At 36.4% G+C, this 72,089-nt stretch overlaps 1 long non-coding RNA gene across 1 annotated transcript; it reads right to left on the bottom strand.

The window, feature by feature from the left end:
* Positions 1 to 13,174: 13,174 nt before the first annotated feature.
* LOC141498187 (uncharacterized) lies at positions 13,175 to 63,702 on the bottom strand. The gene is made up of 4 exons (XR_012471582.1): positions 63,679 to 63,702; positions 63,017 to 63,156; positions 62,801 to 62,923; positions 13,175 to 13,315 (listed from the first exon to the last, which is right to left on the bottom strand). It is a non-coding gene; the product is annotated as an uncharacterized LOC141498187 (long non-coding RNA).
* Between the last annotated feature and the right edge of the window lie 8,387 nt (positions 63,703 to 72,089).

Raw genomic sequence — 72,089 nt, 5'->3', positions numbered from 1 at the left:
TGTGAATGTAGGGTAGCCTCAAAGGAAGAGCTTGGGGATGATTTTGCTGGGGGGGGGAGAAAAAGGAATTTTGCAGAAGGTAGGACTTTCGTAGAGATTTCAAGAAAGCCAGGAATGTCAGGAAGAAAAGAAGCAAAGGGACAAGACTCAGACATTTCAGGAGACAGCTAGCACAAGAGCAAAAAATGTTGTATTATGTTTTAAAGAATAGTAAGGGGACCATATAGGTGCATCCACTGGATTATTTGGAAATGGGTCAAATGGAAAAGTAGGAAGAGTTTTACATGCCAAATCAGCACATTTGGAGAATGCCTGTCTAGCCTTTTCTTAAGGACCTTCAGTTGGAAGGAGATAGGGCATTACTTCGCAAATGAATTTATACCACTTGAGGATAGCCATCTCTTAAAAAAACAACCAAACCAAAAACAAACAAACAACAAAACTTCATGCATTAGATTCAAGTCAATGTTCAAATATCTATCTCTTTTCCATTCTGATTCATCCATCCAGAGTGCTATCCATACCATCTATAACTTTATTTAAATCATTAAGAGTAATGGTAATATTTAAGTTTCTTGACAGATTCACTTTTATTTTTCTAGACTGTCTGGAACCCAAAAAGCACTTAAAATGCCAGTTTTCTTGCTCCCCTCCATCTTTACTCAGAGAGCCACTATTCTAGGGTAGGCCCTCATTATCTTGAATATACCATACAGAAAATTAATCTCCTTGCCTCCAACCTCCTTGCCCTATTTTTCCTCTCTATTCCAATCCATCTTCTAGAAAATTTCCAAAGATATAAGTCTGATTAGGATTCTTCCCCTACTGCCATTTTCCCTATCACTACCACCATACACATATTCAATTATTTCCAGTAGTTTCCTATTATGTCCAAGATCAAATAAAAAAAAGAAAATACGCTCTCTTATGTTCAAAGCCTTCACAAGGTGACCCCTTTCTTTCTTTCTAGTCTCCTTATGCTTTAGTGCCCTTTGTGATTCATAATAGCAACCTTCTTGCTATTCTTTACACAGAAAATCTGAAATGCTGTCTTCTTGGCTTTCCTGGTTTCATTCAAGTCTTTGCTAATATCTCACCTTCTGTAAGAGTCCTTTCTCATTTCTATTCATTCCTCTCCTCAGTAAAAACTCTGCTAGGCTCTTCTTTCTGAGATTATTTTTAGTTTACATTATATACACATACATCTATGTATGCATGTATAATCTATCTTGTATAAAACTAACCATTTCCATGTTTTCTTCACCATTAGAATGTGATCTCTTTGAAAGCAGAGACCATCTTTTTGCCTTTCTTTGTATTTCCAGTTTTCAGCACAGGGCCTGGAACATGGTAAATGTTCAATTAAATAATTGTTGACTGACTGTCTGAATATCTGATTTTGCCTTCCTACAGACTGCCCCCCTTGTTCTTCTTCTTGCCTCCACCTCTTAAAATTACTACCATCATTCAAGGTTGATCTCCACTGTCATTTTTACTGATTTAGAAGCTAGTATTAAGACTCATAGGTTATGTTAGAGAACTAGACATATTCTCTTATCCTCATGACCTTTCAAGACTCTCTAAAAAAGGACTTGTGCACAAGAGATAAAATAATTTTAACTGCCTTGATGGTCTAAGACATAGATGATCCTAATGAAATAACCCAATGGACTAAAAGTAGGGAAGAATGATCAATAACTCTATTGTTGCTCTCATTCTGTAACCCATCACCCAAGTTACCATGCTGAAACAGCAGTCACTCTAATGTCCACTCCTCCTCCCTGAATCATGGAAACCCAAAAGGGAGAATTTTGCTCTATTTAGGACTATAGAAAGACAGAAGACAGTGTTCAGTATGGTAACAGAGATTAGCTAGAGTAGAGGGATCTAGCATACAACCCATGGACAATTGAAGCCAACAATACTCCCATCAAGACCCAAAGCAGATTAAAATGTATTAGGAAACTATTAAGCAAAATAAACAAAAGTACAATGGAACCCAGATAATGCTAAGATGTGTTTCCTAAGTCAATATGTAACTTGAAGGAATTCTTAAATACAGTTTAATATTTTTATTTGAGTTTGACACTTCTGAGCTAGAGAGTTGAGGAATGGAGGGAACTGGGGCAGGATGCACATATGTATTGGTGAACCTCCACTATATTGAGGGAAAAAAAGGACTGGCATCCAGCTGTGGTCTATTATCCCCCCCCCCCACCACCACCAAGTCACTTGAGGCAAAGTTCTATTGAAACCTAAATTGCTCAGAATAGCAAGGAATTGAAATAGTTTGGAAAATCAGCTCCCAGAGAAAATAAATCAAAGGGGAAAGAGTCAGAAAGTGATTGAAAGGGGAATATGGAGAGAAAAGAATGATCAGCTCACTCAAGATACTCATCTTGCTGAGTTGGGAGAAAAAAAATCTCACTTAAAGAACCGGAGTATTAGCAAATAAATCAACAGGGAAGATATTAATAGTGAACAAGTATATTATCTCTAGTTCATCTGAGTCCAGATGTTTATGAATAAATACTGTTAAACAAAGGAAAATAAATTAACACTTGATGAGTCAAAGAACTTTATGAATTGCAAAAGAAGGCATGCAACAACATATCAGGATGTTCTCAAAGAAAAAAGAAATAAGAATTATGAAAATAGAATTTATGGTCTAAACAGTAGAAATAATTAGTAAAATGAAATCTTCTATTTGCAGTCAACAAAGAAACAAAAAAGAGGACAACTGATTATGAAATCAATACACAGAAGTAGAGGACAATCTGAAAAAAGAGAACAAAATAATAAAATTAAAAGAATATATGATTCCCATATAAAGAAAACATATTTATTTCAAAGACATAATGCTTAGAGACAACTTAAGAATTATATGTCTGCCACTAGAACATAATAAATGAAGCTAAAGTGTAGAAAGAATATGGGGAAATAAAAGCCTTTCTTGATACCACTCTATTATTTCTATTTATAATACTATTATTCTACAAAATAATAATTATAAGACTATTATTTATTTTCAGATTTTATTATATATGCATGATATAAACCCTCCGATACATTATAATATAAGCTCCTGGAGGGCAGGAGTTATTTTTCATTTAGAACTTTATATCTTTATTTTCTAATATAGTACTTGATACATAGTAGGCCATTAGAGAAAGCTAATAACTGTTTGTTAAATTGAATTAAATTGAATTGAAACAGAAGAGAGCAAATAATACTATTTCCACAAAGGAAATATATTTTTATCATATTCAGAGGCTTCTATGGATAAAATGTTCATTATCTAAAGGTCAACCTCATCTGAAAATAAGGCTTCAAGGGTCTGTGATTTCATTGGTCATTGGATGATAGATTTAAATCTCAAGGAACTTTAGAGATCAACAAATCCCACTACATTATTTTATATAGATATACAACTTGAGATTCAAATGGTCAAATGATCTGCCAACTGTCATATAGGCAGTCAGTAGCAAAGATAGTATTTGAGCCCAGGTGTTTAATTACAAATGTAATGTTCTTTTCCATTATACCATCTTCTAGCACTACTTTTATACTCTGTACATACAATCAAACTGGAATTCTTTCTATTCCTCTCAGTCAGCATACCTCCCACCTCCATGTCTTTGCACAGGCTGTCTCCCATGCCTGAAATGCATTTACTCTCATAATCCCTTATTCCCTTCAAAGTTCAGCCTAAATTCTACTTCCCATGTGAGGCTTTTCCTGATCTTTCTGTTATTACTTCCTCCTCTTCTTAAATTGATGTCATATTTACTCAAAATATCTCACATATTTGCTTATATACTTCTGTGTTACTTGTCATATAATATGAGATCATTGAGGGCATGGTCTATTGAATTTTTATCATCGTATTTCTAGTGTCTAGCACAAAGTCTGGCTCATATTAGCTGAGAAATAAGAATTTACTGATTAATTGATTATCTTCTATTTACTTATATTTAAGGATGTTGTTTGAGACTAGGTAGGTGGCATAGCGGATAGAGGCCTGAGGCTGAAGTCAGTCTTACTGAGTTCAAATCTGACCTCACATACTTTCTATCCAAGTGACCATGGAAAAGTCACTTAGCTTTGTTTCAGTGTCCTTATATGTAAAACAAGCTGGAACAAAAATTGGTAAAACATTCTAGTATCTTTGCTAAGAAAACCTCAAATGTGGTTATAAAGAATTGGACCTCCCTGAAACAACTCAGCAACCAGTATGTTGTTTCCCCAATAGATTGGAAGCTCCCTGAAATCAGGGAGGGACTGCCTTTGTCTTCTGCTATTTGTCTTTGCAAATGGTGGGTGCCTCATAATTGCTGGTAAGTTGAAATGATTTCCATTGGAGCTGGATCAAGTTGAGATGAATTGTTGCTTGCTGTTCTAATTTTTCTACAGTCCTGGGATGCTTAGTCTCTGGGGAATGGGTAAAGTCCGTGAGAACCCGAACGGAAATTCCAGTTTTGGTCTCATTTCTCCTTAGATTTCACGTCACTGCTAAGGTGAGGGAAAGTAAAGAAAATCGATACAAGGCACAGGGCAAGAGCTGGAAAGAACTGCTAGACAATAAGCAGACAGGTAGCTCCAAAGGGCAGGCAAGTTTATAACTGTCAAGAAATGAGTATTGATCATATTCAAATTGTGTTTCCATCCATTGCTCACATTGGAAGCCTCAATTCTCCGACTCCCTGTGGGCAGTCAGGGTAACAGAACTATTTCTGTTTCCCAGAAAATCATCAACTTCCCATAACCTAGGAAACGGAACTCATTTTAAACTCATTTACCCTTCTAATACTGTGATCAAATCCTGTGATCTTGTTATGATGTTCACAACATGAATGCTGCTACAATTCCTTCTAATTACTGAAGTTGTACTAAAAGGGTACTCTTCTCGCAAGGAAGTAAAATCAATTTAAATCCTCTATTGGAGGGGGAGCTTTAATAGCTTAAAACCACTATTGGAGTTCTCTATGTAACTGGTGGTAGGTGGCTGCATGAATCGTCTTGTCCTGGATACTTTCCTATGCATTTTTTTAAGATTTTTTTTTTTGCAAGGCAATGGGGTTAAGTGGCTTGCCCAAGGCCACACAGCTAGGTAATTATTAAGTGTCTAAGGCCAGATTTGAACTCAGGTCCTCCTGACTCCAGGGTTGGTGCTCTATCCACTGCGCCACCTAGCCATCCCTCCTATGTACTTCTTAAAGAAGAAAAATTGAGATGCAGAACAGATGTTGTCAAGTGTAGAGGAAAGAAAGGAGGATGAAGAAGAGGAGGAGAGAGCAGAAAAGAAAAAAAGGAGGATTTAGAGCAAGAGGAGGAGAATGAAGACAAGAAGAAAATTACAGTTGTCTAGCCAACTATTGGAGTTTTCCCTAGGTTATTTATAGTGAGTCTATAGAAGATAAGCATTTTATCCAGTTGCAAAAAAAAAATCCTTTTACCTACCTGCTCAATAGTCCATAGAAGATTAAATATAAGAATAATAACAGGACAGTGATTTGTCCCAGAACTGTTTCTATCTGAACCTCATTAAAAAGATAAAAAAGTGACAATAATAATTCCCATTGCAATGGCAACTAAAGGATTACAAAATGTTTCCTTTTTATAGGCATTAAAGAATGAAATATGTAGACAATTATTTGACAATGGACCTTAGGCGATAGTACACTTGACCTGGAGCTGGGAAGAAATGGCTAGAATCCTATTCTGATCATTTGGTAGCTATGTGACCCTGGGAAAGTGTTACATTTAATATCTATCAGCTTCAGCTCAGCTACCACCTTCAAGTCCCTCAACCGCTAGAGCACCCCCCTCTAAAATTGTCTTCCATCACCTCTGCATGGAGCTTGAATATACTTAGTTGTGTATACATTCGCTCTTCCATTAGAAAGTAATCTCCTTATAGGAAGGAGTTGTGTCGTTATTTTTCTTTGTATCTTGAATTTTTAACGTAGTTCTTAGTCTGGCGCATAGTAAGCCCTTAATAAATATTCAATGATTGTCTTGTTTGCCTCTAAAATGGGGCGACTAATAGCAACTTCTTCACAGGTTGTGAGAATCAAATAACAGTCTTTATCCTGAAGAGATAGAATACTTAGCAAACATTACAGTGAGATATTCTTGTATTTAGATACTTCAGGTTCATCCTCCTCTTTCCTGTTATTTGGAAGTAGTTGGGGTTGATAAGTACCTGGCCAACTGACCAGACTCACCAGGAAACTGCTCAACTCTATCATCCCACCATTTAGTCAAATGATTTCAACATATATCAATTGTCTATTGTGTGTAGTAGTTCTCCTTTAGTTTCAAAGAAGACCACATCATTGGGAAAGTGATGTCATGACTTGCAATTTAGAATGATTAACATGAGGGGGTGTTGTGCAAAGACACCATTTTCACTATCCCACGTGAACCTAGTGGCTTGACAAAGTTAGATGAGGACTATGATTAAGCAGTGGGAGATCATGACTTTTTAGAACAGGATAGTTGATAATCAGTGGGAGATCTTGACTTTTACGGATCTTTCCCATATCACCAAGGTTCTTCTTCAGTAGGGTGTCATTTCTCAATGATCTAGTTTTATGATGACAAATTTTGGACAGCACTTTAAGTTAATCTGTCTCTTGATGGTCTAATCCTCAGTATGGTAATTTTATAGCAATTAACCTTTTACAATATGGTAAAGCTAGTCTGTAACTCAATGGACTAATTTTAACACAATCTTGGTGGATTCTGACTTCTGTGGCCACTAGCCTGCTGTCATTATCAACCAATACCTTTTCTAGGGTCTGATGAGTGTAGAAAACATTTTTGGCTTTCACCCTAGCTAGCTTGCTAAGATTTTCACCTCAAGTGCTCTATAGTGACCATCCCTTTGAGTCGTGACCCCTGTTCCTAAAACCAGCAAAACAGAACCAGAGTCCTAGTCTATTATTCCTAACTGGGGTATCCAGGTGATTCAGACCTGTTTAAACAATTCTGATTTTTTCAGCTTCAGGCCATTAGGGCTAGGGCAGGTGGTAACTCACTTCCATTGAGACCCCCAAATCTAGGAATTCCAAGACAGAGCTTTTTTCTCTCATTGAGCTTACATTCAAGTAGAGTTCCCTCAGTCCCTGCTAGTTATTGTCATATATCTCTCCTTAATCAAACTTATATCCCCTTTCTGTATCTTCTATCTCTTTCTCTTCTGGAGACTGACCCCATTAATCAACTGAAATATCTTGTCCTAAGTTTAAGCTATGGTCAAATCTAATGGGCTCTTTCCACTCCTTTTCTGAACCACTTTGTAGTAATGGCTATTCTTGACTTTCTTAACTCCTTCTAGGTATTTTTCTTTATATATAATTTCACAGCATCTGAGAGGGTTATCTTCTTACAAACCTAACAAATCTTTCTCAGTCTCCATTCATTTATTATTTATACCACAACTAACTTTGAGTATATACAAAGCTGTATCACATGCACCTCTTTGGCTTTCTATCTACTTTTTTTTTTTCATTTGGTGACTTCCTTGACTTTCATGAATTCAGTTGCCATCTTAATGTATAAGACTACCAGATTTACATGTCTAGTCCTTATCCTTTTTCTAGGTTTCACATCATGAACTGCCTATTGGATATTTTCTTTTCTTTTCTTTTCTTTTCTTTTCTTTTCTTTTCTTTTCTTTTCTTTTCTTTTCTCTTCTCTTCTCTTCTCTTCTCTTCTTTTCTTTTTTAGGTTTTTGCAATGCAAATGAGGTTCAGTGGCTTGCCCAAGGCCACATAGCTAGGCAATTATTACGCGTCTGAGGCAGGATTTGAATTCAAGTCCTCCTGACTCGAGGGTAGGTGTTCTATCCACTGCACCACCTAGATGCCCTTGGATATTTTCAATTAAAATGTTTCATAGATCTCATAAGTTCAACATGTCCAGAATAGAGTTCAAATCTTTTCTTCAACATCTATCTGCATTCCACATTTCCTTTACTCTTTAAGCATCTTTGTAATCACACAAGTTTACAATGTTGGCGTTATCACTCTCACTCTATATATAATTAATTGTAAAATAATTTCTTTTCCATCTACCCCATTCCATCTTCTTACAAAGCCATCACTTTGTTTTGATCTTCATTGTCTCTCTCTCTTGATCTATCACAGTAGTCTTCTATGTACTGGCTATTCACCATGCCTAGGATGTGTTTCCTCCTCCTTCACCTTATGGATTATCTGTTTACTTTTATGTCTCAGTTCAAATGTCACCTTTCAAAAGGAGGTTTGTCTGGATCTCCCAGCAGCTAGTGTACTCCTTTCAATTTTACAGATAGATAAATACATTGATAACATTTATGTTTTATAATACATATGTATATTTGAATATGTTGTTTCCCCATTAGAAAATTTCTTGGGCACAGGAACTGTTTTAATTTGGTCTAAGTTTGCATTGTGTCTTGCATATAGGAAGTACATAATAAGTGCCTATTTGATTAATGCTTTAAAATTTTAATATATTTATTTAAAGTTTTGAATTCCAAATTCTGATCAATTTTAAGATTAAAAAGTTCATGCTGTTCTGGACTGAATTAAAAGAGACTTAATATATTGAATACAGAAGGTAATCTAATAGGACCAAGTAACTCTGTTGAACTTCCAGAGGAAGAAGAAAGCTAAGGTATGGTCATGAGGTCAGAGCAGATTCAAATGAAATTACTTACTACTGAGCACCAACATTTTAGGAATAGCTTTAACAAACTGGAGATGGTCCAGAAGGGAGGGACCCAGTGGACAAAAGGCCCCAAGGTCATAAATTGGAGGAATTGGGGATGTTTAATCTGGAGAAGAAAAACCTTTATGATGGAAAGTGAGATGTAATAGCTCTGTTCAGGTACTTAAAGGCCGACTTGGGAAGAGCAATTACACTGGCTCAGCTCAGCTCCCACAGGAGAGAACTAGGCAAATTGGGGACCAGTTCCAGTGAGGCAGATAGAGATAGATGAGATGTAAGATGGGATAGCTCTTTAGAGACAATAGTCTTGTTTGGGAAGTACAATGGTAGGTTGGTAGTTTCACGTGTAATCATCTATTTTATTGTTATGTATTATGGAAATTTTGTTTTGTCTCATGAATGAAAAAGAAAATAAATTTATAATTAAAAAAAGAGTAAACACCACAATTTTAAGAGACTTTGAAAACCTTAAGACATTAGGCTATTGTTCAGTGTTGTTGGGTTTTTTATTTCATTTTTGTGCAACCTTCATGACTTCCTTTGATGTTTTATTGGCAAAGGTACTGAAGTGGTTTGCCATTTCCTCCTCCAGATGATTTTACAGGTGAGGGAACTGAGACAAATAAGGCCAATTGATTTGCCAAGGGCCACATAGCAAATAAGAGTCTGAGGTTACCTTTGAACTCAAGTCTTCCTGAAGGCCAGATCTAATCATGGACCTTGGTTTTTCACATCAGGACAATTGAATGTATTAATATTTTTGAACCATTCCAAATGGGTTGGGGGCCTTGTGTTCAATACAGGAATGCAAAATTTTTAAATGACCCATTTCCTTACTTCATTGAATTATTTTGTCTCCTTAGTGGAGAGAAAGGAATGTGACATTGATACACACAAATTGAATGTAAATTAGAGTAGGATAGGTCACGTAATAATAGATGATCCCTAAGGTCCCTCCTAGCTGTGGCATTCTGGGATCCTAATGATACTTGAGCATCAAATAAAGTTTCACTTAATTTATCAGAGGTGTCTCTTTCACATTCTGCTGTTATCATCTCATTCAGGGTGACCTTGAACAAGTGATTACAAATCACAATACTGAGGATTTACATTTGTGAAAATCTATCTAGTCCACCTTCCTAATTATACAAATAAGGAAACTAAAGGAAGTTAAATCACCTCTCCAGTGTCACACTGGGAGTCAGTGCAAGGATTTGAATATGGGTTCTTTCTAGATTTCATCTAAAAATTCACTTTCTTATCTTTAAAATGAGATTGTTGAACCTAGTGATCTTTCAGATCACTTTATGCTTTAAAATTATGGAGGACACAATGAAAGAGCACTGGTCCTGGATTAGGAGGACCTGGATTACAATTCCAGATCTGTTGCTCATTTACCTGTCTAACTTTAAGTAAAGTATTTTGCTTCTTTGCCTGATAAAATGAAGAAATTAGACCAGATGACTTCTTAAGTCTTGAGTAGTCCAATGGAAAGAATACCAGTCCTGGAATCATAGGACCAGGATTCCACTGATGCCCCAGTCATTCTATCAGTTGTGAGGATGAATTAAAGGAAACTCTTTAGCCCTCAGTTTTTTCATCTTTAAAATGAGTGCATTAAGTTAAATGGTCTCTATGGACCCTTTTAGTTCTCACTCTAAGGTCTTGTGATTTAATTATTTTACTTAATCTTTAAAATTAGCCATTTGTTTATTATTTTGTCCCTGATACCATTGTATCCCTGATACTAAAAACAAAACCAGAATGAAACCCTTGTAATAAATATGTGTAACCAAGCAAAACAAATTCCCACATAGTTCATGTCTAAAAGTGTTTAGTTGATTTTGCACTTAAGCTCATCACCTTTCCATCAAGATGGGCAGCAAACTTCATCAACCATCCTCTGAGACTGTAGTTGGCCAGTGTATTAACCAAAACTCTTAGATCTTTCAATGTATAATTTCATAATAAATGGATAAGAGAAGGAGGCTGACAAGCTAAAGGATTTTGTGATGATGCCACTGACATCATATTTTATTCATTCATTCATTCATTCATTCATTCAAGTCATTTATTCATTTATTTATTTGTTGTTTATTTATTTATTATTTAATTATTTATTTATGGTTATGGCCCTTCTCTGAGAGATCCTCATCTCAGGTAAAAGGGAGGGAGGCACTCTCACTCTGGGGATACATCCTTATTATTGTCAGAGAATTAGAATCACTTCTATTGTGTGAATGACTCTTCTACTCAGGAAATAAATTTTCAACTAGTGGGTCAGATGGGCTAATGTTGCCGCCCTTGAAGTCTTGTGGGATCTATAAAACTCTCCCAAAATACAAAGGTTCCACAAACCACAGGGTTTTTGACAGCAATCTCCTCACTGCATACACATGCGCACCCTTGTTTTTGGTGAGGTTAGAGGGGAGGCAAATAAAAGTGTCTGTTGGCCTAAGCGATAAACTGTGATTCATTCTCCTAAAGCTATAGCATGTCCAAGAAAAAATATGTATTCCATATAAGAGAAAATAGTTTATTTCAGCTACCAAAGCAGAATTTCAGACAACCATATTCTGAGAAATCCTTATTCCCAGTCCATTCACATAGGGCAAAGATCCTAAAATGAGATTAGAGGCAAAAGGTAGATGGAGATATGAGAGATACAAAAGGCTAGCTTCAGTTAGTTGGTCAATAAACATTTATTAAGTTCCTACTACATTTCAGGCATGAAAATTTTTTAAAAGGCAAAATTTATCCTCATTCTCAAGGAGAGAGACAATATGCAAACAACTATGTAAATAAAAGCCACATACAAAGAACAATTGGGAGATAATTAACAAAAGAAGGCACTAGCATTAAGGAGGATTAGGATAAACTTCCTCTGGATGGTGGAATTTTAGCTGTGGCTTAAAGGGAATAAAGGAGCCAGAAGAGAGAGATGATGACGGAGAGCATTCTAGACAGGGGGGAAGCCAGTGAAAATGCCTGGAGCTGCAATATGAAGCATCTTATTTATAGAAGAGCAAAGAGGCCCCTGCATCACAGAGTACATGAGGTATAAGAAGACTGTACAAGGGCATAAGGGGACAAGTTTTCAAGGACTTTAAAGATTAACAGTTTCCATTGGCTCTGTTTAATGCAATAAGAAGCTAACCAAAAACTTTCAGTAGGCATACTAAAATTAAGGAAACTCAAAATTGATATAAAGCATGATTCCTTGCCCTCATGTAGGTTAGAGTCTAGAATAGCCATTCATCACCTTTTGTGGCATCAGCTCCTTTGGCAGCCTTGTGAAGAATATGAACTTGTCCTCAGAATGATTTTTAAATGCATAAAATAAAATGTTCATGATTTTAATAAAAACAAATTGTATTAAAATTTATCAAAATATTAAAAGTTCCATGTTCATGTATCCACTGAAATAATCTGTGGATCATTGGTGACTTGGTGATATAGTGAATTGCGTACAAAATTCAACTCTTGCCTCAGATGCTAAGCAAGTCAATTTATTTGCTTATCTCGTTTTCTTTAACTGTAAAGTAAGAATAATATTAGTGCCTGAATCAAAAGGTAATTGTGATGATCAAATGTGATAATACTTATTATTGTTCAGTCATTTTTCAAGTCTTGTCAAGTCTTTGTGACTCCATTTGGGGTTTTCTTGGCAAAAATACTAGAATGATTTGCCTTTTTTTTTCCTCCATTTACATTTTACAGATGAGAAAAGTGAGGCAAACATGATTAAATGGTTTACCCCAGGGTCATGCAACTAGTTAGAGTCTGAGACCAGATTTATATTCATGAAGATGAGTCTTATTGACTCTAGATCCAATGCTCTATTCACTGGGTCACCTAGGTGCCCTTAATAACATTTGTTAATGACTTATAAACCTTAAAGTGGCATATTAATTATGGTAATCATGAAGGATAGGAGACATAGCTATGATATGCAACATCATCGGATAAGTTAACAATATAAAGGTGTAGATGAAGTCCAAGGGTCAAATATTTATCAACATGGAGGATGGGAAAGTTTCCTAGAAAAGCTAACATTTGAGTTCCAAAAGAAACAAAACTTATGTTTAGAGGTTAAAGGGAAATTAGAATTCATCTATTCTAACCTTGTCATTTTTACATCCAAAGAAAAGTGAAGGGTGGTAGATATTGTATAGATTTACAGTCAGGAAGACCTAGGTACAAATCCTGCCTTCAGACAAAGCAACCAATAATTCTAGAGTGACATGTCTCCAGTATCATAGCTCTGCAATACCACATAGACAACAGAGATCAGGGACAGTGTTCAAACTCAGACCACATAAATTCTCCCAGTCATAATCTCTTCCTCTGTAAACTAGGAATAATGGCAACACACATAGAATTATGTCAACGGTTTTAATGTTCAGTTCACATGGTTTCATGTAAATTAAGTAGCCTAGAAATGTTAGTTCTTGATTCTTATTCCAAGTCAGGTGGGCAGGTGACCAGGAGTTAGTAGAGACAAAATAGGTACTCATTGATTGGCTGAGGCTACCTGATTTCCAAAGCACAATTCTAATTACACTTAGAACTTTTATTTGGATGTCAGTTTCTTCACCTGTAAAAAAAAAAAGAGAGGGATTTGGACTAAAAGGCCTTGCAATGCTTGAATGAAGAAATGAAACAAGCACCAGCTGTGTTCTAATTATATGTATTCATGTCATAAACTTCTACTAGATAGTAACTTCCATGAGATCAGTTACCCTCTCTTATCTGATGAGAAGTGAAGTGAACAACTTCTATTTATATCAGCTCATTCTTTCTCTCTTGAGAAAAGCAAACAAACAAACAAGCTAGGTGATACCTTGTCTACATAGGTAAGTAGGCACTTGCTTCTAAACTTGGATGCATTCCATAAATATTGTTTTCAACCTAGAATAACTTCAGTCTAGTATAAGTGGTTCAAAAAGGAATGAGATCAGTAAGGAATGAAGTCAAGTGGCTTCTAGACCATGAGTGGTTAACTTTCACCCTGGGACCATCACTAGATATCACCTAAAGAGATGACCTCATGGTTTCCATCTTTAAAAGACTGATGGTAATATAGTTTTGCATATCTCAGTTCTAGAATGGCATTCTGAAGATATCACAGGTAATCAGGATCAGACTCAAATCACAAATTCAGCACTTTTCCCACTACTTTAAAATGAATAGGTCTACTCTGAGGGGCAAAATATTTAACAGAAATATTTAACAAAAAAACTGCCCTGTGTAAATACATCCATCTCTTTTCTTTTTTCTTTTTTGACTTCTTTTCTCCCCTCCCTTTATTCTCCTAATTCCCCCTTTTTTCTCTCTTATAATGTCACAAAGCAAAATACCTCTTTAGTCTTGGTGTTTGTTAAGTCACTCTATGGCTGTTGTTCTGTATTAAGGGCTTCTGATCCAGAAGTCCCTGTTGCCCTAACAGCAACTACACTATTTCTATGATAATGATAGAGAAGAAAAAGATGTGAGATATTTCAGAGATTCAGAAAGACTTTTCTAAGAGAGAAACCTCTCTTATTCCCAGGTTCCTAATTTGTAAAATGAGGATAATAAATAACACCTACCCCATAGGACTGTTATGAGGGTCAAATTAGATAATGGCTACACTCACTTCTAGAATTTTTATGAACATTTGAAGAAAGTGGTATATGAGCACTGAAAGATTATTCCCCAGGCCTTTTTTATAGCAAATGGTTTTATCTTTCTCCATTTAGCTTTGAAATGCTCTCTTCCCTTATTAATTTAAATAAAGAGTCCTGATTCATATCTGACCACTGGAGCCAGATGGCTCTAAAGGAGAAAGTGAGGCTGGTGACTTAGCACAGCACCCCGTCACTCAAATTCAATTCACATGCATGTCATTACAAGCCTGATGTTATATTTGTCTTTGAATATAAGGTCAAGTACTATCAAATGAAGAGTACGACATTAAGGTTCAGACAATTATCTTTACTACATAATCACCCCAAATTTTATGTGATAAATAATTGTGCATTTTCATGACTGCAAACTATAAAGGGAAAGGATCTAGAAACAGAAGGGTATTAATAATAGCTTTTTTAATGGCAAAGAATTCAGCATTGAGGGAATTCTTATCAGCTGGGGAATGACTGAACTAATTGTGGCATATGATGTGGTGGAATTCTATTATACTATAAGCAATGATCAGGAGGACAGTTTCAAAAAACCTAGGAAGACATATTAACTGATGCAAAGTGAAGAAAGCAGAACCAAAAGAACAGTGTACACAGTAGCAGTGATATATAATGATCAACTGTGAATGTCTTAGCTACCCTGAACAAGACAGTTTCAACAAAACCATGATGAAAAATTCTATTCAACTTCTGTGAAAGAATCAATGAATTCTGAGAGCAGATTAACGTATATTCTTCACCTTTTTCCATTTTTTTGGCATCATGAAGAACAAGAAATGTATAATTGATATGTTGCTTACTTTCTCAATGGTTGGAGAGGGACAGATGGGAGAGAATTTGCACACACCCCCAATTTTAATGATTGTTAAAAAATTATAATTTTATTTACAGATTTTTTAAAGCAAGACATAACAGTTCTAGAAGTGTCATGAAAATTTAGAATAAAAGCTGAAACTTTTGGGGTTTTGATTTTCTTTGTATCCTCAGTGCTTGGTACAGTTGATGGCACACATAGGCACTTAATATATAACAGTTGATTGATTAGATTTATAGCAAGCAGGTGATAGTCCCATTCTACTCTGCTTCAGTCAGATCACATAGGAAATATTGTGTTCAATTCAGAGTGCCATAATTTCTAATAATAGCTGATATATTTTTCCTTTTCGAATTCTGGAAGATCCTGGATACTTTAAATATTAAAATATATTTGTGGTTGTTTTGTCATTTTTCAAATGCATCAGTACAGTATGTCAGCTTCATGGTAGTGTGTTTGCCCAGGTTCTGGATAGTGGATGATGCTCTTGAAATTTCCCAGTCACCAATGCAGTGAATCAAGGATGTGTCCTTGCTCCCATGCTTTTTGGCATGATGTTTTCAACCATGTTATCAAATGCTTTCAACTGAGGATGAACACGGCATCAAGGCCAACTACTGAACTGATGGTAAATTCTTCAACTTGAAAAGGCCAAGACTAAAGTGAAGGGAATATTGGTATATGACTTTCTGTTTGCAGATGATTGCATCCTCAATGTAATTTCTGAAGCAGAGAAGCAACAAAGTATGAATCAGTTCTCTGCTACCTGTGCTAATTTTGACCTAACAATTAATACCAAGAAAACAAAGGTTCTCCTTTAGCCAGCACCAAACCATCAATGGTGGAACCATAGATTACAGAAAATGGAGAAGTTTTGAATTCTTTGGCTAAGTTCATTTACCTTAGCAGTGTACTTTTCAGGGATGTACACATTGATTATGAGATTGAGACATACATTGCAAGAGCTAGCTCAGTATTTGGGAGGCCCTAAAAAGAAAGTGTGGCAGAGAAGAAGTGTTAGATTAACTACCAAGCTGAAGGTCTATGCATCTGTTATGCTGACCTCATTGTTATATGCCTGTGAAACCTGGATAGTCTACCAGGACCATGTCAGGAAATTGAATTACTTTCATTTAAATTGTCTTAAGATTCTGAAGATCACCTGACAGAAGTTACCAGATACTAGGCTAATTTCTCAAACTCAATTGCCAAGCAGTCAAACCTTATTCCAGAGAGTACAACTATATTGGGATGACCATGTTGTTTGAATGCCAAACTTGCCATTAACAAAAAGAGTATTTTATAGAGAACTCACAGGAGACAAGTGCACACAAGGGAGTCAAAAAGAGCAATACAAGGACAATCTTAAGGCTTCTCTTAAGAACTTTGAAAGTGATTGTATATATAGCATGGGAGATACTGACACAAGACCCTCCCATCCTGGTGTGCCCTCATAAGAGAGGGTGTTGTGCTCTATGAGTAAGGCAGACTCAAAGTGGCTCAAAGGAAATGTGAGATGTACAAGATTAGAGAATCCACTCCAGATGTATACATGAACTATTTGATCTGATCAATCATAGCTGGACACACTGTAACTTGTTTCTAACATAATGATGTTGCTTTTTTTGTTCAGTAATGAAAGACAAGAATCGACCAACCAGCCAATCATTTTTCAGTCATGAGCAACTTTTCATTACCCCATTTGGCATTTTCTTGGCAAAGATTTTGGAGAATTTTGCCATTTCCTTCTCCAATTCATTTACAGATGATGAAACTGAGACCAACAGAGTAAAGTGACTTATCCAGGGTCACATGGCTTATTAAGTGTCTGAGGTCACATTTGAACTCAGAAGATATGTGCCACCTTACCGCCCCTTTTAATATAGCATCACAAGTGATATAATCTCTGAGAGTAAAATACTCCCAGTTATTATTACCCTCATATTAGAGGTGATAATATTGAAGCTCAAAGTGTTGAAGTCATTTGTCTATTGTCACAGTTAATATGTGTTACAAGTAGAATTCAAAACCAGAATTCTCTTTTTAAAATTTTTATTTATTTAAGGGTTAAGTGACTTGATCAAGGTCACACGACTAGTGTCTGAGGCTGGATTTGAACTCAAGACCTCCTGCTCCAGGCTGATGCTATATCCATCACACCACCTAGCTGCCTCCATGATTCTCTTGATGGCAGGTTCTCATGTTTTCCATTAGCCTATGCTGTCCTTTAAGTATGGACAATGGAAAAATTGGATAATGCCTGAGGGAGAAGAGATATTGAAGTGATAAGGGAACTGAAGAACAAGCTAAATAAAAGCCAGTTGGAGAAATAAAAAATGTTTAACATAGAGAACAGTGGGAGTGTGTGTGGGAGGGAACATGGAAAATGTGATTGTTGTCTTCAAGTATTTGAAGAATTATTAAGTAGAAGAGTCATTTTGATCTGCTTGGTCCAATCAGGCAGAACTAACAGCAACAAGAGGAAGTTAGAAGAAAACAAACATTCTAAATGAGCCATTCCTAAACATAAGGGATGTCTTGGCAGGGAGCAGCGTCTTGAAAAAGAGCTTGGATGACCATTATGGGAACCAGGGGAAGGCTCTAGTTTCTAGAGGGATCTGGCTTCCTATGCTGCCTTAAAGGATCCAAAGGGAGACTTGGAGTAGTACCTACCCATGGCCATATACCTAGTCAGTCATAAGTAGCAATGAAATGGTGCCATGATAGAACCCTGGAGTCAAGAAGTTCTGAGTTCAAAACAAACATCAGATATTTGCTACATGTGTGATCCTGGATAAGTCACTTACCTCCTTTTTGCCTCAGTTCCTTTCTCTAAAATCATAGCATCTACCTCCCAGGGTTATTGAATGGATCAAATGAGATAATAATTCTAAAGTACCTGGTGCATAATAGATACTGTATAAGCATTAGCTTCATCATTATTCCTTTTGGGAGGGAGGTTTCTAAGACAATGGGGTTAAGTGATTTGCCCAAGGTCACATGGCTAGACAGCTGGTGCTCTATCTACTGCACCACCTAGTTGCCCCTATTCATTATTTCTTATTCCAAGTCCAGCAAGTTATCTACTATATCAAGTTGCCTCTCTAAAAATGTGCTGATTAAATCCATAAATCTCATTAAAAATGAAAGTAATAAATTAATGACATTTTTGGTAAAGTATAATAAGCACAGCAACATTAATGTGATCCTGTATGCTTTACTCTTAGATGAGAAGAAAGAACCCCACAAATGGAGAAACAATTGATTAAAAGGCTCTGAGTGGGAGATAGCAGGCTGATTTAAAAGAAAAGCAAGCAGAACAGTTTATCAAGAGCACAGGATTTTTTAAGCAAATATGGAAATGTTGGTTGAAGTCTGACTGGGCTAAAGAAATTTCATTTTACCCTAAGATCGATAGGGATCCAGTGAATGTTCCTGGAGAAGGGAATGACATGGTCTAATCTGTAATTTTGGCAACAGAGAGGATGGAGTGGAGCGACTGAAATTACTTGTTAGGGTAGGAATGGAACTGGATAAAGGTAGGAAGTAATAAGTGATAGAAGGTAGGGCTGAGGACAGCCAGGTGGTCCAGTGGATAGATCTTCAGGCTTGGAATCAGGAAGTCTTAATTTCAAATCTGACTTCAGACACTTACTAGTTTTGTGACTATAGGCAAGTCAATGAACCATGTTTACCTCAGTTTCTTGAGCTATACAATGAGCTGGAGAAGGAAATGGTAATCTTTGCTAAGAAAGACTCAATGGAGGTTATGAAGAGTCAGACATGAATTAATGATTGATTGGTGATCTTTAAGGTCCCTTCTAATTCTATGATTTACATAAATCCATAATGATTTAAATAAACAGCTAAAATTGGGGCATTGCAGACCTAGACTGAAAGCTCTGATTGTCTTCCTGAGATAGAAAGGAGGAATTGTTCCTGCTATCTTGAGCTTCTTAAGATTGTGAACATGTTTCAGTGTCAGGCAGAAAATGTCTGTGCTAATAGGAGGAAACTTGCATCATGCTGGGAGTTTTATATCCCACCATTAGCTGACTGTATGCAAACATTCCATAATAAGCACAGAGCCTTCCCTCAAGCTGTCAAACATCTGCTGAATCCATCTGGGACTAGCAATGGGGGAAAATATGAAGAGGAAACTTATTTCCTGGGACCCATATGGGGCAGAGGGTTTCTTTGGAGGAGGCTTTGGAAATAGAGCTGGCAAGCAGAATGTTGGAGTATCTTAAATCCATATTACATTAGGATCAGTTAAAAGAATTTGCTCAGATCCCCCATTTTGGAGACCACTTTAGTAGAGATATGAATTAAAGAGACAATCAGGATAGAGAAGGACCTGAAATTCATGTTATATCAATTGATCAATCAATATTATTTATGTAGCAAGCACTATCCTAAGCACTGGGGATATGGAAATGATCAATGGCACAATGACTGCTCTTTAACAGCTTTGTTATTGTTCAGTCATGTCTGCCTCTTACTGACCCCATGGACCATAGTACACTAGGTCCATTTATCCTTGACTTTCTCTCAAAGTCCATCCAAGTTCATATAAAACTGTTTTCATGACACTATCCATCTCATTCTCTGCCATCCCCTTTTCCTTTTCCTTCAATCTTTCCCACCATCAGGGTCCTTTCCCAATAAGTCCTGTCTTCTTATTATGTGGTCAAAGTATTTAATCTTCAGCTACAGTGAAGTGAATAGTCTGAATTAATTTTCTAAATATTGACTGATTTTGTTTTGCTGTCCAAGTGACTCTCAAAAGTCTTTTCTAGCTCAAAAGTCTTTCCTAGTTTTTAAAAAAGCATGGATTTGGGGTTCTTACCTTCTATCAAAAGAAATCACATGTAAGAGATGGTGAAAGGTAGCAAATATTTCTTTCACACTTGTTATAATTTCTTTACAAATATCATATCATTTACTTCTCACAAGGTAGTGCTCTTATTATTTCCATTTGATAATTTAAGAAACTAAGAGAAATAGAAGTTAAGTATCCTTACACAGAAAGAAAATACATGAGAATGGATTTATCCCTCTACTTCAATTGGTACTTTGCATCTCTTCATGTGATGTAATTTACCCCATTCTGTCTTCCCCTTCCTTTAGCAAATTTTGTCATAATTTTTTAATATCATCGCATCAAAACCAACCTATGCCATACACTCTTTCAAAGTATACTCCCTATAATAGAGATGCACCTCTCAAGAGTTAAAAGTATCATTCTCCCATTTAGAGATGAAACCAGTTTAATCTTATTGAATAACATTTTTTTCTTTCCCCTAAGTTTACATTTTCATGTATCTCTTGAGTCTCATGTTTGAATATCCAATTCTCTTTTCATCTCTGGTGTTTGCATCAATAACACTTTTTTAGAAAGATTTTATTTAGAGTTTTACAATTTTTCCCCCATTCTTGAATCCCTTCCCCACCCCCACCCCCATAGAAGGCATTATGTTAGGCTTTACATTGTTTCCATGGTATACATTGATCTTAGTTGAATGTGATGAGAGAGCAATCATATCCTTAAGGAAGAAAAATAAAGTGTGAGATAGCAAAATTACATAATAAGATAATGGTTTTTTTTCTAATTTGAAGGTCATAGTTTTTGGTCTTTGTTCAAATTCTACAATTCCTTCTCTGGATACAGATGGTATTCTCCATTGGAGATAGCCCCAAATTTGATGGAATGAGCAAGTCCATCAAGGTTGATCATCACACCCATGTTGATATTAGGGTGTACAATGTTTTTCTGGTCCTTCTCATCTCACTCAGCATCAGTTCATGCAAATCCTTTCAGGCTTCCCTAAATTGCCATCCCTCCTGGTTTCTAATAGAATAATAGTGTTCCATGACATACATATACCACAGTATATTAAGCCATTCCCCAATTGAAGGGCATTCACTTAATTTCCAATTCTTTACCACCACAAACAGGGCTACTATAAATATTTTTGTATAAGTGATGTTTTTTTGCCTTTTTTATAATCTCTTCAGGGTATAGACCCAGTAATGGTATTGCTGCATCAAAGGGTATGCACATTTGTTGTTGCCCTTTGGGCATAGTTCCAAATTGCTCTCCAGAAAGGTTGGGTGAATTCACAGCTCCAACAACAATGTATTAGTGTCCCAGATTTCCTGCATCACTTCCAACATTGATTATTGTCCTTTCTCGTCCTATTGGCCAGTCTGAAAGGTGTAAGGTGGTATCTCAGAGATACTTTAATTTGCATTTTTCTATTAAGTAATGATTTGAAGCAATTTTTCATATGACTATGGATTGCTTTGATTTCCTCAGGTAAATTGCCTTTGCATATCCTTTGACAATTTGTCAATTGGGGAATGCTCATTTTTTGAAAATTTGACTCAGTTCTCTGTATATTTTAGAGATGAATCCTTTGTCAGAAATACTAGTTGCAAAAATTGTTTCCCAATTTACTACATTTCTTTTGATCTTGGTTACAGTGTTTTTGTTTGTGCAAAAGCTTTTTAATTTAATGTAATCAAAATCACCTAGCTTTTTAGTGTTACTCTCCATCTCTTCCTTGGTCATAAACTGCTTCCCTTTCCATAGATCCGACAGGTAAACTCCTTGATCTTCTAGTTTGTTTATAATATTGTTTTTTATGTCTAAGTCCTGTATCCATTTGGAACTTATTTTGGTATAGGGTATGAGGTGTTGGTCTAATCTAAGTTTCTTCCATACTAAATTCCAATTTTCCCAACAGTTTTTATTGAAGAGAGAGTTTTTTATCCCAATAGCTGGACTCTTTGGGTTTATCAAACAGCAGATTACTATAATCATTTCCTGATATTGCACCTAGTTTATTCCACTAATCCACTACTCTATTGCTTAGTTAATAGCAGACAGTTTTGATGACTGATGCTTTATAATTTTAGATCTGGTAAGGTTAAGCCACCTTTTTCGCACTTTTTTTCATTGAATCCCAGGAAATTCTTGACTTTATTTCTCCATATAAATTTACTTACACAACTTTTTCTAATTCATTAAAGTATTTTTTTTGTAATTTTGATTGGTAGGGCACTAAACATGTAGTTTAGTTTTGGTAGAATTGTCATTATTATATTATCTCAACCTATCCATGAACAGTTGATGCTTGCCTAGTTATTTAAATGATTTTATTTATGTGAGAAATGTTTTACAATTGTTGTCAAAAAGCTTTTGGGTCTGCCTTGGCAGGTAGATTCCAAGATATTTTATATATTGTCTGAGGTTACTTTGAATGGGATTTCTCTTTCTAGCTCTTTCTGCTATATCTTGCAAGTCATATATAGAAATATTGAAGATTTATGAGGGTTCATTTTATATCCTGCTACTTTGCTAAAATTGCTAATTATTTCTAGTAGTTTTTTAAATATTTGTGGATTCTCTAGGTATACCATCATGTCATCTGCAAAGACTTAGAGTTTTGTCTCTTCCTTCCTAATTCTAATTCCTTCAATTTCTTTTTCTTCTCTTATTGCTGAAGCTAACGTTTCTAATATGATATTGAATAGTAGTGGTGATAGTGGGCATGCTTGTTTCACCCCTGATCTTACTGGGAATGCCTCAAGCCTATCCCTATTGCATATAATGCTTGTTGATGGTTTCAGATAGATACTGCTTATTATTTTAAGGAACAAACCATTTATTCCGACACTCTCTAGTGTTTTTCGTAGGAAGGGGTGCCATATTTTGTCAAAAGCTTTTTTTAGCATCTATTGATATGATCATAACATTTCTGTTAGGATACCTAACAGTTTTCCTAATCTTGAACCAACCCTGCATTCCTGGCATAAATCCTACTTGATCATAATGTATTATCCTAGTGATAACTTGCTGTAATAGTTTTTGCTAAGGTTTTAGTTAAGATTTTTGCATCTATATTCATCAGGGAGATAGGTCTATAATTTTCTTTCTCTGTTTTAACTCTTCCTGGTTTAAGTATCAGAACCATATTGGTGTCATAGAAAGAGTTAGGCAGAGTTCTGTCTTTCCCTATTATTCCAAAGAGTTTATAGAGAATTGGAACCAATTGTCCCTTAAATGTTTGTTAGAATTCACTTGTGAATCCATCTGGCCCTGGAGATTTTTTCTTAGGAAGTTCAATAATGGCTTGCTGAATTTCTTTTTCTGAGATAGAGTTGTTTAGGTTTTTAATTTCCTCTTCATTTAATCTGGGCAACTTATATTTTTGTAAATATTCATCCATTTCACTTAAATTGTCAAATTTATTGTTATAGAGTTGGGCAAAATAATACTGAATTATTACTATAATTTCCTCCTCATTGGTGGTGAGTTCACCTTTTTCATTTATGATACTAGCAATTTGGTTTTCTTCTTTCTGTTTTTAATCAAATTAACCAGAGGTTTATCAATTTTATTGTTTTTTTCATAAAACAAATTCTTGGTTTTATTTATTAGTTCAATAGTTTTCTTGCTTTCGATTTTATTAATTTCTCCTTTAATTTTTTAGAATTTCTAATTTGGTATTTAATTGGGGGGTTTACTTTTTCCTTTCTCTAGTTTTTAGTTGCATATTTAGTTCATTGATTTCTTCTTTCTCTAATTTATTCATGTAAGCATTTAAAGATATATCCCCTGATAGCCGCCTTGAGTGTATCCCATAAGTTTTGGTATGTTGTTTCATTATGACCATTATCTAGGATGAAATAATTAATTTTTTCTATAATTTGTTGCTTTATCCACTCATTTTTTTAAAATGAGGTTATTTAGTTTCCAATTAGTTCTGGGTCTATGTCTCCCTGGCCCAGTATTGCATGTGATTTTTATTGCATTATGATCTGAAAAAGATGTATTCACTATTTCTGCCTTTCTGCAATTGATCATTAGGTTTTTATATCCTAGTATATGGTCAATTTTTGTGTAAGTGTCATGTACTGCAGAAAAAAAGTATATTCCTTTCTATCCCCATTCAATTTCCTCCATAGGTTTTCTATCTAGGTTTATATCTAGGTTTTATAATAATCTATTTACCTCCTTAACTTCTTTTTGTTTATTTTATTATGATTCAATTTATCTAAATCTGGGAGCAGTAGGTTGAGGTCTCCCACTAGTAGAGTTTTGTTGTCTATGTCTTCCTGTAGTTCTTTCAACTTGTCCTCTAAGATTTTGGATGGCATACCATTGGGTGCATACATTATTTAGTATTGAAATTACTTAATTGACTATGGTACCTTTCAGGAGGATGTAGTTTCCTTCTTTATCTCTTTTAACACTATCTATTTTTGCAGCTTATTTGTCTGAGAAAAGGATTGCTAGCCCTGCTTTTTTCACTTTAGCTAAAGCAACATATATTTTCCTCCAACCTCTTACCTTTACTTTATATGTATCTCTCTGCTTCAAATGAGTTTCTTATAAGCAGCATATTGTACAATTCTGATTTTTAATCCACTCTACTATTCACTTACATTTTAAGGGAAAGTTTATCCCATTCACATTCAAAGTTATAATTACTGTCTCTTTATTGCCCTCCATGCTATCTTCCTTCTGTTTATATTTTCCCCTTTTTTCTGTTTATCCATATTCCCCCCGTGTTTTGTTTCTGAATACCACCATCTTCAGTGGTTTTGCCCTCTTATATCAACCTCCCTCCCCTTTCTTTCCCCTTTCCCTTTTCCCTTTCTTGCCTTCCTTCTGTTAGTTCCCCTTTTTCTCCCCCTCCCTGTCCCCCCTCCTCTTTCCCCCTTTTAATGCTTTAAAAGTAAGATAAGTTTCTTAACTTAACTGTGTCTAAGTTAACTTTAAGCCAAGTCTGATAAGATGAAGATTCAGGTGGTTCTCATCTCCTCTCTTCTTTCCCTCAATTACAATAGGTCTTTTGTACCTCTTGATGTAATGAGATTTACCCCATTCAGTCTCCTCCATCTCCTTACTGTCCATCTCCTCATCCCCCCATCTCCTTACTGTCCCCTTCTTTAAGGAGGTATTGTTTTTAAATCATTCTGAGTCACAGAAAAGTTATGAATGTTTATCACTTTTAGCTAAGTATATTTTCTCTATAAAAGAGTTACAATTATCAAGGGTTATGAGACTTTCTCACAAGTGGGTATATAGTCAGTTTGAGCTTATTGAATAGCAGTTTTTTTTCTTTACCCTTTTTTTAGAATCTTTTCATGTGTCTCTTGAGCCTCCTGTTTGATGCCCAAATTTTCTATTTAGCTCTGGTCTTTTCATCATGAAATATTGGAAGTCTCCCATTTTTGTTAAATGTCCATCTTTTCCCCTGGAACAGAAGGCTTAGCTTTGCTGGATAGTGGATCCTTGGCTGAATTCCAAGCTCCCTTGCTCTTCAGAACATTTCATTCTAGGCCCTTTGATCCCTTAATGTTATTAAAGCCACATCCTGTTTAATCCTTACTGTGGCTCCTTGATATTTAAATTTTTACTTTCTGGATGTTTGCAGGATTTTCTCTTTTATCTGATAGTTCTGGAATTTGGCCACAACATTCCTTGGTGTTTTCATTTTAGTATTGCTTTCCTGAGGGGATCGATGTATTCTTTCAATAACAATTTTACCTTCTGGTTCCATGATATCAGGGCAATTTTCCTGTAATATTAAGTCCAGGCTTTTATTCTCTTCAATATTTTCATGAAGCCTTATAATTCTCAGGTTCTCCCATCTTGATCTGTTCTTGAGGTCAGTAGTTTTGCTGATGAGGTATTTTACATTTTCATCTATTTTTTTGATCTTTTGGTTTTGTTTAACACAATCTTGTTGTCTCATGAAGTCATTAGTTTCCTGTGATTCCATTCCATTTTTAGAGAAGAAGATTTTTCTTCATTAATCTTTTTCAACTCCTTTTCCAGTTGGTTAATTCTATTTTTGAAGTTTTCAATTTGCCCAATTGTAGTTTTGAGAGATTCATTTCCTTTTTCATTTGCCCAATTGAAGATCTGAGAGAATTAGTCTCATTTTGTATTTGAGCAATTGTATTTTCCAAGTATTTATTTTCTTGTCAAGAGATGTTAATTTTCTCTTCCAGCGTGTTAATTTTCTCTTGAGTTTCTTTTCCCAATTTTTCCAATTTATTTTTAAACTCCTTCCTGGTTTCTTCAGGGAAGACTTTCTGGGCTGGAGACCAATTCATATTGTCCTCAGAAGTGCTAGATCTCTCTGGGTTAGAATCTAGTCCTTCTAAGTATTTCTCCATGGACTCCTACTTTTCTATGGCCCTTCTTCATCTTTTTAGGATCTTGTGTTGGGGGGGCTGCCTCTCAGAAGTTTGCTTTTAAATATCCAATATGCTTTTTTTTACTTGGCTTAGTAATTCCAAGAGCCAGTCAATAGGGGGCACTGGTTGATTCCACTGGAGTGTTCGAGGTCCTCAGCATCAGGGTCTGAGTTGACCTTGTACACTGTGCTGGGCCCAGGAGGAGGGGGTTAGTCTCTTTCTGTTGAGTGGACTCTGTGGACCATGCCTTATCCTGAGGGGTTGGGGTTCTTTATTGTTTGTTCTGGGCAAAGGGCTCCACTGAAAGTATTGAGCTCAGGTCCCTGGCCCAGCTGGTTTTGTGCTCTGAGACTCTGTGCTAGAATTTACCATGCTGTGGCTCCTCTCCCCCCATCCAATGACTCTGAAGCTAAAGTTGGATCTCACACTCACCACTCACCAAAGTCTCTATGGCTGAGGCTGGCCCTCTGGCTTCCCCCAGCTGCCATCCCAGCACTGATCCTCTGCTCTCATCTCCGGGTTCACCTATGGTCCTCTAAGACAGACCTTTGTGTTAAGTATTCTTCTTCTAGCTTCTCTTTCTGGGTTTTGTCAATCAAATTTCTGTTAAGAGGTTTCTCTCATGTTTTTGAGGGAAGAGAGGATCACTTAACACAGTGCCTGTCTCCTCTCCACCATCTTGGCCAGAAGTCCTTAAACTCCATAAATAACATTTGAAATTCACTTTTTTTCATTAAATGTGCATCTTTTTACCTGAAAGAGTATGCTCAGTTTTGCTGGATGATTGATTCTTGGTTATAATTCATGAAGTTGGATTTAAGCTTAGGTCTTCCTAACTCCAGTCCCAATACTCAGTCTGTCCACTTCATAATTTTAGTCTCTCTCTCTCTCTCTCTCTCTCTCTCTCTCTCTCTCTCTCTCCTCTCTCTCTCTCTCTCTCTCTCTCTCTCTCTCCCTCCCTCCACATATGTTTATATATGTGTGTATGTGTGTATTAATATACATATATATGTATCCATGTGTATATGGATAGAAGCACACTATATATTTGTTGTTTAATTTTATTTTAATGAACAAAAATTGACTTCCTCTCCAATTGAATTCTCCCATGCATTAAAAAAAACCTCTTGAAACAAATATATATAGTAAGTAAAATACATTAGAGTACTGAATGTGTTAAAAAATTATGTTATTCTGCACCTGTAGTCAATATCTTTTTCAAGTGGTGGATAGCATGCTCCATCACTGGTTTTCTGTTTTTCTTTTTTATTACATTTTTGAGATTTCTTAAGTCTTGTAAAGCTATATGTAATTTGCAAAAGGAATGATCTGAGGAGGGCCTGATCACTCTGATAAGATTCCAGGTTATAAAACTTTTTCTAAAGGGTACCTCCTCTTGGAAGTTACAGGGACCATTGTCTCTTCCAGAGATAACAAAGAGCATTCCTCTGATTGGCCCCAGGGATTAGGACTGCCTTCAAAGAGATGGAAAGGTTGGATGAAAGACTTTTCCCAATCTGCTTCCCTATAACAACTGTACAATGTGTGAAACTGTACTCCTGACTTACCTTCTATCTGCAGTTTCTCCAGCTATAAAAAGGGAAAAATAATACCACCTCACTCCCAGGGTTATTATGAGGATCAAGTAAGACAATATGTGTAAAATGCTTCACACAATGCCTTAATAGATGTTTCTTTTCTTTTTCCATGCCACACTGGTATTCAATAGCAAATTCACTATGAGCTCACCAATCTTCCAACTGCATCATTTTACCTTAAAAAATTGTGCCAAAAATCCCAGAGAAAATTCAGAGTTCTTACTGTGGCTCCTTCCCCAGTGGCACTCCCTTCTCCTCTTCTCCTGTTGTACAAGTGACTAAACCCATTCTTGGAACTAAGGTTATTCAGTGGAAAATTTCAGTCAAATCTAGCTAAGGCTTTAGTGAAGGTGTTGGAGATTTATGATAAAGACTTAGAGTAGGACAGATGTGGCTTGGTACTCTAATTGAGAGGGAAGATAAGAATCTGGAGTCATCTCCCAGGAGGACAGAATCCCCCCCCCCATATGAAGAGCTCCCTAACTACTTTTCTGTTTATCAGATTGGAACTCAAGGGGTATTTGCCAAGCCAGACGGTGCAATCACCTATGGGGGAAAAGGCAATTTTCTCTCTTCACAGGAGGAGATCAAAGATTATCTATTTGGGGAATTTAAAGAGACTCTGTCATTTCACCAGTTGATTCCTGGGTCTCTGTCCATTTGTTAAATGACAAAAGACTTTTGATTTGAAATTTTTTTAAGGAAAGGGGGTTTGAAAAAGACAAAATTCAGAAATCTGACAAACCATTTACACATATACTCTGAGTAGGGAAAACTGAAGGAAACATTCCTGTGAATTCTTATTATTAGATATTGGTTATTATTGGCTATAAGTATTAAGGGAATAAGAATTGTATTATGCCTATGATGTAGTAGGCACACTGTATTAAATATATTTACAAATATTGTCTCATGTTATCTTCACAATAGTGCCACTGTTATCCTCATTTTACAGTTCAAGAAACTGAGACAAAGAGAGGTTAAGTGACTTGTCCAGAACAACACAGCTAGCAAGTATCTGAAATGAGATTTTCAACTTAGGTCTTTTTGACTCAGTTGAGTCAATAGAGCTCTCTATTCATTTGAATTGTTAGATATGCCAAGGATTAATTGATTAAAGAGCAATGAGAGTTAAGAAGAGGTTGTTTGTCCCTGAAGAAATCTGAGTAAGGAATTGGTCCTGAACTTTTTCCTTCCTATAAATGTTAGGAAAGAATTGGGTTTGCTTTGTACCAACAAAAGAGGAAGGGCAGAATATTTATATACTCTGCTGCAGCCTCTGATGGTGAATAAAGCAAAGACCCCACCACACCAGTAGCCCAGGGCTGACAGGAAGGCTCCTAGGAAGAATACTTGGGACTGTGTATCAACAAAAGTGAATGTTTGGTCTAGGTCAAGTCATTTCTCTGAATGTGAGTTTCTCTCACTGGTAAAATAAAGTCAGACTGGATTGATTTTTAAGGTAGTTTTCAGTTCTAAAACTGATTTTCCACAAGAAAGGGTGAATTCTGTCAAATAATAAAGTAGAAGTACTGGAAATGGAGATTTCCAAAGGCTTCTAGGGTATCTCAAGATGTTCAGGGAGACATGGACTCGAAATGAGTTATCTATCTCCACTTCCACTTATTCACACAAAGGAGTTTATTGAGCTTTAAAACTCTACTCTAGGGCTATTTTCTTAATTAGCAAATGAATGAGGGCAAATTCATCTATCCTTCTATATTTTGTCAATGGTGCTTCAGGTAGCATGCACAACTATCTACCCTGTATCTACACACACACTCATGTATAGATTTCTCTGCCTTCCCCCAACTTTCTTCTGTCTGTCTCCCTCCCTTTGCCCCCGCCCAACATTTACATTTCATTTCTTGCTCTTGGAACATCAAATCAATATTAAGATTGCTTCTGGAAAGGACATGAAAAAAATTAACTTCCCTATAGTTCCACTCACCATCCCTGTGACTCTCTTGACTAAAATTCCTTTTTTTGGTTACTACTTTACTAGTAGAATGTAAAGTCCTTGAGAGCAGAGTCTGAATAACACCTGTATTTGTTTTTCTAAACTGTGCTTAACACATAGAAATCACTTATTAAATGTGTTCCATCTATCCTTTTAATCAACAAACATTTATTCTCCCAAAATATTCCATTTTCCTCCAGTTTTCCTGCTACCACCTAGATGTTGACTCTTTTTACTCTCACCTTTTCATTCTAGGATTACTCACTTAAAGCAATTATTCTAATGAACAGTTAATATATTTATTTCATTAGACATTGCTTTGGAAATTCAATTAAAAGATTCAGATATCTTTACTCTTCCCTTTAAAGTCTGCATATTGAATTTTATAGCTGTATACAACAGAACAGTTCCTCTAACAGATTCACCAATTCATAGAATTTCAGTGATGGAGGAATCTTAGGGACATCTAAATAAAATGTAACATGAAAAAGAAATCTTTCTCCACCACACCTGACAAGTGGTTAACCATTCACTGAAGTAGCTGACTATTCATTGAGTACCTCCAATGAGAAGAAAATACACTCTTTCTGTCCAGAAACTCCCCATTCCACTCTGTGGCACCTCTAAAAGTTGGGAAGTTTTTTTTAAATATCAGGTCAAGGTTTAGTTCCTTAAAACATCTCTCTGTTGTTTCTTGTTCTAATCTTTGGTATCAGGAGGAACAAATTAGATTTTTCTTCTACTCAAGAATCCTTCAAATATTGTGGATTCTTGTCTTCTTCAAGCTAAATTATTTCTAACCCTATTTCCTTCCATATTCCCATATAGCATGACCTCAACTTCCTTCATCATGCCCTCTGCATTGTCTCTAGATATCAATGCTCTTCTTAAAATGTGACACCCAACACAAATCACAATATTGAAGTTATGGTCTTTCCAGGTCTGAGTACAGTGGGATCATCATTTCCTTAATCCTGAGACCTGCAACTCTCCATGCAAAAATTGTGTAAACTTCTTTATTTGTTTTAGTTTTTGAAATAATACAACATTTTTCTAGTTTAGTAACCAAGATGGTAGCATGAGGGCAAGATTTCTCAGGAGTCCCCTTCCAAAATGCTCCAAAAACATCAAAAATATGACTTTAACTAAATTTTAGAGAGGAGAACCCACAGAAAGACCCAGTGAAGCAACTCTCCAGGTCAAGGCAACTTGGATGATCCATGGGAAGTCTCTGTTCCAACTGGATGAGAAGATGTGGCAGTACAGCCAGGGAATTAATAAGCTCCAGCCTTCTATGAATAGCACATGGGCCCCTAGGTCCCTGGAGGCATCAGCTCTTGACAGCAAAAGAATTTTGCAGACATCCCAACCCAGGTATCACCAAGCACAATCTGAAAGATCAGGGGAAAATTCTGCTAGGGTGAGCATGGAGCTCAAGCCAGCATGTCTCTTAGCACAGCCTGGGTCCTGGGAAATGGAAGCAAGCCTACAGATCCACCCAGCAGAGAGCCCAGAAGCTGCTTCCAGAGCCCTCAGTCCACAGAAGGGAAGGGGGTTGGGGGAGACTATTGAGCTCTCTCCCTGGAACAGGACTATTGTGCTTTGATCATATGCAGGCCCTGGGTGCAGTCTGGATAGAACAGAGACTCTCCACATAGCTCCAGGGCAGAGGAGAGAGCTTGTGGTCATCCACAGACCAGAGCACAATCCGGGAGATCAGTCAGAGACTTTCAAAAGACATTGAAGGAACTGGAATTCTTGCAGGGGTGTACCAATAACACCCAAAATCTTGGGAAGCACCTCAAAACCAGGGTATAGCCTGCAGAAATCTGTAAACATAAAAAAGGAACCTTACCATAGATAATTACATTGGTCCCATAGAGGATCAAAATATACACTCAAAAGATGACAAAGTCAAAGCTTCTGTATCCAAAGCCTCCAAGAAAAATGGGAATTGGTCTTAGGCTATGAAAGACTTCAAAAAATATTTTGAAAATCAAGTAACGGAGATAGAGGAAAAAATGGGAAAAGAAATGAGAGCAAATGAAAAAACATGAAAACCAATTCAGCAGCTTGGTCAAGGAGATATAAAAAAAAGTCAAAGAAAACAACATGTTAAAAAGCTATGTAAGTCAAAGTGGAAAAAAATAGTTCAAAAAGTTATTAAGGAAAATGCTTTAAAAATAGAATTGGTCTGATGGAAAAAGATAAAACAGCTCTGCGAAGAAATTAATTCCTTTAAATGTAGAATGGAGCTAAGGGAAGCTGATAATTTTGTGAGGAATCAAGAAACAATAAAAATTCAAAAGAATTAAAGACTAGAAGAAAATGTGAAATATCTCACTGGAAAATAACTGACCAAGAGAACAGACTCAGGAGAGACAATTTAGAAATTAGTGGACTTCCTGAAAGTCATGATTGGGAAAAGAGCCTTGACTTCATTTTAAAAGAATTTCTACAGGAAAATAGCCCTGATACTCTAGAAGCAGAGGTAAAATAGAAATTGTGAAAATATACTGATCTCCTCCTGAAAGAGATCCAAAAAATAACTCCCGGGAATATTATCATCAAATTCCAGAACTCCTAGGTCAAAGAGAAAATACAATAAGCAGCCAGAAAGAAATAATTCATATGTCATGGCACTGCAGTCAGGATTACACAGGTTTTAGCAGAGGATATGAAATTGGCTTGGGATATGATATTCCAGAAGGCAAAAGAGTTTGGATTACATCTGAGAATCAAATACCCAGAAAAACTGTACATCTTCTTCTAGGGGAAAAGATGGGCATTCAATGAAATGGGAGAATTTCAACCTTTCCTGTTGAAATGATTAGAGCTGAACAGAAAGTTTGGTCTTCAATAAAGAAATCAGGTGAAGCATGGAAAGGGTAGACAGGAAGAAGAAATTATGAGGAATTTAATGATTTGGATCTACTTGTATTCCTGCCTGGGAAGATGATACTGATAATACTCATATGAATCTTCTCATTTATTAGAGCAGTTAGAAAGGAGCATATTTAGACAAGGTACAGGAGAAAGTCGAATGTGAAGGTATAATATATTGTAAAGATGAAATCAAGGGAATGCACTGGGAGAAAAAAAAGAGAGGTAGAATGGTCTAAGATATTTCACATAAAAAGTCAAGAAAAAGCTTTTGCAATGGAGTGGAAGGGGGGAGATGAGTCAAAATGAGGGAGTCTCCATTCTCATTGGAAATAGCCCAGAGAAAAAACAACATGCATACTTACCAGGGTATAGAAATCTATCATTCTCTAGTGGAAGAAAGAGAGGAAGGGGATGGAAGAAAGGGGATGGGGAGGGGAGGGAGGTATAGGTGATAGAGGAATGGGTAGAACGTGGGAGAGAGTAGTCAGATATAACACACTTTTTTTTTGTTTTTTGCAATGTTGTGGGATTAGATGGCCTGCCTGGGTCCATAAAGCTGGGTGGTTGTTGGGTATCTGGGGTGGCATTTGAGCTTGGGTACTGATGGCCCCAGGGACAGTGCTCTGTCCATTGCACTGCTCTGATGCTCCATAACACACTTTTAAGGCAGGACAAAGTGAAAGGAGAAAGAGAAGTGAATAAATGGGAGTATTAAATACAACCAGCAAAACAACCAAAAGTAAAAATGTGGAAGCAACTCCTCTGATGGACTTATGACAAAGAATGTGATCTACCCCAGAGACAGAGATGATAGTATCTGAACATAGACTGAAGCACAACTTTTTTTCTCTTTCTCTCACTTTGATTTTCATGAGATTTTTCTATTTTTGTGGGGGAGGGGAATTATGTTTACTCTAACAACAAGACTGTTTTAGTTATGTGTAAATAAATTAATCATTTTCCAATTTTGGAATAAAAATAATTAATGGGGGGGGAAGATTTTTCTAGGTTCTTTGTCAACAGGATTTTTATTTGATGGGCTCCATTTGCAATGCAAAAGAGAAGTCCTTGTCAATGAAAGAGGGTATTGGGGGGAAGGGGAGACTCTTGTATCTTATCTCCCAATATTCACTCCCAAAAAGATGTTTGACCTAATCTCCTTCTGACAAATTTGGTAAATTTGAATACTTAGCATGATGATCTTTCTTGTATGAGTGTTAGTTAAGAAGTGTCAAGAACTGAAATAAGTGTCTCCTCTTTGTAAAATACTATGTCAAGGACAAGGGTTTTCAAGATGAAAATGAAACAGACCTTAACCTCAGAGAGCTTTCTTTTTGATATGAAGATCTAACTCCTATCCAAGAAGGCTGAATACAAAGTTTTTTGAAGTATAGGAGGGATCATTTATTTAAAAGAAGGATCAGGAAAATCTTCATGGAGAAAATGATATATTGAGCTATTCTTTGAAGGAAAATAGGGAATCTATCAGAATAGGGAGAAAATGGGGGAGAAAAGAAGTTTCCTAAAAAAGAATTAATCCATCTAATGAATTAAAGAGATACCTAGGTGGTACAGTGAATAGCCTTCAGTGCTTAGAATTGGGAAAACCTGAGTTCAAATCTTCTCTCAGACATCAACTTGACTTTTCTCAGCCTCTATTTTTTTTATCTGTAAAATGGGGGTAAGAATACCTCTACATTTCAAAGACATGAAGATCAAATGAAATGTCATATTTAAAGAGCTTTGTACACCTTGTAATGCTAAACAATGCTAGACATTATTATTCATTAAGATCAAATCCCCCAGTATCTTAGGTGCCTATCATTTCTAATTAATTTTTTTCACAGTGATTTTGTACCAGTTATCCTATCTAAGCCTCACACAATGAACCAAATTTTCTTTATCTTATATTACAAGGAAAATAAAATTCAGACAGGCAGTGAGGATAAGGGTCTTAGCTATGGACACATAGGTAACACAAGATCAGAGCTAGAACACAGATCTCTTTCTTCTGATTTATTGTTCTTAAAAGGCAAAAATCATTTCATTTTTGTCTTTTATGCTTGACTCATAGTTGGTGGGCCTGAACTCAATTATTTCTACTATATCATAAGGTATTAAAAAAGACTTCACTCTTTTGAGGAGGAGATGGGTTGAAGCAAGGGATCAGAGAAGGGAATATCTGAAGTTCTAGGAGACTTTGGATACTAAATATATAAAATAATTGTTTCAGTTTGCCCTGTTTCCCAATGTGTCAAAGGCACAGGAATACAAAGAAAGAAGTGGAACACTTTCCCACAAAGAGTTTACATTCATTTGGGAGAAACTGGCATCCTTCCAGACAAAGGCATCTAAATAGACAAAGAAAACACAAAATAATTTTCCAGGGTTAGCTATTAATGATTGAGGAAAACCAGATAAATATTTTATTGGAGGAGACACCTAAGTTCAGCTTTGAAGAGAGATACAAAGAAACCTGGGATTTAAGTTCATTGAAGACAGAGGGTGTTATTATTACTTATAATATTTTATTTATTTATTTTCCTAACTACATGCAGAGATTGTTATCAACAGTCATTTTTACAAGTTTTTGAGATTCACATTTTTCTCCCTCCCTCCTTTCCCTCCCCCTCCCCTGATAGAAATAAACTAATATAGATTATACATGAACAAAAATGTTAAACACATGTCTATATTAATCATGTTATGAAAGAAGAATCAAATTGAAACAGGAAAAATAAAATAAAAACCATATGTAAGCCAGCAAAACTGAGCATAGTAAGCTCTGACTTCATTTAAACTTCATATTTTCTTCAGCAGAATGCATATTTAGGGCAGATTTTTGTAGCCCTAACCCATAGCCTGTGCTTTGCATAGAAGTTATTGTGAGATGGATCTAGGATTTCTTCAACATGGACTTCATTTACATATCTACACTTTTTAGTCAATGTATTGTTACCTGAAGCTCAGTGAGTCAATGAATTGCCCAAGATCACCTAGTTAATAATTCCCAAAGGAGAGATTTGAACCTGAGTCTTTTTGACAACTTGCTCAAAACTCTATCCCATGACCTTGCTCAGGATAGGCACCTTTAAATGTTGGTTTAACTGAATTGAATTGAGGAGATTGCTTGTTGTAACATTCCATTTAGCCCAGTAGAGTCTGGAGAGGAGAATGATTTAGTTTAGATGCATGGACTTATCTGCTCCTCTCTGAGCTCTTAAAGCTATCCTGAAATTGACTTTAATATGCCTTGACTGAAGGGATCATATAAGTGAGATTTTCACCAAAATTATTTTCCTTGAAATATTCCAAGAAAAGCTCCAAATTAAAACAGTGAAAATTTAACTAGACTTATATAAGGAAGGAAGGAAGGAAGAAAGGAAGGAAGGAAGGGAGGAAGGGAGGGAGAGAGAGAGAGAGAAAGAAAAAGGAAGAAAGGAAGGATGGAAGGGAAATGTTTATATAATCCGTGGTGTCTATGTTAAGTCCTATTAAAGTAGTTCCATGGTGAGCCCTTTGACTTCAAGAAAATAGGAATGGTGCTGTTACAAGTACTAGAAGGCAATAGTTAACACTGTAGTGATATGAAAGTATTTCCCAGAAGATTTAAAAATAAGGAAGGATTGTTGGGGTTCCAGTACTTTAGACTAGACTGACTTTCTATGTATTGTGAATCTATAAGATTAAGTAGTACATTATTATTTTTTTCCCAAGGAGAAGTAGGACATGAAAATAGTTGTTTGTATGCGTGCGCGCATGTGTGTGTGTGTGTGTGTGTGTGTGTGTGTGTGTGTGTGTGTGTGAGAGAGAGAGAGAGAGAGAGAGAGAGAGAGAGAGAGAGAGAGAATTCCAGGTATTGATAACTACCTTTGTAAAGATATGAAGGTAGAAGATGGAATGTCAAATGTGACAACGATGGAGTAAGACTGTCTAGATCCATGACAAAAAGAGTAATTATGAAATAAAACCAAAAAATAAGTAGGAACCAGATTGTGGAGGGCTTTAAATGTGAAGTTTATCTACTAAGAATAATTTTTAAATACTCAGGTATCATAGAATCAAAAATTTAGAAAAAGAACACCTCTTTTTACAAATGAGGAAACTGAGGCATAGAAAGCTTAAGTGACTTTCCCAGAATTAAATAGCTTATTAGGCAGGACTTGAACTCAGATCTTGCTTATTTCAAGACCATTGTCCTATCTAGATGATAATGATGATGATGATGATGATGATGATGATGATGATGTTTCTTCTTGAAGAAGAAAATTTTAAAAATCACCTCAATTGTTCCTCATAGGTGATCCTCACCAAATCGATCATATAACAGAATTCTGAGAAAATAATATGTTCAAGGTGAAAGGAAGTAGGGGTGAGAGTAGCGTTCTTAAGCCAATATCTTGAAAAATCAGTTTTCCAGGAAATACATTTAGCAAGAACCACTCTACTCCCTTGGGAGCCTATGATGAAGATGATACTAAAGATTCCAGGCTTGTTGGAGAAAAACCAAGACCATCAACAAATGATGAACTATCTATTGAAAACTCCTGCTTTAAAGAGTCTATTATGAGAAAGTCTTCCCCTGTAATCTTTTAACAAACAGAAGAGAATTCAAATCTATTCTGAAGTTCTAAACCCAAATCAAACACATATTTCAGGAAGTTGGTGAATATTTAATGAGGGTTTGCTCTGGGACTAGGGACAGAACTAATTTCTAACTGATTAGAATTTGAACTCAAGTCTTCTGACTCCAAATCCAGGTCTGTTTACTCTCAACTATACAACAAATGCTTTATAGTGAACATAAATAATCTCATTTTAAACTAAAATCTTGGCCATTTCCAGTTACATTCCTTTCCCTTCCGAGGATCTTTTTTTTTTCTTCAGAAATATCAAATTCTGCTGATCATGCACCTGAGATTAAGTAGTCCTGGAAAGCTAACCTTTCATATTCCCTCCTTTATCACTATGGGTTGCAACTTTCTCGAAAGCAAGTTTGCTGATGGAAGAGGGAAAGTTAATTTCCCTTCCCCAGCTGCATAGGCAGCAGAAAGGTGACTATTATCAGCCTTGCCATTTGTAAAAGAAAAAAAAATATTTACGCATTTTTAGGAAAGGTCATTCCCTGCTGAGCCATTGGGACTTAATGATCTTGCCCCTAAATGATGATCATTTCCAGTGACATAATGTTCATAAATTTCCCAAATCCTCTGTGAAACATCACATTTCTTGTCGAAAGGCAATTTTTTGCCCAATTAAGGAATGAAGAGGTAGCAAATTTTGTCAGGTAAATTCTGGGACAATTATGAAATTCCACTCTCCTCTAGCATTTACTAATGTTCTAGGCAGGCTTCCCCACAGACCCATTTTCTTCAATAGCTGGAATGCCCGGAATACCCATTTCAATTTATATACAGCTTTTAAAAAAGATAGAACCCCTTTGTTTCCATCAGTTCAAATGGTCCCTTCTTCAGTATACATGCCCCTCTACATCAGAGGTTCTTGACATGGGATTCAGGAACCTCCAACTTATTCATGGATAGATCTTGGAGAATCTGTAAACTTAGAATGGGGGAAAATTACATCTTAATTTTCACTAACTCTAACCAAAATTTATATTTCCTTCAATTCTAAATATAGATAACAATCCTGAGAAGGCAATTAGCTGGCTTCCTAGTGGACAGAGCACTGGACCTGGAATTAGGAAGACCAAAATTAAAGTCCAGCCTTACTAGCTGTATGACTCTCAGCAAACCACTCCATTATCTTTGCCAAGAAAACACCTTGGGAATTGTGGTCCATGGCGTCATGAAGAGTCCGATATTACTCAATAACAGCAATAAGCAATCCCCAATAGTATTAGCAGTATCTGTGACTTTATCACCAATAGAAAACACTAATGATTTGCTATCACATCATAAATATGGGTGTGTATGCGTATATATATATATATATATATATATGTGTGTGTGTGTGTTGGTGAGCATATGTGTGTGTGTAAACACGTATTCCCATATGTATGTGTATGCTTATGTGCACACATGTTTTGATATATATAATCTCAAAATATTATTTACTCTAATTAATACTTTTGAAATTATGGTAGTTACTACATAAGCCACTAACTTGCATTTGGTCCTAGTCTTCCTATCTATGGACTATAGTTCAATATAATTGATTTCCTATATTTATGCATTTAAAATATGATTCTGAAAAAAGGGTCCAGAAACTTTTTTTATAGATTACCAAAGGAGTACAGAACACACAAAAAAAAGATTAAGAATTCATTCTCTACTAGATAATATGGGGTGTCTAAGCTGACAATTGAATGATACATGTTTCCAAAGTCAGCCAGGTCAGCCATCAGAAAATATAAAAGCAGTCCATTTCTGCAGTTATTAGAATTGAAAGTGAAAAAAGACTTTAGAAGTCTTTGAATCCAACCCTTTCATTATATAGATGAGAAAATTGAGGGCCAAGGAAATTGTCAGCCCTAAAGCACACAGACATTAAATATCTGAGGTGGGATTCGATCCAGGGTTTTCTGATTTCAGGTTTAATTTTTAATCAGTCAACAAGTGTTTATTAAAGTTCCCTCTATATGCCAGCAACTGTGAAGAATGCTGGAAAACAATCCCATTTAGCAAGAAACTTACAGAGGCAAGCTAGTTGGCACAGTGGATAGTGCACCAACCCTGAGGTCAGGAGGAGCTGAGTTCAAATCTGACCTCAGACACTTAACAATTGCCTAGTTGTGTGACCTTGGGCAAGTCACCTAACTCTATTGCCTTAAAAGAAGCTTATGTTATTTTATCTTTTAAATATAAAAAGAGATTCTTTATGATATATATGGAAGCCATGTATTCAAGGTAGGCAATGTAAAGATCTACAGATATGGGAACTGATATTTGAGAAACATAATGAAAAATAATTTGACCAAACTGCTGTATAAGGGAGTTGGGGTAATCCTCTGTGGGACTGAAAAGATAAATTTAGGCCAGACTGTGAAGGACTTTAAAAATTAAACACAAAAATTTATATTTCATTCTGAAGGCAATAGGAAACCAAGATTATCAGAGAAGGCAGAAATATTAGAACATGGAATGCTCTATGAGATGCAGAATTTGGAAGGACCCTAAGAAAAATGCAATGTCAGAACTGGGAAGGAGGCTTAAAATATTGGATGTCAGATCTGGGTAGAGCTTTAGATCAAGAAATGTTAGAGCTGGAAGGAACCTTAGATCAGAGAATGTAAAAATTAGGGGGATCTAAAACACAGTTTTTAAAGCTGTGAGAACCCCTAAAACAAGGAATTTGAGGACTGGAAGAACTTTTTTTTTAGGTATTTTTTTTGCAAGGCAAATGGAGTTAAAGTGGCTTGCTCAAGGCCGCACAGCTAGGTAATTATTAAGTGTCTGAGACCTGATTTGAACCCAGGTACTCCTGACTCCAGGGCTGGTGCTTTATCCACTGCGCCACCTAGCCACCCCCGGAAGAACTTTTAAACCCTTGAATATCAATGTTGGGGTACACATTAAAGTACAGAATGTCCAAGCTGGAATAAATCTGATGACAGGAAAACTCAGTCCTTGGAGGAACCTTAGAATACTGAATGTCAACACTGTGAGAATGCTTAGAACATGGGATGTCAGAGCTGAAAAAAAAAGTTTTAAAAGTCAGAAATCAGAGCTAGGAGACTCCTTAGTATGTGTTACCTGCTAGCAGTTCTGCTTAGTAGTTAAAGGTGTCCTTGTGCAACCCCTACATTTAAAAATTGGAATAGTGTCACCTAGTAAAGCAAAGCAATTGATACATATTTCTGTTGATCCTGAGGCCCAAACTTATCTTCTGCATCCTGCTCCTGCTCCAAGGTTCTTTCCCTTATATCAAGAATAATAGGAAATAACTCTTCTTTTTTGCCAGAGCATATGTTCCTCCTCTTCAACCTCCCCATGCCTTTAAGGGCCATAATACTAAACATTAGCCAAGCCACCCAAAACGGTGTCCTTCTATAGAAATGAGAATGCCTCAGGAAGAACCAATGAAATGTTGCAAGACTTTCTAAGAGCAGAAAAAGAATTTTTTTCTAAATTGGTATCCATTTGAAGGCACCAAAACTGCGGGTGGTTCCAGCCAATTATACTGAGGTGTAAGGGTGGAAAGGTCAAGAATTAGAGAGTGAATTATTTCAGAGACTTGCTTTTTTGTGGACTCCTGGAAGGCTGGGCCAATGGGGCATCCAGGGGGGGGTGGCTAATACCTTTGTCTTCTCTAGTAACTATGGATTTTAGGGTTTATTTGAATGGCACACATGTTGATCTAATATTTTTTTTTAGTTTTAATAAAAGTCCTGAGTCTCAGAAGTAAACCTTGGACCCACTGGAAACTGGCAACATTGAAGCACCAGGGCCAGAATTCTAATTTTTAAATCATTTGATCATTTCTGGACCTGGATTCTCAGTTCTTTTACAGTCCCTGGAGGTAAGCACCTATTGTAGAAGATGGGGGTGGGAAAAGGCAGAGGTAGATTCTACTAGACTTCATGGTTCATGGATCATCTAAATTTTCAGTTTCACTTAGCACCTAGCTAAAGGGCTTTCACTATATGCAGTAGGAGTTTAAAAAGTGTTGGGTGACTCATTCTCTCTGGAAATCAAAACCCTTCCACAATGTGTAGTCTACCCAAACTGTCCTTGCCATTTCTTACCTATGACATTCTACAGCAAATATTGATATCAGGTTGGCACCTAAGTTTGAAAGACTCTTCCTTCACATGGTGGCACTTAATTTTCCATCAAAGTTCAGTTAAAACTCAATGCCTAGAAGATAGATTTCCTGAATATACTCCCTACTTCATACAAGTGTCCCTAGTCCACCCAAATTACTTTGTATTTATGGTGTATCCACCAATACCCCATAAGTTGAGTTTTTGTGTTTGTGGTCCCAGGTCTAGCATCTAATAGGTAATTAATAAAGGCTTATGGAGATTGATTACTTAATCTCCCTTGGATCATCTCAGATCCCAACCTATTGACTGAACTAGGACTTGAACTCAGGGCTCCTGGTTCCAAGTCTAAGTAAGAATATCAAATGAGATAATATTGGTAAAGCATTTACAATGCCCAACACCCAGTAGGCAGTTAAAAAATGCTTGTTTCTTTTCTGCTTCTTTCTGAGCCCAATGTCCCAAGAATATATTACACATGCTAGTTAGTGCCTCTAATACCCTTCCTAACAAATGGAGCGATCCCTTCTCCCATCAGTCTGGTGCATGTAAATAATCCCTTCTGCCTTTCTTCGGGAATTCATGTCATCATTTTATCTTATTAGTCTTGACATTTCTAGCATTGTATTACAAGCATGGGCTTTGGATGGGATAAATAGCTTGTCCTTCCCTCCTTGACAAGAAGAGCTGTAGTGAGTGATTAAACCATGGGCAGGGCTGCTAAGGCTTAACAGAGGGAGAAAGCAATAGGAGGGTAGAAGGAATACTAGAAATTTCTGTTACTCTGGTATTGGGTAATTATAGAACCAGCACTGGAATTCCAGGTCCCAACTAAGTAGTGCTTGCAATCAGGGGGTAGGTGACCTGTCCCAAGGCCAGGAATAAGTTCCAGATAAACTCAATCAATGACTCTATCAACAGTATTTATTAAACTCTAATAAGAACTGGCACTATGGTAAGTCCTGAAGGAAAAATTAAAAGCAGCTCTGCCCCAAAGAGCTAACATTCTATCAGAAAAGACAGTGACTGTTTAATCATTTTCTAGTCTTGTTTGACTATCTGTGACCCCTTTCTGGGGTTTTCTTTGCAAAGAAATGAAATTAGTTTGCTATTTCCTTCTACCAGATAATTTTTCAGATGAGGAAACTGAGGCAAACAGGATGAAGTGACTTGCACAGGGTCATACAGCTAGTAAATGTCTAAAGCCAGAGGAGTTTTCTTGACTTCAGGTCTTGTATTCTAACCACCTCACCCCCGAGAGGATGTGCTTGTGTACACACACACACACACACACACACACACACATGCACACTGATCCATCCATTTATATGTATATATAAATTCACACATATACATATATATGTATTTTAAAACACCCTCTAGCCCAAACATTCTATCAGAAAAGACAGTGACTGTTTAAACATTTTCTAGTCTCGTCTGACTTTTTGTGACCCCTTATGGGGGATTTTCTTTGCAAAGATATTGGATTACTTTTCCACTTCCTTCTCCAGATCACTTTGTGGATGAGGAAACTAAGACAAATAGGATGAAGTGACTTGTCCAGGGTCACATAGCTAGTAAGTATCTGAGGCCAGAGGAATCTTCCTGACTTTGGGTCCAGCACTCTAATCATTTCCCCCCCCAGGATGTATGTTTGTATTTATGTATATGCATGTATCCACATTTACATGCACACTCCTGCATACATACATATGTATATATGTGTGTGTATTGATATATGCATATATGTACATAAATACATATCTATATATAAATCAATATGCATTAATATATTATAATATATTAAATATAGCATAAATATATATTAATACATATATAAATTAGCATTGATACATATACACATTATTATATATTAATATATTATAATATAAACTATACATATTATAATATATTAAATGTAACATAAGTATGTATTAATACATATATATATTAACATTAATTAAGTACCAGCTTTGGCTCAGACACTATATTAAAATGCTAGGGATACATTATATAGAGAAAAAAATCCCTGTCCAGATCAGGGAAGAAAATATGTACATAGGTTTATCAATCAACAAGCATTAATTAAGCCCAAACTGCTATGCTATGTGGTAGAAATACTAAGAAAAATGTTAAAATGGTCTGCCCTCAGAAAGCTTTCATTCTATCAGTGGAGGCAACATGTACATAGGCAGGGTTATATAAAACAATGCAAGGCAGATACCAAATCACCTCTTGAGAAAGGTAGGAGGAAGTTGGGAGGGGAGCAGGACAGGTCTCCTGAGGAAGATAGTACTTGAGTTGAATCTTGATGATAATTGGCAATTTCAAACCTAAGTCTTTTCTTCCTCTCCCAGACTCCCACATTCAGATTCTCTGTCTACAATGACAATGAGGCCCATCCCCAATCCTCTCCCCTACCTACACAAAAATGAGGACCCCCATGCCATTTCTTTTGAGCTTAATGAGAGAGGCTCACTTGGTGACAGATGTCTCAACCTCTAACATCTATATACTATAAATTGCCTGTTTGAGCTCTCGCCCGTACCTCACTAATCAGGAGACATTGTGTTCAGAAATGTCTATTTCTTTCATGAAGAGCTCGTCCCCACTGCAAAGGATGTTCTTATCAGCAAATGTCCCCTCCCCTCTCCATCATCCCTCCTCAGTTCACAGAATGAGAGAAATTCCATCACCAAGGGATGAAGACTTTCAAACTGATGGACTTGGAGGATGGCATACAAAGTAAATGCCATTGAACTTTTCTATTTTCTGAAACAGAGGAAAAAGAAATCTAAGCTAGAATTAAGGAAGCCCAAGTCAGGTTCTCAGTAGTGCTGAAATGCCAAGCAATCATGGAGGATGTACCCTATGGATACCACCACTGAACCAGGTTCTTATCTGGGCTCATTGGCTCACTCTCTGTGGAACTTGAACTTAGTGCCTTCCTTAGTTTGGGCCCAAGTTTTCTCATCTATAAAATAAAGGTCTTGAAAGGGTCTCTCCTTTGAACTTTTGAACCAATAAATTTATAGATGCACATGGTATCTCCTCAGAATAAAAGCTTCTTTGAAGGCAAAGAGATTCTCTTTGTTTGGAAAGAAGAAAGGGGAAAAGAAGGAATTAAAAAGGGAAAGAATAAGGGAAGGGGAAAGGGGAGGGAGAAGGGGTAAAGGAGAGAAGGAACTAAAGAAGATGGAAGTGATCTGTACCAGATCAAAAAGATAAAATAGTCCTCGAAAAAATACATGGAACACCTCCAGAAAGAGATGCCCAGGATAAAAATTCCAAAGACTATCACAGTCAAATTCCAGAATTCTCAAATAAAGGAGAAAATATTGCAAGCAGCCAAAGAAAAGCAATTTAAATACAAAGGAATCCCAATCAACTTCAACGTTAAAGGATAGGAATGCCTGCAATATAATATTTCAGAGGGCAAAGGACCTTGGATTATAACCATGAATTTACTGCCTTGCAAAATTCAGCACATTTGGTTAGGGGAGGAGATTGATTTTCAATAAAAAAGAGAATTCTTCTAAAATTTTCTGATAAAAAGACCATATCTGAACAGAAAATTTGCTATCCAATGCAAGACTCAAGAGATGCATGAAAAGGTCAATGGAAAGTGGGGGGGGGATGCTAGTCAAGAACATTAGATTGTATGCATACCTGCAAGGGAAGATAATACTTATAACTTTTAAGAATTATATTTTTCTTAGGATAATTACAGGGTTGAATATAGTTGAAAGGATTGCATTTAGAGGATATGGGTATGGTTAGTTCTTGTCCCTAATTATCAAAGGAGAGACCAAAATGACATCTCTAGGTTAGAGTCAAATTACAGTGGGTCCAAATGAGGCTGATCAGATAAATATGAAGTCAGAATACTCTACCATAGGTAGGGCACAAACAGTTCAGGTGAACACCTGGGGTGTTTACTCTAAACTTATATAATTCATGTTTCCTTTGAGCTACTTTAATTCTTCCTTCTTTATGGGGCTCAGTACTTTCTCTGCTGATGGCATCCTATATGGGGTGGTTCTGTATCAATGCGTCCTGTGCCTTATAATCATCTCTGAAGTTCTTAAGAGAGACTCTCAGAGTGTCTCAGAACTTGGAGTACTTAGAGGTTCTAAACATAAATAAATCAGAAGTGACCATAGTTTACTAGATACCTTAGTTAAGAAGAGTTATAGTACAATAGGGGCCAGAGTAAGAGTTTACTTAGAAGTGTTGGGCATAAAGAGATTAGGAAGTAATCTTGCCTTAATCCATATTTTAGTTAACAAGGCTTTTAGTTACTGGGGTGCTGAAGGGACAGAAGATAGAGTGCACCTGATAAATTGATTGAGAAGGGTTCTAGGGCTATGATTGAAGCACTATAAAGAAGGAGGGAGAGATTGTACTTAGAGGGCCTAGACATGAAAACTTCAAGAAAAGATTTTGCTTTGCTTGACACTTTGGCTACAATTGGAGGGAGTGGGCTTGGGGGGGGGTCATGAATGGTTCAATAAATGATTTTGCTTTACATGATGCTTTGACTCATGAGAATTGTTTGTCCATGGAGGGTATTTGAAAAGTGGGTAAGGTATAAAGTGATTATAAATTGATGTGATGTATGACTCTTGAGAAATGTATTTGTAATGAGACAGGAGCAGGGAGGATACTTAGTGACTATGAAGCAATGCTACTTATCAATCAAGGAAGCATTCAATAAATCAGCCTTTGAGAATAACTCTTCTATTAGGACATATGAAAGGAATATAGTTTGGAAAAGGGTTTGTAAGTACAAGAAAGAGCTAAATGATAAAAACACAAAAAAGAATAAACTAGGGGAAGGCTAGGCATTAGTGGATAGATAACACCTATTGAAGAGGTTCGAAGACTTATTATAGTAAAGGCAAAGAAAGGAGGGTGAAAACACTGAGTAAATCTTCTCAGAAGATTTGGCCTAGAGAGGAAATAACATGCATTAACATTTTAATTGACTTTTAAAATCCATGCTACCCTACAGGAAAGTGGAGGGGGGCAAGGGAGGAAGAGAAGGGGGAAGATGAGACTAATAAAAGGGAAAACAAAAGTAAAGCAAAAGTTTTTTGAAGTTAAGCTAAAGTTAAAGTTTTTTTTTAAAGTTAAAGGGAAAAGGGAGCAAAACATTGGTGAGGAGGTATAAGAACAAAGGAAAAGGTATAAATGGGTAAAGACAGCATGAAGGAAAATACAGAATTAGTAATCTTAACTGTAAATGTGAATGGTATGAAATCTCTCATAAAACAGAAGCAGATTGGATTAAAAAACAGAATCCTCCAATATTTTGTTTACAGGAAATATATTTGAAGCAGAGAGATACACACATGATAAAGGTAAAAGGCTGGAATAAATTATTTTATACTTCAGCAGAAGTTAAAAAATCAGGGGTAGAAATACTGATTTCAGACAATGCAAAAGCAAAAACAGATTTCATTAAAAGGAATAAGGAAGGAAACTACATCTTCTTACAAGGCACCATAGACAATGAAGTTAAATAATTATTAAACATTTTTGCACCAAGTAGTAGAGCATCCAAATTGTTAAAGGAGAACCTGGATGAATTATGAGGAGACATAAATGTCAGAACTTTAATAATGGGAGACCACAACCTACCTCTCTCAGAATTAAATAATTCTAACCACAAAATAGATAAGAAAGAAGTTAATAAAGTAAATAAAATCTTAGAAAACTTAGATATGATAGACTGGAGAAAACTGAATGGGGATATAAAAGACTATACATTTTTCTTTGTAGTACATGGCACCTTTACCAAAACTGACATTGTATCAGGGCTAAAAACCTTATAAATAAATGCTGAAATGCAGAAATAATAAATACATCATTTTCAGATCATGATGCAATTAAAAATTGCCTGTAATAAAAGGGGCATGGAAAGTCAAACCATAAATTAATTGGAAGCTAAATAACTTAATTTTAAAGAATGAGTCAATCAAACAACAAATCATAGAAATAATCAACCATTTCATCTAAGAAAATGATAACAATAAGACATCATACCAAAATTTATAGGAGGAAGCCAAATCAGTTTTTTAGAGGAAATTTTATATCTCTAAATGCTTAGATGAATAAAATAGAGAAAGAGGAGATCAATGAATCGAGTATATAACTAAAAAAGCTAGAAAAAGAACAATTTAAAGATCCCAATTAAATATCAAATTAGAAATTCTGAAAATAAAAAGAGATTAATAAAATTGACACCATGAACACCATTGATCTAATAAATAATTAATAATCTAATCTAATAATTATCTAATAAATAATACATAAATAAAATTAAGAGTTTATTTTATTTTAAAAAACAATATAATAGACATTTGTTTAATTTGATTTAAAAAAGACTATAACCAAATTACCAGTATCAAAAAATGAAAAGGGTGAACTCATCACCAATGAGGAGGAAATTAAAGAGATAATCCAGAAATATTTTGCCCAACTGTATGCCAATAAATTCACTCCACCCTGAGTGTAATGTGTGAATATTAAAAAAAATACAAACTAAACATTAACAGAACAGGAAATAAAATATTTAAATAACCCCATTTCAGAAAAAGAAAGGAAAGAAAACATCAATAAACTCCCTAAGGAAAGGTCTCCAGGACCAGATGGATTTACAAGTGAATTCTACAAAACATTTAAAAAACAATTAATTATGATTCCACATAAACTATTTTAAAAAATGAGAGTTCTGCCAAATTCTTTAATATAGTGCTGATATCTAAACCAGGAAGAAGCAAAACAAAGAATATTATAGACTCCCTAATTATATTATTAGTTTTATTATATTATATATATTATATATATTAATTATATTATTATAGTCTCCCTAATGAACATTGATGTAAAAATCATAAATAAAATTTTAGCAAAGAGATGACAATGAGTTATTACTAGGTTAATACACCATCATCAAGTAGGAGTTACACCACATATGTATGTATGTATGTATGTATTTATTTGCTTATTTATTTGTTTGTTTGTTTATTTATTTATAACAGGGATGGTTCAATAACCAATAGAAAACAAATGATTATCTCAATAGATGCTGAAAAGGTCTTTGACAAAATACAACATTCATTCTTACTAAAAACTCTAGAGTATAGGAAAACTCCCTCCAAATAAGCAGTATCAATACAACTGTCAGCAAGTATTATATGTAAAGGAGATACACTAAGGATGCCCATAATCACTATTACTATTCAATATAGTATTAGAAATGTTAGCCTTAGCAATAGAGAAGAAAAAGAATTTGAAAGAATTACAATTAGCAATGAGGAAACACAACTTTTACTCTTTGCCGATAATATGCTGGTATATTTAGAGAACCCAAGAAAATCATATAAAAAGCTACTTGGGATGATTAACAACTTCAGCAAAGCAGCAGTATATAAAATAAATTCACATAAATCATCAGCACTTCGATATATGAATAACAAACCCCAAGGGTAGGAGATAGAAAGAGAAATTCCATTTAAAATAACTTCAGACAACATAAGAAATTTGGGGATCTACTTCCCAAGACAAACCCATAAATTTTATGGACACAATTACAAAACACTTTTCACAAAAAATAAAGTCAGACCTAAACAATTAAAAAAACCATTAATTACTCATGGTTAGGCCAATCTAATATAATGACAATTTTACACAAATTAAATTGTTTATTCCATGCCAATCAAACTACCAAATAACTATTTCATTGAGCTAGCAAAAACAGTAACAAAACTCATCTGGAGAAACAAAAGGTCAAGAATCTCAACAGAACTGAAAAAAAATGTAAAGGAAGGTGGACTAGCTGTAACAAATCTAAAAGTATACTATAAAGCAGCAGCATCAAAACTTCCTGATATTGGTTAAGACAGAGTAATGAAAAAGAAAAAAAAAAAAAAGAAATAGTAATGGACTAGTGGATTAGGATAAGTACAAAAGAACCAGAAGGAAATGACTATACTAATCTGTTGTTTGACAAACTCACTCCCAAAGAACTCCAAAAACTGTTGGGAAAACCGAGGAAGAGTAGGTAAAAATTTGACAAAGACCCACATATCACACCCTATATCAAAATAAGGTCAAAATGACTACAGGATTTAGACCTAAAGGACAATACCATAGACCAGTTAACAGATCAAGAAATATTCTCTCTGCCAGATCTACGGAAAGGGGAGACATTTTGACTATATTAAATTAAAAAAAACTTTGCACTAATAAAACCAATGCTGCCAAGATTAGAAGGAAAAGAGAAAGCTAGGAAACAAGTTTCACAGCTAGTTGTTCTGATAAAGGTCTCATTTATAAAATATAGAGAGAATTGAATCAAATTTACAAGGTTACAACTCATTTCCCAAGTGATAAATGGTCAAAGGATGTTTTCAAAAAAGAAGTGGAATCTATACATAATCATATGAAAAAATACTCCAAATCATTTTTGGTTAGAGAAATGCAAATTAAAACAGCTATGAGGTACCACCTTATACCTATCAGATTAGCTAAAATGACAAAAAGGGAAAACAATCAGTGTTGGAGAGGTGTTGTAGGATTGGAACATTAATGTACTGTTAGTGGAGCTGTGGACTAATCCAACCATCCTTGAGAACAATATGGAACTTTTACCTAAAAACAATTTGACTTATCTTACTCTTTGACCCAGCAATAACAATACTAGCTATATATCCAGAAGAAATCATAAAAAATGGGAAAAATTCCACATGTTCCAAAATATTTATAGCAGCCTTTTATAGTGCCAAAGAACTGGAAATTAAGGGATACTCATCCATTGGGAAATGACTGAACAGGTTATGGTATATGAATATTATGGAGTACTAGTTTTCTAGAAGAAACTATGAATGGTCAGACTCTGGAGAAGCATGGAAAGAATAACACAAACTGATGCTGAGTTTAGGGAACAGAAACAAGAGAACACTGTATATCTTAGCAACAACATTGTGAGCAGAACAGCTAGGATGCATGAAGTTCCTCTCAGCAGTTCAAAGAGCTAGGAGAGCCCCTGGAGACCTGTTATAAACAATACCATCCACATCCAGGTGAAAAAAAAAACTTTTTAAACCCACAGAATTTGAATGAACACTATGTTCACTTTTTTAAAATTTTTCCTTCCTATCCCATGGTTTTCTTTCTTTCCCCTTAGTCCTCTTTCCTCATACACAAAATGACAAATATCTAAATATATTAAGTACAAATGTAATGTACAATGTTCCCTAGACTCTTCACCACTAAGGGGAGAAAGGGTTAGAGAGAATGGAAGAAAAGTGTGCAACTTAAAAAAATATGAAGTAGACGAATGTTGAAAAGCTTTCTTAATCTGTAATTGGAAAAATATAATAAAATATCAATCAAAAATAATGATTAATATTTATATGGTAACTTTTAATTCATAAGTTTCACACCAGAAATTTTCCTCATTTGATCCTCACTCTGGAAGGTACGTCTTCCTATTATCTCCTTTTACAAATTGAGAAACTGAGACAGGAAGCATTTAAGTGACTTTCTCACTATTATATGACTAAGATGTATCTGAGGCACATTTAAACTCAGATCCTCTTGACTTCAGGACCCATGCTTTATCTACTATATCAGTACTGGGGAAATTCAGTAAATCTAGAGACTTTTAGGGGTTAATTAATTAGATATTTGACCGTATTAGAAGGATACGTTTTAAATTGATAGTTTTGTATGGTCTGCAAATGATGCTATAAATATCCAAATGGCCCTTGACTGAAAAAAATGGTTCCCCATCTCTGTCCTATACCATAAAGTTAGTTCAATTATTCCTATTTTTTTCAGGAATAGCTTGAACTAGATGGATATTATGCTCCCTTCCAACTCTGAGATTCTGTGATTCTGAGGAGAAAAATTTCAGAGCAGAGGGTATCGTGTAAAGATGTCTCCCTATTAGCACTGTCTAAAAGTGAAATGAATTGACCCAGAGAGTAGGAAACATGCCAATCAATGGCAGTGTGTTGTAGAGGGGGGAAAAATACAAGATACAGAGAGGAGAAATCTAGATTTGAATCTCAACTCTGACACTAATTCAGTGACCATGGACAAGTCATTACACCTTATTGAACCTCAGTTCACTGCTCTTTAAAATGGGATTTGGATCTTACAAGATTGCCATGAAAAAAAAAAACAAATTATATATAAACTATTCCCTAATTATTATCTCCCAGAGGGGTCATAGAGAAGATTCATGTTAAAGTTGGAGCAGATGTACCTGATATTCCTTCTAATTTTGCCTGGAGTTTATTACACAGTTTCTGTTAGAATGGTCAAAAATTCAATTTGACTACACTCTTATATGGGATGCTTTCCACCTGATATCTTGGCAAGTCCTATCTTGAAAATAGTTCCTTTTGCATGAACCTCAACCATATTAAAGAAATCATCTTGACCACAGCACCCAATCATCTTATTTATATATTTACCTCCCACTCTTGGAGACCTGACCTACAAGAGGAGGCATTTTAACTATTTCCAATGACATTTCTAAAATGAAAAGGCAATTTTTCACACTCTGTAGCCCAAGCACCTTTCATCGACAGGTTGTCACTGACAAAGAAAATTGCCTTGGAAACCAAAATATTCATTGAAGTATGGGGTGAAAATCAGTGGGCTTAGTAACAGTTTTCATGTAGAGAAGGGACCTCTTTTTCTTGCATACATGCCTTTTGGACACTCAGGCATTGCTAATATAATTCTATTATACTGGCTTGGAATGGACATTAATCTTGAATGCTGTTATCAGTTATGTCCTAACCTAAATTTTTTTCTTGGCTAAATCAAAATGTGTCTGAATGATAAATTCTCCAATCTTCAATCATTGCCAGTGAGAAGAAACTGATTTCCACGGATAGATGTGATGGGAAACTTCAGGAGGAGAAATTGCTCTATCATATCATTTATGATAAAGGAAAACCAAGTATAATCAACATGCTCAGTAACTTTGGAGAAAGCTGATTTCAAAGGCTTCAGAGAAAGGGTAGGTGATAGGAACCTCACAAGCTAAAATGTTTTAGGAATTATTATTAGCCTCAAAGGAAGAGAAAGCTTTCCAAAATGAAATAGTAAAGACAAAAAAAGAGAAATAATTCTAATGAGAAGAAAAAGGTATGAATTATCAAGAGAGGACTATAGGGGATGTCTTCAATCAATTTAGATTTTAAACCATTTTAGAAAGAAGATGCAAGTAAAAGCACGTAATTAAGGCTTACTGTCAGGATGTTATGGTTCTTTAAGAATAGATTTAGGAGAGCCAAGTCACTGCTAAGACTGGTTATGAGAGGTAAAGGTAACAAAAAGTGTCTCTGTGTGTGCTTGTGTGTGTGTGTCTGTGTGTGTGTGTATGTGTGTGTGTGTGTACACACAGACACACAGACACACAGACACACAGACATACAGACACACAGACATACAGACATACATGCATGTGAGACAGAGAGAGTTGAAATAGCAGAGACAGAAAGACACAGAGACAAAGATACAGAGATAAAAAGACATAAAGACAAAGAAATAGATATAGAGGCAGAGAGATAGAGGCAAAAACAGAATAATTGCATTGATGAAATGAGGACAGAAGAAAGGATAGGAATCTTCTTTAGCTCTTTTGATGTTGAATATTTTTCCCCTCTCATCCCAGTGCTGAATACTTTGTACCAAATTTGGACCAAAATATAAATTTCACAAGGGATCAGTTATAGTTACAGTCATTAGTTTCTTCCTAAGTAACCTATAAATGAAACTAAAACAACTAAATCGCAAATAAAGATTACAGAAAGCATGTATTTTTTCAAAATATGCTCCCACACCAAAAAAAGTTAGAGTAGATGGCACAATGGCAGTCAGCAAACTAAATTATTAAACATTTTCTGTGTGAAGTTCTAGCATGATCTTCAAAAGGAGAAAGGATGTATAGATGACCAAATCTTACTTGGATTCTGTTTTCTTTGACAAGGAAAATAATATTTTGATGAGAAAGTACATAACAGTGATGATTAATAATTAGAGAGTTGGTAGTCAAATTAAATAGCATAGGAGACAAGTGAATAAATAGATTTATTTGGTCCATAGTTACAAGCCAAGGCAAAGTTAAGTATCAATAGTTCACAGAAAAGAAAAATTCCATGGGGCAAGGGGGTTTCAAAATAAGAATCATTTTAAATAGAGTATAAAGAATGGACATAGTCATACTGGATTCACATCTGCTCAACCATTGGCTTGAGGGTTGTGTTTCAGGCTTAGAAACAGTGTTTTCTAATTTGTTAGGCAGTCTGTTTTTGGCCTCAGGGGTCTGAGAGCAACAGTCTCTAAGTAGTGATTGCCCTTGAACAAGATTTGGGCTAAAACAGGCAAAACACAGAGATTACACATGACTGGCTATTTCAACTACAAAGTTGACTTGTTCTAAAATGGAATTATTCATATCAATAAAGGGAAGATACAGTATCTTGCCTTTGTGCCATCACATTCCTCCACTATGAAATTTTATTCAACTACATTCAGTGGTAATCTAACCCTAATAGCTCTTCATGCACAAAGTCAGTATTTGGGGTTCCTTAAGTTAAGATTTTTGAAGAGTTGTTGGTTGAAGTTCCTTGGACTTAGTACTGTAAGGGACCTCATCTAGTCCAACATCCTCATTTTGTAGATGAGGAAATTGTGGCCATAGCATTAAAGTCACTTGCCTGACAGATTGGCAGAGAGAGATGTCCTATGACTCCAAATCTAATTGTTTTTCCACAACTCCCCTGTGGACACCTTCTACCTTCTATATGATATTTTGCCAACATCAGCAATGCACTTAAGCTGTCCATCCATTAACCCACTTTTGGGACATGATGGTCAATTTTTAATGATCTGTGGTGAAGAGAGGTAGAAAGAGAGAAATCTAAAATCCACAAGTAATTCAAAACCTCATTTTACCACATAGAGTAGCAACCAGGAAATGAAATGAGCTAATCCAAAGTTTCATTTCCTCTGGATTGCTGACACTGGAGTCCAAGATGCTGACAGACTGGCAATTTTTTTTATAGGGAGAGGTAATGAAGAACCTCGGGGTCCTCATGTTATTCTAAAATAAACACTAGGGCCCCATCAACTCCCAAAGGTTCTTCAATGGATTTCAAGGCATCTTTGAGTTTGGTTGGAAATATGTACATACATACATACGTATATCTATCTATCTATCTATCTATCTATCTATCTATCTATCTATCTATCTATATGCTTTATTTCAGTATAATTGTTTTCCTTTATAATCCTAAATATTTTTTATTGTTTTAAAGACATTTGTTCTGAGAAGGGATCCTTGGCTTTAATAGACTGTCAGAGGGTGCTAGAACATTCCTCTAAAGTTAAAAAGGGATTGCATGGGGCATGGATTATCTAAACATTACCTACCTTTTCTCCCTTAGCTTATGACTTATCCAACTGGTTGTGTTGTTCAGTTATTTCAGTTGTGTCTGACTCTCTATGATCCTATTTGAGGTTTTCTTGATAGAAATACTGGAGTAGTTTGACATATCCTTCTCTAGCTAATTTTACAGATGAGGAAACTAAGGCAAACAAGGCGGAATGACTTTTTCCAGGGTCAGACTGCTAATAAGTATCTGAGAGTAGATTTTAATTTGGTACTTTCTGATTCCAAGTCCTCCATTCTATCCATTCATAGAGAATAATAAGCAGGAGAGTCTTTCCCTAAGACATTCTCCTTTTCTCTGTTCTGTCCACAAAATGTTAGGAAAATAAGACTAAGTTCACTGCTCAAAGAGCCAAACTTTTACATCATGAATGTACACTACATTTACTAAGTACTTCTCTGGCCAATCTCCTCATGGAACGATTTGTATATAACCCTGGGCCAACCTTGATACTGTGCCTTCTTTGCTGTGTTTCTATAGAATACCTGACCTGACCTTGGGTGGGTACAGGAATCCATCATTCCATGCAGTCAAGGAATGGGTCTCATGAGTAAATTCCCCTAAACCATCCAATTAGCCTAATAAACCTACATATATTTACTACCAAGTTGCCATGGCCCTTCTTTTTTTAGTATCTTGGTATTCTCTTGTTGGGTATGCACCCCTACAATCAGCATATCAGAACAGAACAGATCAACTCTCTTAAATTTGGCCTTACAATTGACCTAGGTGGCCAGAGGTGTGACCCCCTACAAATTCTGTGTATTTACATTTTTTTAAGATATAGAGGGGAAAAGCAAACCATGTTATCAGAGGCAGCCTGTACAAAGGCATGAAGACTTGAGATGGAATGCTTTGTTTGAGGAACAGCCAATCAGTCAGCTTGTCTAGAACTAATTTTACATGAGAGGGAATCATCTGTAGTGAACCTTGAAAAACAGAGTAGAGCCGAATTGTGAAGGACTCAAAATACTAGATACAAAAATTTGCGTTTTTACCTTAGAGGCAATGTGAGCCACTTAAGCTTCTTGAGCAAAAGCGTATCATGGACAGACATGCTTCAGAAATACTAATTTGACAGCTGTGTGGGGAAAAGATTGGGGAAGGTGATGATTTGTTGCAAATAGATGCAATCATTCAGGAGAGAGATGCTCAAGACTCGTGATATGAGTAGAGAGAAGGGGACAGATTTGGGATATTTTATGGAGGTAGCATGAATCCACTTAGAGAACTGAGAGTGACAAATTGTGCTTGGAAGTTATCCTCAACCAAGATGTTCTAAGACTGAAGTGGTTACACTTGAAATAGGCTACCAAGTTCAAATAGGGATTTATGGTTGGATAGAAAGAACATTGAATTTGGAGTCAAAAGTCCTAGTTTCAAATCTTAACTCTGGGACTAGCTGGGCAATTTGAGGCAGGCTGCTTCCCCCTCTGGGCTTCTGTTTTCTCCCCTATAAATGAGGTCATATTAATGACATCTAATGACACCTATGATATCTTCTAACTTAAACCAGGAAGCTCAGCTCCTTGTCTAAGTACCTTCCTACTTGGTCAAGATCACCTATATCTGAGAACCTAAGATGGTGTTAAGACCCTTTCTCCACTGCCCCTGCCAGAGCAGACTGATTCAAACAGCCTTTGTGAATATGCTTTCAGGCTTTTGAAGAGAGAAGCAGGAACCCTAATACAGTTTGTTGGCATTCATTTCTTTTGCAGTTGTTGGGAAAAGAAAATACAAATCTAATTTGTACTGTTTAGCTCCTGAGAGCTCCACTTTAGATATGAACCTGAAATTCAAGTAAATGAAGCTGGAGGCAGAGAATAAATACATTCTGTATTTAAGCCTAAGTGTTTTGTGTAACGAGGAACTGAGTTCCCTCGATGGGAAAGGTAACATGTGAAAGAAAGGAAGGAAAGAAAAGAAGAAAAGAAAGAAGGAAGGAAACAAGAATGAAAAGAAGAAGGAAAGAAGGAAGGAATCAAGAATGAAAAGAGGGAAAGGAAGGAAGGGAGCAAGGGAGGGAGGAAGGAAGGAGGAAGGAGAGAAGGAAGGAGGGAGGGAAGGGAGGAAGAAGGGAAGGGAGGAGAAAAGGAAGAGAGGAGATAGAGAAGGAAGGAGGTAGGTTAAAGAGGAGAGAGGGAAAGAAAGGGAGGAAAGGGAGTATAAATGGGAAGGGAGGAGGCAGAGAAGGAAGGAGGGAGGGAAAGGAAAGTGGAGAAAGATGGAATGGAAGAAGAGAGAGAAGTAGTAAGAGGAAGGAAGAAAGAGGAGGAGGAAAGAAGGAATGGAGGAATGGAGGAAAAGAGAAATAAAGGAAGAAAGAAAGGAGGGAAAAAGGAATGAAGAAGGAAGAAAAGAATGAAGAAAGAATAGAAGGAGGGAAGGAGGGAAGGAAGGAAGGAAGGAAGGAGGAAAGCTTTATGAATATCTTATTTGATCTTTACAACAACTGTTTGAGGTAGGTACATTATTATTGCCCATATTAAAGCTGAGATAGCTGAGGCAGACAGAGGTTAAGAGCCTTGACCTAGGTCAAAAGTCTAGTAAAGTATCTGAGACTGCCTTTGAACTCAGGTACAGAACCAGCACTCTGTCCATGGTGCTATATAGCAATGTTGAGATTCAAAGAAAACATCCTGTTCCAATTTTGCCTCTGAAACTTTATAACTAGGATTTCTTGAACAAGTCACGCAGCCTATGTGAGTTTGAGTTTCCCAGGTGAAAAATGGAGACAGTAAGACATGTGCTACCTACTTCACAGCATGACTGTGAAAAACAAATGTGATTATCCACCCACCCACCCACTGAGCATTACTATTGTCTGTCACTGGAGATGTGAAAACAAAAATGAAAAAGCTACTCCCTTCAACAATCTTATATTTTAATCAGACAGGTAGCATATACGGGTGCTTTGTAATTGTAGCATAGTAGTGTAATTGTGATTGTAGTTGTAGGAGGAGAGGGAGGGAGAGGGCCCTAGCAACTTGAGGGAGCAGGACAGAGTTCTGGAGGACTGTAGGGATTGTAGGAAGCAGAAGTGATACCTGTGAAACACAGTATGAATGTCCATCATCATCCCTGTGAAAAAAACACCAAGGGTGTTCATATATCTATGTTTACTCTAAAGTAACATTGAAAGAATAACTGCTACTGCTTCAAACTGAACATGGAGGACTCCAAGATCCCATGAGACCCCCTGGGACTGTTCACTGTTTCCAGTGACCACCCAGGGACATTGCTATCTCCTTCATCCCTGGGATCTTCTCCAGCCAGGCCCACCTCACACTCATGCAGCCTCATAGTTCCTGACCAGATGCTCACACTCCCCTTCAACTACCCATACCGCTTGTGAGGAAGATCTTTGGGGGATCATGGGATATAATGTTATCCTCTATCAGGAAGTCAAATCTCAAGAAAGGACCTTGAAAGATCTGATCTCCCACTTCTCCCAAGCCTCTTCTGACCAACCTGTTGTATTAACTGAATTCTTTTCTAAACAGTTAGCATACATCTGCCTTCACATTCTCTCTCTATTCTGGTGATTTGAGCTCTTAGTTGACAATGTACAAACTGTATTCCCCCATTCTCAATCGCCTTTTCCTAATGACCTCAACCTTACCCTACCAATATCCTCTATCAGATCTGTTGGGTCCTTCCCTTGTGCCCTTTATAGTGTCAGTTGGAACAAGTAGGTAGTGCAATGGATAGAGAACCAAGGTTAGCTTCAGGAGTACCCAAGTTCAAAATCAGCCTCCATTTGATTCTTAATAGCCATGTGACTTTGGTCAAGTCACTCTAAACCTGATTGTCTCCCATCCAAGGTCATCTCCAGTTGCTCTCATTTATATCTAGTCACTGGATCCAGATAGCTCCAGAGAAGAAAGTGAGGCTGGTAACTTAGGTCAAGCCCCCTCCCCGCCTTAAATTCAATTCACTTGCTTTTCAAGGCATCACCTCCCGATGTCATGGTCTTTTCTTTTAGAATGAAGGACAAATATAAGCATCAATGTCAGTTACAAAATTAACAGATTCTTCATTTTAACCTCTTCCTTGTCTTTCCATCTTTTGACATTCCTCAGGACCTGAATACTTCCTAATGACACTGATTCTTTCATTGCCCTTTCCAATGACAATTATACATTCTTTCCCTCTTCCTCCTCCTCCTCCATCTCTGTGTCTCTGTCTCTCTCTGTCTCTGTCTGTCTGTCTGTGTCTGTCTGCCTGTCTCTCTCTCTCTCTCTCTCTCTCTCTCTCTCTCTCTCTCTCTCACTCTCTCTCTGTCTGAGGCACAGTGCCCAGAGCACTAGACATGGAGTGAGGAAGACTTGAGTACAAATCAGTCTTAGATGTGACCCCCTGGGCAAATTATTTAACTTCTCCCTGCCTCACTTTCCTCAACTGTAAATTGGGGACGATGGTTGCAGAGCTGTTAGGAGCATCTTTTGCCATAGTATTTATAAAGTGCTTAGTACAGTGACTGTCGTAGAGGAGGCACTAGAAAAATGCTCGTTATTACTATTATTCTTTGAACTCTTCACATTTATCATTTCTTACTATACTCCAGTAATCTATTGCATTCATATGCTACAGCTCTGCTTTTTAGTTTTATTATTGCTCAAATGATAGACACCTCCTTTGTTTCCTGATCTTTGCTACCACAAAGAATGACACTACAAACATATTTTTGTATTTGACTTCCTGGGTATATGTCCAGAACAATTTATTCCATTTTCTTGAAAAAAAAACTCAATTTTTTTCCATAACAGTTGGATTTCTTCCCAGTTTCACTATCAGAGTACATTAATGTGACTGTCTTCGCATAGCCCCTTCAGCATTTACTGTTCAGATTTCTTTTTCATTATTGCCAATTTTCAGGATCTGAGGTGAATCTGTAGAGTTGCTTTAATTTGCACACATTGTATTATTAGCAATTTGGAGCATTTTTCAAATGTCCATATTAAATTTGCTATTTTCTTGAAAATTATAAATATCTTTCAATCACTTACCTATTGAGCAATGGTTCTTGGCAACCTATAGTTAAATCAATTTCCTATATATTTTAGGATCATGGGATATAATGTTATCATCAGACCTTTAGAAATAATATCAGATACAAATTTTTCTTAATCATTTCTTTTGTTATTCTTTATTGTTTTTATTCAAAAACTATTTTAAAAAATATAATCAAAATTATATATGATTTTTATCACTAATTTAGTTAAGAATTCTCTCCCTTACCATATTTGGCAAAGGAATTTCCTTCTTTTCTTCTTGATTTTAAAAAAATGTGTCACCTTTATCTTCAGATCGCATGGCCTTTTTGAAGGAATACGGCAGAAAATATTTATGTAAACTCAATTTCTATCAAACAGCTTTCACAAAGTCCTAGAGATTGCAGTATATAAAAGTGGTCTTTGGTCCAGTATTCTATACCCCACTTCTAAAAGCTTTTTTTGAGTAGTAAAATGGCTTTTCTGAGTTCATTCAAGTAGCATATGGTGGTCAGGATTTGAATGCATATCTTCATAGAATCATGGAATATCAAAGTTAAAAGAAACCTTTGTTATCATCCAGCCCAACAAACACCTGAACAAGAATCTACTCTATAAGGTACTTGCCCTACAATTCCAGCCTATAAGAGAAGAAGAAGCTCCTATTTTCCAAGGCATCTCTTCCTAGTTTGACATAGCTCAGAGTGTTAGGACTATTTCCCATACATTGAGTTAATCTCATCCTCCATGCAACTTTATTGATTGCTCTTTGTTCTGCTCTCCATGGCCAGTCAGAACAAATTTTAGATCTATCTTTTTCAAAATGACACCCCCTTCAAATAGTTGAATACAGTTATCCCATCACTCCTAAGTCTTATTTTTGTCTAGAATAAATATCTCTAAGCTCTTCAATCATCTGGAGCCCTAGAAGAGCCAAGTTTCACTCCTCAGATGTTGGTTAGCTGGATGATCCTGGGCAAGTTTGACCCAAGGCAAACCTGGATTGCTCTTTGCCTCAGTTTCCTCATCTGTAAAGTTGGAATAGTAATAGTGCTTACTCCTCAAGGTTCTTATAAAATCAATTTAAATAACAGTTGAAGAGAGCTTAGGACAGTGTCTGCCACATAGTAAGCATTATATAAATTTTAGCTATTACTACTATTATTGTTTCTATTATTATTATTATTATTCCAATTTTTCATGATAGATTTGGGGTCAGAGGATATACATCAAATCCTGGTGTGTCATTTAAGATCTCACTTCCTTATTAGTAGGTCAGATAGATGTCACAGCCCCAATCAGGAGCCTCAGATACCTATTTAGCTGAATGACCTTGAGAAAGCCGCTTAACCCTCCCTGATTGGCTCATATTGAGGACCATTTCTAGTCATCCTGATTCATACCTGGACACTGAACCCAGAGTTTTAGAGGAAAAAGTGAGATTGGTGGCTTAGCATAGCACCTTCTCACTCAAATACAATTCATGTGCGTGGCATGGCATCACCAGTGTGATGTCATAATCTTCTTCAAGAATGAAGGACAGGGTCAGGTAGGTGACAGAGTGGATAGATCCCCGGCCCTGGAGTCAGGAATACCTGAGTTCAAATCCGGCCTCAGACACTTAATAATTGCCTAGCTGTATGACTTTGGGCCAATCACTTAACCCCATTGCCTTAAATAAATAAAATTAAAATTATAAAAAAAAATTACAATTAAAGAATGAAAGTCAAATATCTTCATCCATAAAATGAATGTTTAGATTAGATGGCCAGACTGAGATCCCTTTCAGCTCTAAATCTATGCTCCAGAGATAGTTTCACCAGAGAAGAGGGCTCCATATCTCTCATCATTCTGGATACTTTTCATCTCTTAGTGTAGTCCAAGGCAGAGTAACTCAATTGACTTGGAGCATTCTCTTGACTTCCTTAATTAGTACATTTTACATTATAACACTTTGCTTTCCAAGCTCACCTTTTTCAAAACATTTCCCTTCTGGTGGGTCAATGAAAAAAAAAAGGTATTAGAGATTTCTTGAAAACTCCATCAGCCTTGAATCAGTAACTCTGCCTCACCACCTTGGAGATTTCTATGGAAAAGCAATGAGATCAACTCTTTCATTTTCCCTATAATCTATGGAAAACCAGTGAGATCAGCTCTTTCATTTTCCCTATAATCTGTCTGTCAGGGATGGGTACTAGTCATGGGGATTTCTCCAGTGTCCTCAGGAAGTGTTACTGTGCATTCTGTTTGCCTAAAGAGTGGTACTACCTGTGGTGATTCAGGATGTATAGATAGAGCTTCTTTCTCTATCAGGATAATAATACTAAAGTCCTTTGAGATTTGCAAACACTCTCTGAGATTTCCTCTTCAAAAAACCAGTGTCTTTCCTGTCTCTGAATTCATATCCATCTTTCCTTCTCTTAGACTGAGAACTGTTAATGAATCAGCATCACTTCTAGAAAAGGTTCCATTTATCAACTTTGAGACTTTCTGGACCATAACATTCCCTGACCACCACTTCTGTACATGTTGTCTCTCCCATTGCAATATAAATTCCTTGATATTAGACATTTTTTATTTGTTTGCATGATACTAGATCAATTGTAAACTTAGTAAATGCTTTCATTCATTCCTTTAAGAATCAAGAATCACACTCACCTTGTGAGTTGAGGCTATAAGTCCCATTTTACAGATGAGAAAACTGAGAAAGAAGGTAAGTGACTTACATAGTATCTAACACCAGACTTGCTTGAACTCGCATCTTCCTTGTTCTAAGTCCAGGACCTCCTCTATGTTCAGAGACCCTATACATCCCTAAGCTTCGGAGTCAATATCCACATGCATCATACCTGCTAAATCACCATAGAGACATAAATGATATAGTTTGATTTTTCTAGAATTTTGTCTCTTGAGTAAAGAAAATTGAATCATACTTTTCTTACATTTTTATTTCTCTTCTGCTGAGGTTAGGAGGAGGGCATCTGAGCCTAAGGCAAACTTCTAAGTTATACTTGTTCCCACATCTCGCTGGGCAGGAAATGCCCAGAAGTATCATCTAGGTTGCCATTTCTGTGGAGTTTTTCTTTAAGAAAGTGAGTGAAAAGTTTGTTCCTCTGCTATAAAGTGTGATGTGACTGATTTCAGGGTTTTAAATGAAGGAAAGATTCACTCCATACTTCCTTTATAGGATATGAGCGAAAACCCAGACCATCCCCATCCCAAACCTAGATAGGGACTAGGTGGCAGAACCATGAATCACAAAATTACATAATGGCCATACTGAAAAAAAGAGTTAGAAACTATTGAGGGCAACTCCTTCATTTTACAGAAAAGGAAGCAGAACTCCAGAGAGAGCAAAGGATTTGCCAAAGTTCACATGGTTAGTAAATGAGAAGTACTATAGGCTATTGGAAAGAGGAATGGACTTTAAGGCTACATATACCTGAGTTTCATTTCTTATCTATAAAATGCAATGGGCTTGTTCTAAGGAATAGATAAGATAATATTTTGTCAAGTATTTTCAAATATTAAGGCACCATTTAAATCTTGACTGTGATTATTATAAATTAACAGTACTGAGGACCTCATCTTTCTGATTTCATACCTGTCCACTAGACCCAGATGCTTTCAGAGGAGAAAGTGAGGTTGATGGCTTAGCACAACACCTTCTCACTCAAATACAATTCATATGCATGGCATGGCATCACCAGTGTGATGTCATAGTCTTCTTCAAGAATGAAGGACAGTGACAGCTAGGTGACACAGTGGATAGATCACTGGCCCTGGAGTCAGGGCTCTTAACACTAAATTGTGACTCCTTTTAAGTTCATGCTTCTTAGAGACATCCGTAAGATCCAAATCTCTGAGAATCCCTCTAAGAAACCAGCTCTGTAATGACATTGGGTGATCCTCCACAGACTTTTCCTATTGTGTAGCCAGCTCCTTCATTGGCATACAGACTAGATAGGGACTAGATGTGATATGTTATTTTCATAGGGAACTCCTGTTAGACAGATTAAATACTGACAGAGAGTAAGGAGGATTTGAATTCAATTTTGGACTCAGACATTTACTAGCTGTGTCATCCTGAGCATATCACTCTGCCTCTGTCTCAGTTTCCTCACCTACAATACACGGATAATGTTAGCACCCAACTTCAAGGGTGTTGTGAAGATCAAATGAGAAACTATTGGTAAAAGACTTAGCACACTCTCGGGAACATAGTAGAGGCTTAATTATAAATGCTTCCTTCCTTCCTTCCTTGGTTCCTTCCTTCCTTCCCTCCCTCCCTCCCTCCCTCCCTCCTTCCTTCCTTCCTTTTTCTCTCCTTCCTTCTCTTCCTTGTTCTTTTCTTCTTTCCATTCCTCTTTCCTACTTCCCTCTTTTATCTCCTTCTCTAATCCCTTCCTTCCCTCCTCCCTCCTTTCACCCTCTTTTTCTTCATCCCTTCCCTGCTCCTTTTGTTCCTCCCTTACTTTCTTCCTCCCTCCCTCCCTTCCTTCTTTCCTTCCTTCCTTCCTCCTTTCCTTTCTACTTCATTTCTTCCTCTTTCCCTCCCTTCTTATCTTTCCTCCCTCCCTTCTTTTCTCCCTTTATTCTTCCCTTCCTCCATCTCTCCCTTCCTTCCCTTCCATATGAGTCATCACCTGCTCTGCAATTTAGAATCTTAGAGAGGGACCTGGAATTCTGATTGCTTAAATGACTTGTCCAGGGCCACATCATTAATAGGTGTCACAGGCATGATTTGAATTCAAATCTTTCTAACTTAGAAGATAGCTTTTTATCCACAACTACACAGGACTTCTCTAATTCATTTTCAGGCCAAGAATGATTAGGAAAAGTCTAAATGACTTCAAAAGGATACATGGGATAAAATCATTCTTCTTAACCTGAAAAATCAGCATGAAGCCACAGAAATAAGAAATTATCATCCATAGAGACCCAAAATAGTTTTAAGATGATCTAGAACCTTGGAAACCCACACTTTGATTTTCTTTTTTGTTGCAGATACAAAAAAAGCACTTTTAAGATAAATTTATTCTCCTCCCTGAAGAAGAAAAAAAAAAGAGGAGGAAAAAACCCAGTTTATATTATAACAAACAGACTCGACAAATAGTGGTGAGCATGGTCCCTTGGCCAACACAAATCTGTCCCGAAGGAGGGCGAGTGATCAATATCACTCGTTAAGGTGCTGGGGCCTGCATGTATATTTTCCGGCACATCCACTTTTAATTTTAGACGTTCCAAGAGTATGACCAGCACATTAGTTTCAGGGACGCTGTGCTTTCTTTTCCAAAGCAAATAAAATAATAAAATGAGTACATTCATTATTCCTGGCTGGCTGGTCTATGCTGAGATCAGGTCTTTCTTATATATTAAAAAGGCACCACTGAAAATCGTGGGGGGGGGGGGAAACGACAACAGGACTTACAGCTCAGCGATCATTTTCTAATGTGGGATGGCTTAGCATTCATCTTTATCAAAAGCAAACTTCCATTTTAATACCTCCCAGTGAAAATGACAGGATTGTGTATGAGCCCAGGAAATGGGTGCCTTTCAAAATAATCTTGAAAAAATATGACTTATTTCCTGGCTTGCTATCGAGACACCCAAAGGCTACGACTTCCTGGAATGTTGCTACAAGAGAATAGATTCACAGGCTCATAAAATTTAGGATGCTCATAGCTTGAAGAATCCTTAGAGACCATCCAGTCCAGGTGCCTTTATTCTGCAGTAGAGATGACTGAGACCCAAGAGGATAAGGGGCTCACCCAATGCCTCACAACAATCTGAGGAATTATTCATTAACTTGACTTGAAATATCTCTTTCATCTCCTGAAGGGCAGATCAGTATAGACAATTCAGAGGAGGAAATTTGAAGTAAAGAAACCTCCGAATTTCAGATAGTTAGCCTTGGACATAGGAGGGAAGTGGTTATCAATGCCTTTCCATATTTGAAGAGTGATTGGGAGTGGGGCAAGGACACAAGCATTTATTAAGCACCTGCTGTTTGTCAAACACTGTGCTAAGTCCTTTACAAATATTATTTCATTTGATCAGCACAATAGGCATGTGATTAGTTTTCTTTTTCTTAGACCCAGAGAATAGAATAATTGGAAGCAATGAGCTGGGATGGGTGAGGACTTCAAAATCAACAAATTAATCATCACATTCATTAAGACTTTATTCATTGCCAAGAACTATACAAATAAAATGCAAAAACAGTCCCCACCTTTGAGAAACTTACATTTGAATGAAGGAGACAACATTTATGTGTGTATGTGTGTGTGTGTGCTGGTATGTTTATATGTGCCACATACATGTGTATTATATGTATGATGCACTCTGAGTATATAGCCATGTTTTGTTACTTGTGTGTGTATGAATGCATTTGTGTGTTTGTGTAAATGCATTGTATAAAATGTAGTATGTACACATGTACATTTACGTATTGCACATTGGTAAAGTCGTTCCTCAATATTTGTACATTGAACTTTTCAAAACTTCAAGCATTTTGTGATTTTATTAGTAATGTGATTTTTTACTTTGGTGTTGGCAACTATACAAATTCACAATTAGATGCCTGAAAGTTTGTGGAGTGGCTGGCATCCTATTAATGTGGCTTGGCAAAATCAGTCATTAATCACAGCCTCAAGGAAAAACATCATCTCACCTCTCTTCTTTTCTGAGACCCTGAAGCATCTCAAATGGCACACAGAGTAAATGCTCTGATTGATTATTTCAGGCTGTGCATCCTTCATGATCTACAATGCCATCCACCATCTATCAAAGACAGTATTGGGAGTGATGCTGAGACCTAGCTCTGCCAAGAAAACCCCAGAAAGAGTTTGTAAAGAGTTGGACAAGACTGAAACTACTAAACAACAACAAAAACAGATACAGTAGAGAGATATTGGGCATGTAGAAGTAAAAGGACTTGACCATTGACCATCTATGTGGTGAATAAAGGGAGTAGAAGACAACACCAATTTTGTGACCTTCAGTCACTAGAAGGACGGTGGTGTCCTTGATAGTAATAAGAAAGCTTTTTTAAAAGGAGGTGAGGGGAGATAACATAATGCTCAATTAAATATATATGGAACATCTAGTTTATAGTGGTCATTATGCAGCTGATGATGAGAGATTACATCTTAGAGATGATCACTGAAACTTTGGAATTGATGCATTTCCAAATGAGAGAGGGTAGAGTGAGAAAAGAAGAGCCTTAGAAGAAACACAAAAGAATGAACATCCATCAAAAAATGCTGAGAAGTTAAGATATAGAAGGGAGGAGAAGCAAGAGAAAACATGAAAATTCAGTGAGGAGAGAGTATCTAAAAGAAGGTGAGAATAAATTTAGAACAAGTGATGGGGAAAATGCCCTATACAAATGAGAGCTATCCTAAAACAAAAATGGTCTAACTGGAGATGCTCAGGATAGGAACAAGATAGATAGATAGATAGATAGATACATACATACATACATACATACATACATACATACATGATAGATAAGATAGATAATATATGTACATGCATATAGAGAGAATAAATGTGTGTATATGCACACATTATATATTCATATAGATGTACATATATTATATGTAATCCCCCACAAACATGCACACATATTTTTATATACTAGATAGAAACCAACTAGGAGATAATCTTAGAGGTTCTAAACCAGGCCTGGATGAACACTGGATATGTAAAGGTTACCTTAGCAAGGAATGGGCTGGACTTAATTGTGACCAATCCTTCTAATCCCGAAATTTTGTTTCTGATTTCCTAGCTGGGTGACCTTAACCTAGTCACTTGACTTTTCTCAGTTTCAGATTCCTGTGAATTTTTGCAAATAGTAATAATAAAAGCTACATCTTTTACTTAGTTCACATTAGGGAAGTTTGAGGTCCAAATGAAACCAAATATATAAATCACTTTGCAAACTGCAAAACATTCTATACAGATCTGTGTAGCCTACTAAAATCCAGTAGAAAAGTGTTGCTTCATGAGGGGGTGATAAAAGTATATGCAGTTCCTGACGGGGTCTTTTCAGTTGACCAATCCCTTTCTCAGAAGTAAATCTACTTCTAAGGAAATGATGCTTGTGCATCTATAACCTATTTCAGATTATTTCAGATTACTCTCTTGGGGAGGGGAAAGGGAAGAGAGGGAAGGAGAAAAATGTGGCACTCTAAATCTTGAAAAATAGATGTTGAATAACTAACATAGAAATATGTTAAACATGATGATTGTGCATGTATAATCTATAGCAGATTATGCATTATCATGGGGAGGGGGAGGGAAGAAAGAGAAGGAGGTAGAAAATATGGAACTCAAACACTTACAAAAAAAAGATGAATGTTGATAACTATCTTTACATGTAATGGAAAAAATGAAATGACTGCTGTTTCAATTTAGATCAATTCATATTTTGGAAACAATGTAAAGATGATCAGACTGTCTTCTTTTGGGGGTAGGGGAGAGGGAAGGGAGGGAGGGATTCAACACCTTACAAAAATGATTGGTTAGAAAGTACTATTGTATATAATTGAAAAAAACAAAATATTTATAAAAGAAAAAAAAGAAAAATTCCAAAATATTTGGAGCTTTTTTATAAATTTTTTTTTAAGTGAATGTTGGAAATGATGCTACTAAAATGTGAGAAAAGGAGTAGACTCTTTGATTTTGAAATGTATTGACTAGAGTCAACTGGAGAATAGGGAAGATTCAAAGAAATGGAGCTGCATGTCTTTAACTATTAAAATTGAATTGAGGGCACAGGGACAACTTGGTGACTTTACTCCATCAAAATAAAAATGGCGCCTCAGCTCTCTGCTTAGGCATCGACTGCTTTTCTACACAGACTAATATGGTTCTTATGATTGGGAAAATTAGTTCCATCAATCTGGACACTTATTATCTGCCTAGATTTTGAGAGAAGAGGCTGGTCGAAGTGACACATTTATTCAAAAGCAGATTCTAGCACCTCTCTCCCACCATGAGGGAGGGGTGCCATCTTAATAAAAAAAATTAATATGGAAAAAGCAGATTCTACCACTTGACTGAAATACTGGGACAACTGAAAAATACTGTGCCACATTCTCTTACCCAAAATGAGTCATTGATCCTTGAAATAATTCCAGAAACTACCCTCTTTCTCTACTTCCTCATTTAAATCATTGAGGGGAAGGGAAGGGGGAAATTTGAGTCATGAACACACAATCCCTAGAGTATATACAACATGACTTGTTTGGTTGCAATCCGCGTGGAGGCTTGTTGAGTCTGCTCCCAGACATGCGTTTTAGCGGAGTCTTTCCACACTCCTTCAGAATGTGTTCAGATTTGCTCTGAATGTTTCCTGTCAGCTTACTATATGATAACAAAAAGCTTTTGAGCTAGCTGCATACAAAATGAGCTAGACAATCTCTTGTCCTCTTCTCTGTTTGAGAGCTTTTGAAGGATGTAAGCACAGAGGAAGGGAAGGGAAGGGAAGAGTTGAGCAACTTTGGCTGTCCTCTCTCCCCACTGGGTCATCATGTGTCCATAAACTCATGGTCCCTCAATTCCTGATGAGGTTCTGCCTTTTTGATCTTAGCTTAAGGAGTATTCTGAAACAGAACTAGTCAGACAGACAGTGATATTGGGCTAGCCACTGAAGCCACCTGAGGTCCCAACAGTAGCCATTGCCCTAAAACTAGTAGCTGCAAATAGGCAAGTCTGGTGAAGAGAGAACATACAGTAGCCCTGAGGAGTCTCGTGATTCAACAGAGCAAGATAACTGGCAAGCCTTGTCTTTCTGAGTTCAAATCTGTCTGCAGGCATTAATTAGTTGTATGACTCTAAGCAAGTTATTTAACCCTGTTTGCCTCAGTTTCCTCATCTTCTATTATCTAAAATTAGCTAGGGAAGGAAATAGAATGGAGTCACAAAGGGTAGACACAACTGAAACAACTGAATAAAATTAATATTTACAAAGTGCTTCACAAATAATATCTGCCATGCGGGGGGGGGGGAGGTGGTAGAAAAATGTGAAACTCATAAGCTTGCGAATGGATGAATAGTGGAAATTTCTTTTGCATGTAATAGGATATTTTTAAATATGAAAAAATAATATCTCAATTTATACTCACAACCACCCTGGGAAGCAAGTACTATTATCTTTATTTTACTGTTGAGGAAACTGAGGCACAATGAGATTTAATAAGTTGACTATGCTTACAAAGTGATCAAATAGCTGAGACTTAATTTTAAATCACAAATTCCTGATTCCAAGTTCTACCCATTAAGATATAGTTATCCTCATGTGAAGCCATATCCATGCCAGTCATTTACCCATTCAACAAAGAATATAATGGTCCAAATACTAGGGGAGAGGCCCTATACTAGTTTTTGAGAGAGATAACCTGTCATAGCCTTGCAATCTATCCCACCTCCTAGCCTTACTAGCAATGTTAACATGACTAAGTCATTTAACTTTCCTTAGCCTCAGTTTATTCATATTTGAAATGGTAGAAATTTCAGTAACTACCTATCTTCTAGGGCTATTGTGAGACCTGAATGAGATAACATTCTACTTTGCCAAATTTCAAAGATTAAATATCATTTATGAGTAGGAAGGGGAGAAGGAGGAGGAAGAAAAAGAGGAGGATTGTTTTGTGCATATACATCCAAAGCATCATGGGAGCAAAAGAAATCAAGTTTGGAGGTCCTTTGCCCTTGTGTCTTTAATAGAAATTATGCCACTTGGTTTTTAGTTTGTCACTGATCGAGTACTTAATTAACATACAGATTACAAGTTTAATTAACTTCAGTTAACCTAATAAATGAGCAATTTGAGCAGAGGAAAATCACATTTAAAAATTCAGAAACTAAACTGTAAAGCCAGGAACTTGTTGTTTGAAGGATGTTAATCATTTTCAAAGCATTACACATCAATCTCATCACAAAGGAGTTCTCGAAATCCTTGGTACTAGCTGCACCCCTGAGAGCTCTGAGAAAAGAGATATCCAAGAAGAAACAGCTCATGTTATCAGGGTCACAAAATGCAGGTGGGAAAAGAGAGAAGTGGTTTTACACATATATTCAACAAACACTTTCAAATAGATCCCTAACATTTATCAATTCAACAATTCTTTTCCTATCCATTTCTCATTTTTAATGTGTTATTGATTTTTTTACAATATGATTCCTTCCTAATATACTATTCCCCACACACTCCCTTACAGAGCACTTAATGCACCTCCTCAATCTGCCTTTGCAGCAATTTCCCATCATACTTCATTCTAATCAAACTGGCCTTCTAGCTGTTCCTCATACAGGACATTCCATCTTCTCCCCATATTTGTACCCTTGGTCCCCTAAGTCTAGAATGTATTCCCTCTTTCCTTCTACCTTGTAGAATCCCAAATTTCTTTCAAAACACAATAACTAGGTAAAATAGGTAGTTACTCCAAACTATTTCTCCTGTTTCATATATGAGTAAACTGAGGTAAAGTTAAATGACTTACTCATGTTCACATTGCTAATAAGTTTGCCACTGCCTCCAGGAAGTTTTACCTGATTACACTGTTATCAGTACCATCTCCTGAAATCAATCAATCAATCAATCAATAAACATTTTTGAATATTGACTATGGTACAGTGACTGTACTAAACATTGAAGATATCAAAAGAGGCAAAAGACAGTTCCTGACCTCAAGGAATTTACAATTTAGTGGAGGAGACACCATGTTTCTACGTACATAGATAGATGATAGATAGACAGATAATATATATAAATAGATATAACCTACATACAAGATAAATAGGAAATAATTAACAGAGGGAAAGCATTGGAATCAAGAGGAGTTAGGAAAAGCTTCCAGTAATTGGAATTTAAAGAAGCCAGTAGGCAGAGAGGGACCATTGGGGTAGCAGAGAAAATGTCTAGAGCCAAGAGATGGAGTTATCATGTTCATGGAATACCAAGAGACAAGTGTCACTGGATAGAAGAGTACATGTCAAGGATTAACA

The sequence above is a fragment of the Macrotis lagotis genome, chromosome X (assembly GCF_037893015.1).
Source record: "Macrotis lagotis isolate mMagLag1 chromosome X, bilby.v1.9.chrom.fasta, whole genome shotgun sequence".
Classification (NCBI taxonomy): domain Eukaryota; kingdom Metazoa; phylum Chordata; class Mammalia; order Peramelemorphia; family Peramelidae; genus Macrotis; species Macrotis lagotis.
The sequence above is the reverse complement of the archived record's forward strand: the minus strand, read 5'-3'. Positions and strand labels throughout refer to the sequence as shown.